The sequence below is a fragment of the Acomys russatus genome, chromosome 14 (assembly GCF_903995435.1).
Source record: "Acomys russatus chromosome 14, mAcoRus1.1, whole genome shotgun sequence".
In the NCBI taxonomy this organism is placed as follows: Eukaryota; Metazoa; Chordata; class Mammalia; order Rodentia; family Muridae; genus Acomys; species Acomys russatus.
In genome coordinates, this window is record NC_067150.1 from 14,271,355 (window position 1) to 14,343,443 (window position 72,089).

Consider the following 72,089-nt stretch of genomic DNA (forward strand, 5'->3'; position numbering starts at 1 on the left):
GCTTGTGGTCACTACTGATTACTTAGATTAATATTTTACCTAGAAGCATGTACCATTTCATCCCTAGTTTCAAAGTTGTTTATCTCTGTAATTGCAGGAATATTAATCTGAGTATCCCCATTGTTGTAAGAGATTTATGGGTATGTCAGCCACATAAGGGTCTCAGCTTCCCTCTCTGCCCTTCTGGTCCCCCACACTCAAGCCACTGCACACTTTGTTTTATTTGAGATAATTTACCGATTCCTATAATTTCTGTATAAACCTTCTGAAGTGGCCAAATTGGGTTCCAGGACTTCTGAGACATGATTGATACATCAGATTCTGTGTCCACCATGACTTTTATTTTAACACCATTGATTTGTATAATTAATTTAGGTCTCTGATCATTAAATATTTTTTGCCAGAACACACATGTCCCTGTGCTTCCAAATGCACCAGTCCTTTCCACTGGAGTGTCTTTGGCCTTAATGTAAGGAAACAGTTGAGCAATTCTATTCCAAGCATTAATTTTCATCTTCTTTACACATGCCATGATTCTTATTTCCTCCTTAGAATCTCTATCTATAATACTTGGATGCACAATAAAACTATGAGAAGTCAGCCAACTTCTTCCTAGAACCATTCCTACTGTGCCTGAAGGCAAAGGACCAAAAACACTAGTATTTAATTTGTAACATTCAACCTGTGGAGATAAGAAAAGAGACATATTTGAAGCCAGGTCCAAGACTGCACAGCCTTCAGTAGGATGCATTAAGTCACTAACACTCAGTTCCCATTTTCCTGCAGGTATATTACTTCTGGCCTGGCCAAGGGAATTTGGCTGGCATTGTTTATGGGGCTCTGAAAAATGGGGCCTTCCTTATATTTCCTGTCAGCAAGATATTGCCTTGCACATCTTTTAAATTGACAATCCCTAGACCAATGTTTACCTTTCCCAGAGTGACAACAGTACCCTGGAAGTCTTGGCATCTCATTACCATTATTGACAGAACCTCCTTGTTCTCTCCTATGAGTTATGTTTTCTTCCAGTTTATTGTACTGTTTTTTATCTCTACTGTTTCTTTGTACATGACCAATTTTACCACAACTAAAGCACCAGGTATAATGGTATCTGGGTTCTCTGGCTATAGCTTGTCCTACAATATTGTTTTGGCACTCCTGGGAGTTAATATTAACTGTCTTCTTTACCCAATCATCTAATGGAGCACCTCTTTCCTTTAATGGTCTAATTACCATCTTATATTCAGTAATTCTTTCCAAAAGGCTAGAGCTTATTGACCCATTTTTTCAGGCTTTCCGGTTTCTCTATTTTCTGTCCTTCTTCACTCTCATTTACCAAATATGCTATTTGCTTTCCCATCCCTTCATTTTCTTTCCTCATTCTTTCTGTCAATCCAGTCAAATGTAAAAATTTTTTCCAAAATGATAGAATTATCTGACCCTTCTGGGTTTTCTATCTTATTAGCCTTTTTTTCTAATCCTTCTAAGAATGAAATACAATGAAAGAACAACCAAAAACTAGAAAATTCCCTCTAAGTATAAAGCAGGAAAGAGTTTTGCAATGGTAGTTGTGATTTTGTCGATACTCTGAAACAGCATGTCTTCATCTCCTAATTTTAAATCTTCCCTTTTACCATTAGAAATTACAGAACTCATCAGGTCCCACATTGAGCGCCACTTGTTGGCTCTGTTTTTTTAACAATTAAACTTTATTATACAACCCAACTATCCTATACAAGGGGGAAAAAAGGTTAAATGGAAATAAGAATAAGCCTTCCCATGTCTGCATCATGGAACAGGTCCCTAGGTATCTCTGGCCTCCACATTGATCCGGACTGTATGCTGGTTCTTTACCCGACTCATGTGCACTCCTGTTTGGTCCAAACCTGCAGCCGCCTCTTCTCCTCTCCACCTGCACAATATGGCCGGTCTTGCTCCCGGATCCTGCTCCCATCGATGTTCGATTAGAAACATAATAGCCTGGCAGAAGTCTCTGGTCTGTTTCCTGAATTCTGGACCCAGGATGGTTCCTCCCAGCCTTCAACATTGTCCATCTCAGTGGGGTATTGGTGGTGTTTCCAAGCAGTATAGCTGGAGGCAAGACCTGCCCAAACTGCCTTCACCAAGGATAATGTCTACAATCCTTCCACATCCTTAACGAGTTATCAGATTTCTGTCTCCTAGTACAGCTAGTAGTAAGTGTCCCCCGAATCACTTACCACTCAGACTAAGATATGAACAGAGCCCTGATGGGCCAGGGACCCCTCCACCCCAACTGCCAGAGAAGAAAAGCCTTCATTAATATTACTTTGTTTGTCCTTCTGACATTGGGGATGGAAGGAGCAGCAACGGGGATCTCAGTTATAACTTTGCAGGGTCAGAACTATCATAGCCTTAGAGCAACAGTAGATGGAAATGACGAATGCTTCTGAGAAAAAAATATTAAATGGTATTATCAAGAAAGTCATACTGTCCAGGTTTTCCAGAAGCAGGACACAACAGCCATTGATCTTCAAAAGGTACCAACTGCCCTACGTGTAAAACAGTTAATCAGACATATAAAAACAAAAATAATGATATTTTTAAAAATGTTAATTTTCCAAAGGCACACTTGACTTACTGGCATGAAAAGCAAACTAGGTTGTCTTAATTCCATGTTAGAATGTTAGACTATAAATTGCCACATGTTCCATGCCATCCTGGACATCAGCTTTTGAGATTTCTTCTTAAGTAAAATGGATAGTTTTATTGTTTGGCATTAAAAGCACAAAAGATTTAAAATAATTTAAGTAAATTCAAAAATTGCTACAGTTCAAACTTGTTTTCTAAATCTCTAAGAGTTGGTATAATTTGGAGCTAAGATGAAAAAGACTTTGTGCAAAACAGTAGTAGATCATGCTTTTAATCCCAGCAGATATAGGCAATCAGTTGTTTTCTAAATTGTAGAGTTATAACGAGCAGGGTGGTGATAGTTCACACCTTTAATTCCAGCACTAAGGAAGTACATGCCTTTAATCTCAACGCTGAGGAAACAGAGCATGCAGATCTATGAGTTCAAGACCAGCCTGATACAGAGCACAGTCCAATTACAGAAAAACTTAGGTCCAGGTGTGGTGGTTCAAATCTTTAATCCTAGCACTTGGTATGCACACATTTGAGAGGCAGTGTCAGGTGATAGCTCAGAGGTTAAGAGCACCATCTGCCCTTCCAAAGTTCCTGAGTTCAATTGCCAGCAACCACATGGTAGCTCAAACCACCTATAATGAAATCTGGTGGTCTCTTCTGGTGTGCAGGTGTACATGCAGGCAGAACATTTCTTTTTTTTTTTTTTTTTTTATTCTTGTTACATCTCAATGGTTATCCCATCCCTTGTATCCTCCCATTCTTCCCTCCCTCCCATTTTCCCATTATTCCCCTCCCCTATGACTGTTCCTGAGGGGGATTACCTCCCCCTGTATATGTCCTGTGTATGTCCTTCCTAGAACATTTCTACATAATAAATAAATCTTTAAAAATTAATTGAATTACAATAATTAAACTTAAAAACTTAAAAACTATTTGCAAAAGGCAGGTTGAAATTCAAAGTGAATGTTTTTTGTAATCTAATAATAAATACACTTAAAGGTATATATTCTTTAAAAATTAAAAAACCTTTTTGAAATTTTTCAATTGAGAGATAATACTTTCTCTATTGCAAAAGCAACAACAAAAATCAAAAAAACATTTTGCCCTAGGAGACATCTAACTTACCGAAAAAGGAAACCACCAGAGTTAGGGGAGGGGCAGGGATTTTTTTATTTAATTAATTTATTATTTTTCTCTTTAATTCTTTAGATCTTAGGCTCTTCTGTTTTTTGTCTGTCTATCTGTTTGTTTGTTTGTTTGTTTGTTTGTTTGTTTGTTTGTTTTTCCTTTTACATGTTGGCTTTTCTTCCTGGACTGACAAATGAGTTAGGAGGCTCTTAGGCTTTTGGCTTTTGGCTAAAGACTATTTGTCCTCCAGGACATGAGCTGAGTCAGAGTTCAGCTAAGTACTTTCTCTGCCTCTTTGAGCTAGTAGGTTTTCACCCCAATATCTAGCACCTGAGTTTTCATTGGTAAAATTGAACATTTGTGAATTTCATTCATAATAACAACATCTATGAAACACATTACACCATCAAGGACAGACATTCCCTCAGGGTAAAGGGTTAGAAAAATATTCCTGGTAAATGAACCTAAGAATCAAGCTGGAATAGCCATTTAAAAATCTAACAAATATACTTCAAACCAAAGCTAATTAAAACAGTGAAGGAAACTATATTCATCAAATAAAAAAAAAATCCATCAAGGTAGCAATTTAATTCTTAACATCACTTCCCCAAACTATAGTTTTAATCACAAATTGACCCTTCTACACTCATAGTGTGATAATTGTGTATCTGACTCTCACCTATGGACAGACATCCAAACAAGAACTAAGCAGAAAGGCTGGAGATATCAGATATTATGAACCAAACAAACCAAACAAATATGTACAGAACATTTCACCTAAATACAAAAGAATGTACCTTCTTCTCTACACCTCATGGAATTTTCTCCAAGACTGGCCACATACTCAGAACCTACGCAAGTATCAACAGATAGAAGAAAACTGAAGTAACTCCCTGAATCCTTTCAGGCCCCTGCAAATTAAAGCTGGATATCAACAACAACAGAAATCACAGAAAGATTACAAACTCATGGAAATTGAAGAACTCTCTACTGAATGAAAAAGAATAGGTTGACGCAAATAAATTAAAGACTTCTTAGAAATAAAATAAAATGAATACAGAGCATGCCCAAACTTATGTGACACAATGGAAGTTGTTCTATGAGGAAAGTTTATATTAGTTGTTCATTCCTACAAGCTTTAAGCCAATGTTACCTAAAATATGTATCAGGCAGGTAACCCCTGGAGATCAAAGGGTTTGTTTCTAGGTTTCTGCATACATTTTTTCTTTTGGTAGCATGCAGTGTACCTTACTGTTTGTAACAGGCTAGAATATAAGGATGATGGTTCTATGTAAGGCCACCTTTACTTCTCCATATTTAGAGAGTTGGTTATGTGTTTGTTTTGTTTTTCAGCGATGGGGTGTTTCCATCAGTTTACGGAGGTCAACCTCTTGTTTTGGCAACAGACTAAGTTGTTTGGGGAGTCCCATGCAATCCTTATGGAAAAAAGCTCCATTAGATATACCATTCCTATGACTGGATCTTCATTTGGTGACAGGAGATGGCCAGTTGGAACTTTGTCTCCCCAAATATTTGACAATTTCAGCTTGATGGATTTTATATATTTGTATATTTCAGGAAGCTTCTATTATTAGATTCCCATACTTACCCTTCAAATTCCCAGTAATATTTTTTGTCCTCCTCAAATTTCCTCTCTAGGCCCTCTACACTCTCCCTCTCTCTACTTGATCCTTCTGTTATAACACCCCATCAATTCATAACCATTCTATTTCCCTTTCATAATAAGCTCTATGTGTACCCATTGAAGTCCCTAACATTATACCTAACTTCTGTGGTTCTACAGACTGAAGCTTGGTTATTATTGACTTAACAGTTCATATCCACATATAAGCTAATACATGCCATATTTGTCTTTCTGGTTCTGGAATCATTCACTCAGGATGATTTTTTTTCTAGTGCCATTGACTTACCTGTATTCCACAGTGTTAATCTATCACATTTTATTTTTCTAGTCATCGGTTGAGGGGTATCTAGATTGAGCAAGTGCCCTTACGGTAGGATGGTAGGATAAAGTTTCCTTTGAGTATATGCACAAAAGTGACACAGAAACATCGTGAGGCAGGACAATAATCCATCTCCCCAGGAAAATGCCATAATTATTCCCATAGTGACAGAACAAATACTCACTCCCACCTGAAATGGGGAAGAGTGCTTTTTAGTAAATAATGAAAATCTACTAGTTTGTAAATTGATGTGTACATGGAGTTTCAATCATATATTTAATGATGGCTCTTGATATTTTAATAAAATTATCAGGAGTTGTGTGGAGGGATGGAGTGTATGGGGAGTGATGACTGGAATTGATGTGCAAACTCATTGCAGTAGAAACTTCCAGGAACCTATGAGAGTGACCCTAGTTAGGCCTTCTAGTAATAGAGGACCTAATCCCCAACTGCCCTTTTTGTCTGTAGCCAGGTAAGGCTTCCAGTGGTGGGAATGAGACTCCAACTCAGCCACAAAACTCTTGTCCTACAATTTATCTTGACTGTTGGAGTTACCAGCTGTAATTCAAGACTGAATGCCACAAGAGGAATCCCATGCGTGACAACACCTGCATGACCGGAGAATCCAGGATGTGTAGCCCAGAGACAGGATAGAAATAGAAAATAATAAATCAGCCAGGTGTGGTGGTGCTCACCTTTAATCCCAGTACTGGGGAGACAGAGGCTGGCAAATCTCTGTCAGTTCAAGGCCAGCCTGGTCAACAAAGTGAGGCCAAGACAGCTAGGACTACAATAGAAACCCTCTCTCAAGAAACAAAACAAAACAAACAAAAACACAAAAAAAAAGGAAAAGAAAAGAAAAAAGAAATAAATAAAATGATTCTTCATCTTAATCGTGTTCTTAAACTGCTGTACTCGTACCTAGGCTGACAATCATCAATGTGCCTTCCTCCAGCAGTTGATTGGAGCAAATGCAGAGACCCACAGCTATCCGTTAGGCATAGAGAAAGCTCAAATTGGAGATCTCCTTTGAGTCCATCGCTTTGGAGCTCAGAGAACAAATTCCAGGTGTCAGAGGGTTGGAGGATACCAGGAGAATATACCCCACAGAATTAACTAAGCATGGCTCATAGAGGCTCATAGAGACTGAGTGACAAACATGGAACCTGCATTGATCTGTGCTAGATTAAAGCTTTGTCCAGTCATCATCAGCGAGGCATCCTCTGTCAAAAGATGGGAGACAATGCTGTGATCCACAGTTAGACATCATGCAGAGAGAAGTCAAAATTGGAGGCCTTCATTGTGCTCTTCCCTGTGGGGATAGGGGAACCTTTCCCACAAGAGGGAAGAAAGATTATAGGAGTCAGAGTGGCTGGGGGGCACCAGAATAACATGCCCAGGTGAACCAAATCAGCAGGTTCATGTAGGCTCACATAGACTGAAACTGCAAGTAAGGAGCATTCATAGGGCTGTACTAGGTCATCAGCCTACATGTTACCGCTGTTAGGTTGGCATTTTCGTGAGAACAGATGTATCTCTGACTCTTTTCCCTGTTCATGGGATTCATACTCCTTTTGGGTTGCCTTGTCCAGGATCAATATGAGGGCTTTTGCCTTGTCCTGTTGTGTCTTGTTGTGTCATGGTTGGTTGGCAACTCTTGGAGGCCTACTGGGTTTTGAAGAGGAAGTAGGGGAGAAGCAGATCTTGAGGATAGGGGAGATGAGAGGACTGTGAGGAATGGAGGGAAGGAGTCAGGATGTATTGTATGAGAGAAGAATTATTTCCTTTTCAAAAACCTTTTCATTATAACTTATCCAGATTACATCCTGATTATTATCCCCTCACTTGTATATTCCCATTCTCACCCTCCCTCCCTCCTCCATGCTATTATCCTCCCCTAGACCTCCGACAGTAGAATCTACTTTAGATAAAAAAAATTTTTTGACTTAAAAAATTGGCGTCAAGGAAACAATTACATCAATTAAAAAACAGGAACCAATCTTTTAAAAAATGCTCAAAAGAGGAAATTCAAATTGTTTAGAAACATTTAAAGAAACATTTAAAATCTTCATCCATTAGGGAAATGCAAATCAAAACTACTTTGACATCTTATCTTAAATCTTGTTATAATGTCTGAGATGAATGACAAGTGACAATTCATGTTGGCTTCTTAATATTTAATTTTGGGTCATATAGACCGGTCATATTCAAAATTGACTATACAGAACTGACCATAAACAATTAAATATGTAGATTAAAGATAGAGGCTAATACATACAATGTCTTTTTCTAATACAAATATGATTATTTATATAGTATCATTTCATAATAACATTAAAGTGTAGCTATTTACATTTAAAGTATATTTAAAATATATTTTTAAAAATTAGAGAACATCATAAATTTGAAAGGTAGTGTGTACACACATTAGAATTTGGAAGAGTGTTAATGATTTAATTAAAGTACTTATATATGAAATTCTCATAAGTTAAAAAAAGAGACAACAAAGCTAAAAAATATCTTGATACCTCTAAGTCTAAAAAAAAGGTCCACGTGATGAGCATGCTATTAGTCAAAACAGAGACAGAACGTGGACAACAGCTAGAAAAAGTGACCCATGCGTGTTCTCAAGGCAGGTAAGAGGCAGGTAAGGAGAAACAGTGTGCTTAAAGTGAATGTTAAAATTGACCCCAATAATAAAGGGATGTGTTTGGTTGTTCCACCTTCTAATGTATTGTCTTCATGGATATACACACCATTATGATTCACAATACCATACCAATTTATGTCTAATGAGATAGTTTGTATATTTAGTCACAAGGGACATAGAAGCAGTAAGTCCTCTGATTTTACAACCTGACTCAAGAGGATTAGAAAGCTTGTTGAAGTGTGAGTTATATACTGTCATCCCTAAAGATTATTACCCATAATTTTTTCTGTTTTTTGTAAGTGTATATAACATACTATTAGGTGATGCTCTGTATCCATATGTTTGAATACACGTTCACTGCATTTACTCATATTTATCAGTAATAAAGAACACAGAAATCAGACATCTGCTTCAGAATTCTTTCTTCTGGGATTGACAGATGATCCAGAACAGCAACTCATCCTCTTTGGACTCTTCCTGTTCATGTACCTGGTCACAGTGCTGGGAAACATGATGATTATCTTGGCTATCAGCCTTGACTCCCACCTCCACACCCCCATGTACTTCTTCCTGTCCAACCTATCCTTCACTGACATCTGCTTCATCACCACCACAGTTCCCAAGATGCTGGTAAACATCCAGAGACAGAACAACAGCATCAGTTATACAGATTGCCTTACGCAGCTGTACTTTGTTATTTTTCTTGGTGGAATGGAAAATTTTCTTCTTGCAGCAATGGCTTATGATCGCTATGTGGCCATCTGCCACCCACTTAGATACACAGTCATTATGAATCCAAGCATGTGTATTCTGCTAACTTTGCTCTCCTTGTTCAGTAGCATAACAGATGCCCTGTTCCACAGTCTGCTGGTGTTGCGACTCTCCTTCTGTACATACCTGGAAATTCCCCAATTCTTCTGTGAACTTGCTCAGATAATCAAGCTGTCATGTTCTGATACCCTCATCAATAACATAGTATTATACCTCGCGTCCGTAATATTTGGTGGACTTTCATTTGGAGGCATTATTTTATCTTATACTCAAATTGTCTCCTCGATTTTGAAAAGGCCTTCAATGAGAAGCAGTTATAAAGCCCTTTCCACGTGTGGGTCTCATTTGTCAGTTGTTTTCCTGTTCTATGGCTCACTGTTTGGTGTCTATATCAGCTCTGCAGTGGCTGACTCTACAAGAAAGACAGCAGTGGCTTCAGTGCTGTACACTGTGGTCCCTCAGATGCTGAACCCCTTTGTGTATAGTCTGAGGAACAAAGACATGAAAGAAGCCTTGAGAAAAATATGTGGTAGCATTTTGTAACAATATATTTAAGCAAAGCTATCGTCACCTTTGAAACTACCTTGTATCTTAGCACATGATTAGGTGCTTTAGGATTATATTTAGTTAATACTTCTACCGCTACATTAAAATAGCCATATGTTGTAAATTCTGAAAACTCTTACTGGTCAATATTATCTTTGTTAGATAATACCCATCATTTAACTAGGCAATGATAGCAAATTTAATGAGATTCATGTTTTCAAAAGACATGTATGAATATCTTTTCAATTGGAAGACAATGAAATTATAGCAATAATAGATTATAACAAGCAATGCCATGTATTATTTCAAGGGCTTTCGAAGTAGGGTAGGTACTGGAAAGGAGGCTATGGCTTCCACTGTTCTTTCAAAATATGTCAGCTTCCATGGACTGATCCTTCTCTAATCAACAGTTCATGGAGGAACACTAAAGTATCACATCTAATAATAATGTCTTAGATATATTAATTTGCTAAGGTAATATGATGGAGTAGGGGTATGGCAGAATAAGTTGTAGAGGTATGGGCTGAATGCAGGTATCATTAAAAATATATTATAGACATGATTAATAAAAACTATTATTTTAATAATATTTTATTCTAATAGAAATGTGACTTTCCTTAAGTTTAGCTCTCATAGCATTTTTACTTTACTTTTCTTGATTGAATTTTCACTGACAATTTTTAAAAATATTATCATTTTGAAGTCCATAACTTTGTAGTAGACTAAAAAGTGTTACTTAAAATATAGCTATATATTATCCCAATAACAGGATGTTTTCCTGTCTGTGAAATTAAAAACTGCCTATTTGAAATAAGAGGATATATACAATATGAAACTCCTATGTATATCTGGATATTCTTGAGTATGATCATGGCTTTTCATAGGCAGGCATAAGTGTGATGGACTTTGAAATTGAGATACAGATGCACCAATATAAAATCTGGATTTCTGAAATTACTGTTGGATTCCTATTATTTTTTCATGTTATCCCACAGATCTATTTTCTAGGATTGATATATTTATTATCTCACATAGAATATTACTGTATGAATATGCATTTGGTCTCTAAATTTCAAACTCAGTAAAACAATTTTACAGTCTGTAGAATTCCCTTTGCCTCACAAATTGATTACATCTTAATGTTCTTCAGAATGTTCACTTATACTTACTGATCAGTGAATCAATGATATGTGCTGAAATTCTTATTGAAATAAAATTAGATACAATTTTTATTTGTTTTTTTTTTTTTTTTTTTTTTTTGGTTTTTCGACCCAGGGTTTCTCTGTGTAGCCTTGGCCATCATGGACTCGCTTTTGTAGACCAGGCTGGCCTCAAACTCACAGCGATCCGCCTGCCTCTGCCTCCTGAGTGCTGGGATTAAAGGCGTGTTTTATTAATTAAAATTATTTATTTATTCATTCACTTTATATCCTGAATACAGCTCCCTCCACCCTCTCCTCTTGTGTCCACCCTACCACCTTTCCTCCTCTTCTTTACTTCAAAAGATGGGAGCCCCACAACCCACATTTGCCCATCCAGTTGCATTAGGCCTAAGTGTATCATCTTCTACTGAGGCCAGACAAGGTAGCCCAACCAGGGCAAGTCATATAAAAGGAGGCCACAGAGTCCATGTCAGAGACAGCACCTCCTCCACTTGCTAAAGGACCCACATGAAGACAAATGCACCTATCAGTTTCATATGTATCAGGGGCATATGAGCAGACTGCGTATGCTTTTGGGTTGGTGCTTCTGTCTCTGTATGCCCCCTTGCACCTAGGACATGTAATTCTGTTGGTCTTCTTGTGGTGTTCTTGTCTCCTACTGGTCATTTTTTCCTTGTCCCCACTCTTCCACAAGACTCCTCAAGTTCAGCCTAATGTTTGGCCATGTGTCTCAACATCTGTTAGTTTGATTATATCTCTGTTTACTTTCTGTCTCCCTGACCTGTAGGTTGGTGAGAGTAGTAAGTTGAAATCTCCTACTATTATTGTGATAGGGATCAATGTGTTATTTAAGATTTAGTTTTTTTGTTCTACTTGTAGGTTTCTAGGACCCTCTGGATCTTTCTACTTTACTATTCTTCCATGCTTCTCTCATCTAGAGTCTCAATAGGATGTCTTCCCCTCTGTCCCAGTTTCCTGGTAAGTGAAGGCTTTCGTGGGACATGCCTCTTGGGCTAGTATGCAGATATAAGTGAGTCTTTCTGCTTCTGGGTTAACTCACTCATTATGATCATTTCTAGCTCAATCCATTTATCCACAAATTTCAGGAATTCCTTGTTTTTAATAGCTGAGTAGTATTCCATAGTGTATATGTACCACAGTTTCTTTATCCACTCTTCTGCTGAGGGACACTTAGGCTGTTTCCATGTTCTGGCTATTATGAATAAGACTGCTATGAACATGGTTGAGAGGTAATTCCCCTCAGGAACAGTCATAGGGGAGGGGAATAAGGGGAAAATGGGAAGGTGGGAAGAATGGGAGGATACAAGGGATGGGATAACCATTGAGATGTAACAAGAATAAATTAATTAAAAATTAAAAAATAATAAAAATATTACAGCCTAAGTGTCCCTCAGTAGAAGAGTGGATAAAGAAACTGTGGTACATATACACTATGGAATACTACTCAGCTATTAAAAACAAGGAATTCCCGAAATTTGTGGATAAATGGATTGAGCTAGAAATGATCATAATGAGTGAGTTAACCCAGAAGCAGAAAGAATCAAATGGTATATACTCACTTATATCTGCATACTAGCCCAAGGGGCATGTCCCACGAAAGCCTTCACTTACCAGGAAACTGGGACAGAGGGGAAGGCATCCTATTAGGACTCTAAATGAGAGACGCATGGGAGAACAGCAAAATAAAAGGATCCAGAGGGTCCTAGAAATCTACAAGTAGAACAATATGATAGGCAGATTTGGGCCCAGGGGTCCCGCTCAAACTAAGGCACCAGCCAAGGACAATACAGGAGGTAAACTTTAAACCCCTTCCCAGATCTAGCCAATGGTCAGAATATTCTCCACAGTTGAGTGGAGAGTGTGATACGACTTTCTCACATACTCTGGTGCCTCACATTTGACCATGTCCCCTGGAGGGGGAGACCTGGTGGCACTCAGAGGAAGGACAGCAAGTAGCCAAGAAGAGACTTGATACCCTATGAGAATATATAGGGGGACGTAATCCCCCTCAGGAACAGTCATAGGGGAGGGGAATAATGGGAAAATGGGGGGGGAGGAATGGGAGGATACAAGGGATGGGATAAACATTGAGATGTAACAAGAATAAATAAATAAAAAAAAAATAAATAAATAAATAAAAAAATAATAATAATAATAATAAAAAAAAGAAAAAAAATATTTAGTATTTTGGTGTTTTTTTTTTAAATGTAGGTTCTCTTGTATTTGGGGCATAGGTGTTCAAAATTGAGATGTCCTCTTGGTGGAATTTTTCTTTTATGAGTTTGAAGTATCATTTTCCAACTCCTTTGATACATTTTGGTGAAATTTTGTTTTATTAGCTATTACAATGGCTATTCCTGCTTGCTTCTGGGATCCATTTTCCTAGAAAACCTTCTTCCTGTCATTTACTCTTAGGTAATATCTATATTTGTTCCCGAGTTGTGCTTCTTGTATACAGCAGAATAATGGATCTTGTTTTCTCTTCTTATGTTAGCCTGTGTCATTTTATTGGGGAATTGAACCCATTGTTGTTGAGAGATATTAATGACCAATGATAGTTACTTCCTGTTATTTTGATGTTGGTGGTGGTGGTAGTATTTGTGTGCTTCTTCTTTTGCTTTTGATGCAGTGAAGTTATTTATTTTCTGTGTTTTCTTTGGGGACGTTAACTTCTTTTGGTTCAAGTTTTCCTTCTAATATCTTCTACAGGGCTGAATTTGTTCATAGATATTGTTTGAGTGTGATTTTGTCATGGGATATCTTAGTTTCCCCATCTTTAATGATAAAAGTTTTGCTGGGTTTAGTAATCTGGCTTGACATCTGTGGTCTCTTGCTGTCTGCAAGAACTCTACCCTGACCCTTCTGGATGTAATGTCAGAGTCATTTTAATTTGCATTTCTCTGATGACTAACAACACTTCTTTAAGTGCTTCTCAACCATTGGAGATTCCTCTGTTGTGATTTGACTGTGAAGCTCTGTACCTCATTTTTCCTTCTACTGTTTGGTTTGTTGGTGTGTACTTTATTGAGTTCTTTATGTATTTTGTATATTATCCCTTTGTCATATATAGCGTTGGTGAAGATTTCCCCAATCTGTAGACTGCCATTTTGTACTATTAACAGTATCTTCATCCCTGATTAGAGGTTATACTATCGAACAATAGTAATAAAAACTGCATCGTACTAGCATGGAAATGGACAAGTTGAATGTTGTAATTGAATCAATTATCCAGAAATAAACCCATACAACTACAAACAATTAATTTTTGAAAAAGGGAGCCAAATGAATACAATGGAAAAAATAAAGCAACTCAACGGATTGTGCTGGATGTCTACATGTAGAAAAATGTAATAGAAAAAAATCATAAATAAATAAATAAATAAATAAGTAAGAAAAATGCAATAGATCCACATTCATTACCCTGCATGAAATTCAAATCCAAATGGATCAAAGACCTCTTTATAAACTGAGGCACCTTAAATCTATTAGAAGATAAAGTAAGAAAAAGCCTTGGTCTAATTGGCATAGAAGACAGCTTTCTTAACAAATATCAACAGCTCAAGCTTTATGATGAATAATTAATAAATGGGACCTCTTGAACCTGCATTTCTATTAAGAAGTTGAGAAGTTTTGCTATTGATCAATTGATTATCTCTTATGATATGTTTGTGATATGCAGTAAAATTGAACATCTTTTATTTTAACATTGTGTGTGTATGTGTGTGTGTGTGTGTGTGTGTGTGGTGTTTTCTCAAGCAAGGAAGTGCCTTACAGTGGTTTTCATCCAGGTTGCCAACTAATTCTTAGAAGAATATTTTGGTGTATGTATTGAACAATTTTTAAAATTCACTCTAATATTTTATTAAACTGTTTTCTGAACAATGGAATTTTTCTATATTTCCATGATCTAATTCATTTGACTCACTAATACTGTATAAACCAAAACCCTACATTTTTGTTTAAGTTTTAAATCATCCAAGTGTTGGTTATAAAGTATTTTATCATTAATTCTTCATACTTGTGATCACGTAAGAAATGTTATTTGATCACCTCTCAAGTAACTACCATCTTTATAGAGAAGACTGAGATTCCACATCTCTCATCACTGAATAGCTTTTTACCTAAATATATAACTTTGTGAGATGTCTCCCATCCATATTGTCATGTCAGCTAGTGTTGTTATACAGGTCTTGCATCTGTGGAGTCATGCAGCTAGTATTTTCCTGAAGATCAGTTCTAAATACGTACACATGTGAATAACACTAAAATAACTCAACAGGTTGTTATTTGGATTCTATGTATATGTTAGTATATGTATGTATCTGTGTGTTTACATATATATGTTTGTATATGTTCAAGAATGTATACATGTGACAAAATGATTAAATAAAAATTGTGAGATAATTTAGTAACATGAAAGGAGTTGGAGAAAAGATGTGGAATAGATATATAGATATAGCACTCATGCATGGGATTCTTTAACATATATTTAAAATGTAAATTTTTAAAAGTCATCTTAAGATAACTAGTTTTACATGAAAATATGTTTTAGTATTGTTTTGGGGAGTGTAAAAATTTATTATACATACAACAATATTACCACTAATGACTGCAGACAGGGAAGGTTACAATGACACTAATTAGAATATGGCTAACTCTTTGGAAGGTGAAAAGTACCTAGGTTATTGGGGTAAAGATTAAAACTGAATTGTCACTTACATGTTATGTGAATGGTTAGTAAGTAGTGTTCTAGAAAATTAATATAGAGACAGTTTATCCATCACCAGCTAGGTCCCCAAGTATTGAACAGAGAGACTAAAAATTATTTAAATATCCTGAGCAGAGTACATCGGCATTAAATTCTAATCTAATGCCCTAGGCTAATATAACTTCCTCCCAGCTAAAATCTCTATAATATTTGCATTTAGGTTCTTTGTCTGTTTTGGTTCCTTTCTCCTCACGCCCCTGGACCTATCATCCTCATGGTTGAAGTCTTCTTTTCCATTTTTCCTCCCCTTGCTAGAAACTGATGTCCCATCATATTTTCTCTTATGGTAAAGCAGAAAACAAATGGTGTTAATGGTATTGATTCATTCATTTTAAATATTTATTTACCAGTATCTATTTTGCCATTTATTCAAATTCTTCATTTGTTTTGCATTAATATGGATTGACAAGATGGAAAAAACTTAATGTGAAATCATTGTACTTTATTTAACTGTGGGTTTTGTTGATTTTTTATTGATTTTTTTTTAATTTGTTCACTTTACATCCTAATTGTAACCCCTTCCCTCATTGCCTCTAGGTCCTACCCTCCCTCCTTCATAAGCCTGCCCTCCCTCCCCTAGTCCTCAGAAAGGGGGAGACACGTCAGAAATAGTCCCTATTCCCCATAATTTGGAACCTACAAGGAGACTGTGCTGCCTATCTAATTCATCTGAGCAGAGGGTCCAGGTCTTCACCATGCATGGTTTTTCTTGGTACATCAGTCTCTGCAGCAGTCCACTTCCCCACCCAGAATTCTTGACTCTATTGGTCTCCTTGTGGAGCTTCTGACCTCTCCAGACCCTTCTATTCCCCAACTCTTCCCTAAGACTACATGTTTTCCACGCTGAAGTTCAGCTATAAGTCTAAGCATCTGCTTGGATTTCCTGCTGGGTGGAGTCTTTCAGAGGATCTTTATTTAATATACAGATATATGGATATAGAGACACAAATAGATAGATGATAGATAGATAGATAGATAGATAGATAAGGAAAAAACAAAAATATCATGTCAAAGTTTGACAAGAAAAACCAAAGGAAGGAAAGGATCCCAAGAAAAGACAAAAGAGGTAGAGAACCATTCTTTTCATATTCAGGAGTATCATATAAACACTAAACTAGGAGCCATGATAATATACAGGGAGCATGATGCAGCTCTTTGCAAGCCCTGTACATACTCCTTTAGTCTTTGCAAAGTCATATGAGCATTGGTCATCTTAATTTAAAGGGCCTTGTTTTATAAGTGTGCTCCATCCTGCCTGACACTTGAACATTTTCAATCTCCTCTTCCTTTTGGATCCCTGAACTCTGAGTGGAGGAATTTGGTGGATACATGCCATTCTGATAGACTTCTGCACTAAAGGCATTGTTACAGCCATTTTTCCCTTTGGAAACTTGTAATGGCTCCTTCTATTTCACTAGGGAAATATATGTATGTCTATATTGCTCATGTTATCTTAATCTAACTTTGGTAATGGGTATGTATTGAGAAGGTTAACCATTTCTTTTAGATTTTCTGATTTGTTGAAGTATGTCTATGATTCTCTGGATTTTCATATTCTTTAATATGCCCCCCTTTTTGTTTCTAATATTGTTGACTTGGATATTCTTTCCTCACCTTTTAATTATTTTGGACAAAGATGTGTTTATCTTATTGTTTTTCTCACAGAACCAAGTCTTTGTACACAGATTCATTGTATTTTTTTCTCAATTTTAATGATTTCAGCCATGTGTTTGATTGTTTCACACCATCTGTCTATACTTTTGGGTATTATTAATTTGTTTTTATTAAAGATTTCAGTGGGGTTCTAAAGTTGCTCATATGACACCCTTTCAATTTTTTACATAGTATCTTAATGCTATGAAATTTCCTATTTAAAAAACCTTCTTTGTGTCCCCTAAGTTTGAATTTGTTGTATATTTCTTTTTATTCAATTCTAGAAAGTTTTTACTGTTTTTCTGTGCAAGGAATCTGACCGGGCTCCAGATGAAAGTAGTCTTGGGGGGCTTTGCACTATTGAGGGACCTCTGATACCCAGCTGAACGAAGCATCTGGGATAGACAAAGAGGAGTCATTTTGGCCCAGGGATTAAGGACTGGACCTGAGACACCAGCTGGGCTATGTACTACAAATCAACCACCATCAATGGGAAGAGAGACCAGGGGTTTGGGACAACTGAGAGGGGTCAGCAGGCAGAGAGATCACAGAGAAAGCTGAAAGGTCCACCATGAGTGGTGGTGATGATTGCTCATATCAGGGAGAGAATCTGCCAATAGAACCAGAGACACTAAAGGATTTGCCCCAGGGAAATGATACCTGGAAGGGTTTCTTGTTCTCCTTAACCTCCTTTCCCTCTTGTTTAGGATAGTTGCATTGTAGGAAAGATATCTTTCTTTAATAAATTCATCTGACAAAGGTCTAATATCCAAAATATATAAAGAACTCAAGAAATTAAACACCACCAAACCAAATAACCCAATTGAGAAATGGGGCTTGGAACTAAACAGAGAATTCTCAACAGAGGAGTATCAAATGGCTGAGAAACACTTAAAGAAATGCTCAACCTCCTTAGTCATCAGGGAAATGCAAATCATAACAACTCTGAGATTCCATCTTACACCCATCAGAATGGCTAGGATCAAAAATTCAAGGGACACCACATGCTGGCGAGGATGTGGGGAGAGAGGAACACTCCTTCATTGCTGGTGGGAATGCAAACTAGTACAGCCACTTTGGAAATCTATCTGATGCTATCTCAGAAAACTGGGACTAGGGCTTCCTCAAGACCCAGCTATTCCACTCCTTGGAATATACCCAGAAGATGCTCCAGCACACAACAAGAAATTTTGTTCAACCATGTTCATAGCAGCCTTATTCATAATAGTCAGAACATGGAAACAGCCTAAGTGTCCATCAGTAGAAAAATCGATAAAGAAACTGTGGTACATATACACTATGGAATACTACTCAGCTATTCAAAACAAGGAATTCCCCAAAATTTGTGGATAAATGGATTGAGCTAGAAATGATCATAATGAGTGAGTTAACCCAGAAGCAGAAAGACTCAAATGGTATATGCTCACTTATATCTGCATACTAGCCCAAGGGGCATGTCCCACGAAAGCCTTCACTTACCAGGAAACTGGGACAGAGGGGAGGACATCCTACTGGGACTCTAGATGAGAGAAGCATAGGAGAATAGCAAAGTAGAAGGATCCAGAGGGGCCTAGAAACCTACAAGTAGAACATTATGATAGGCAGATTTGGGCCCAGGGGTGCCGCTCAATCTAAGGCACCAGCCAAGGACAATACAGGTGGTAAACTTTAAACCCCTACCCAGATCTAGCCAATGGTCAGAACATTTCCACAGTTGAGTGGAGAGTGGGATATGACTTTCTCACGTACTCTGGTGCCTCACATTTGACCATGTCCCCTGGAGGGGGAGACCTGGTGGCACTCAGAGGAAGGACAGCAGGTTGCCAAGAAGAGACTTGATACCCTATGAGCATATACAGCATATCCCCCTCAGGAACAGTCACAGGGGAGGGGAATAAGGGGAAAATGGGAGGGAGGGAAGAATGGGAGGATACAGGGATGGGATAAACATTGAGATGTAACAAGAATAAATTAATAGAAAAAATTTTTAAAGTAAATAAATTCATAATAAATTCTAATTGTTAAGGAACTAGAGGCAACAAGTGGCACTCAGTGTGGGGCCTGATGGGTTCTGTAATTTCTAATGGTATGAGGGAAGATTGACACTGTGAAGGTATAGAAATGCTATTTCAAAATATCAGCAAAATTGCAACTGCTGTTGCAAAACTTGTTCCCACTCTAAACTTAGAGGGAATTTTATGTTTCTTCTTTGTCCTTTTATTGTATTTCATTCTTAGAAGGATTAGAAAAAGGCTGATTAAATAGGAAAACCAGAAGTGTCAATAAGTTCTATCATTTTGGAAAAGATTGCAGATTTGACTGAAGAGGTGGGGAGAATGAGGGAAAATATGAAGGGATGGGAAAGCAAAAGGCATATTCGGTAAAAAGAGAGTGAAGAAAAAGAGAGAGTAGTGGAAGAAGAAAGCCAGCAAAAACAGGAAGAGTCAATAAGTTCTATCCTTTTGGAAAGAATTCCAGACCTGACTAAACAGATGGACAAAGTGCAAAAGAAAATTGAAAGGCTGGAAAGGCAGACACTGCCTTTGGTAAAAAGGTGTGAAGAAAGGCAGAAACTCCAGGAACGGGAAAGTAGACAAACAAAAAGGTCTTTGGAGGAAAATATTCCAATGAAGGAACCCTCCAAAGTCACTTAGACAACTTCAGCTTTTCCAGTTAGTTTAAGACAAGTGCCTGCTCAAAATGATGCTGGGGGTTATGATGAAATGGCATGGTGCCCAATAGATATGCTGGATTTAAAAGATTTTAAGGAATCTATCATCAGATATAGGATGCAATCCACTTTCATTAGACAAATGCTGAATAATTGGGCCATGCAGCATAGACTTGTTCCCCAAGATTGGAAAAGTGTGATTTCTGCAGTACTAGAAACAGCACAACAATTACAATGGTTGTCATGTTTGTGAATTGAGGTCATGAGAATAGAACAAGAGAATATGAGAAAGGAAATCAGTATTGATAAAGATCAGTTGCTTAGTAAAGGGCGATATACTGAGTTAGAAGAACAAATTCAATTTGAAGAAAGAGTAATTGAACAGTGTTGTGCTGCAGTGTTAGGACTAGGGAGCTGGTAGAAGAGCACTGTAAGTTAACCATTAAATTTTTAAGGTATTTCAAGGGTCTAGGGAAGACTTTACAGAAGTTTTACAGAGATTAGGACCCACTATGGGTAAAGTTATAGCAAATTCTGAGATGAAACAGGCACTGAAACTAATCATGACATATGAAAATGCAAATCATGAATGTAAAAGGGCAATTAGACCATTAAAGGAAAGGGCATCTCCATTAGGTGAATGTGTTAAAAAAGATAGTTAATGTTAACTGTCAAGAGTATCAAAACAATGTTGTAGGACAAGCTATAGCCTGAGGTCCCAGATATCATAACACACAATGCTTTAATTGTGGTAAAATTGAGGATGTACAAAGAAACTGTAGAGATGAAGGTTCCAGACCTCAGAATAACTAGGGCAATAACCTGGAAGAAAATGTATGTTGTGGGAGAGGACAAGGAACATCTAGCCATGATGGTAATGAAGTGCCAATATTTCCAAGGTATGGTAGCTGCTGTAGGAAAGGAAAACATTAGTCTAGGGATTGTCATTCTAAAGAGATGTAATAGGAAATATATTGACAACAGAAAATGACAGAAGAGGCCCATCAGCTCGGGGCCCCACCAACAATACAAACCAGATTTCCCTGGCCAGCCCAGAGGTAATAGACCCACAGGAAAATGGGAATTCAGTATTAGTGACCTAAAACATGCTACTGAACGCAGTACAGCCTTGGACCTGGCTTCAGATATGTTTCTTACACTATCTCCACAGGTTGAATGCTACAAATTAAGTACTAGTATTTTTAGTCCTTTGCCTGCAGGCACAGTAGGAATAGTTCTAGGAAGAAGTAGACTGACTTCTTATGGTCTTATTTTGCATCCTGGTATAATAGATAGGGATTGTAATGAGGAAATAAAAGTAATGACATGAGTAAAGAAGGAGATGCAAATTAATGCTGGGGATAGAATTGCTCAACTATTACTGTTTCCTTACATTAAGGACAAAGCCTCTCCACTGGAGAGTACAGGTGCATTCGGACGTACAGGGACACATGTGTTCTGGCAAACAATGGTTAATGATCAGAGACCTAAATTAATTACACAAATGAATGGTGTTAAAATAGAAGGATTGGTTGACACAGAAGCAGATGTCTCAATCATGTCTCAAAAGTTTTGGAAACCAAATTGTCCACTGCAGATGGTTTATACAGAAATAATAGGAATTAGTAAATTATCTCAAATAAAACATAGGGTTCATTGGCTTAAGTGTGTAGGACCAGCAGGGAAGACAGGGAAGCTGAGACCCTATATGGCTGACATACCTATAAATCTATGGGGAAGAGATCTCTTATAATGCAGATTAATATTCATGCAATTATACTGGTAAATAATGTTGAAACTAGGGGTGAAATTGTATGTGCTTCTGGGAAGGATATTAATACAAGTAATCAGGAGTGACTACAAGCTATGCCCATTGTACAAACTCAGAACTTCTCAGGTATAGAGTGTCCAAATTTATAAGAGGGGCCACTGCTAAGGTACCAACAGCCTTTCCCATAAGATGGGTTTCAAGCAGACCTATATGGCATGAGTAGTGGCCCTTAACAAAATAAAAATTACAGTCACTTGACTATTTAGTAAAAGAGGAGCTGGAGGCTCAGCATATAGAAGAATCTTCTAGGCCCTGGAATTCCCCTGTGTTTGGGATAAAAAAGAAGTCAGACAGCTGGAGGATAATAATGGATTTGCGAGCAGTAAATAGAGTAATTCAACCAATGGGTGTGGGACAGGCTATAATTCCTTTACCTTCCTTATTACCCAAGTCTTGGCCTATAATAGTAATAGACTTAAAAGGTTGTTTTTTCATAATACCTTTGCATGAGAAGGATAGGGAATATTTGCTTTCTCAGTGCTTACTCTGAACAGTAGCCATTGGAAGGTACTTCCACAGGGAATGCTGAATAGCCCAACCTTATGCCAATATTTTGTGCAACAACCGTTATAAATAATCCGTAAGTAGTTTCCTCAATCTATCATTTACCATTACATGGATGATATTTTGTTGGCCAATTCTGATACTACGATTTTAGAAAAAAATGTTTAAGTAAACACAAAGAATTCTGCCAAGCTGGGGATTACAGATTGCTATAAAAAATACAAAGAGGAGATTCAATTACCTACTTAGGCTATAAAAGAACTGAACAAAACATTCGACCACAAAAGGTATAGAGCTGTAGAGATCAATTACAAACTCTTAATGCCTTTCAAAAACTAATGAGAGATATTAATAGGTTAAGGCCTACAGTGGGACTAGCTATCTATGAGTTAAGTAACTTGTTTCAGACATTACAACGGGATTCAGATTTAAACAGTCCAAGGTGTCTAACAGCTGAAGCAGAAAAGGAGTTAATTCTAGTAGAACATAAACTGCAAAAGGAATATGTGAATAGAATTGATTCTAAACTTGGTTGCATTCTTCTTATTTTGCCTTCAAAACATGCTTCTACTGGGCTTCTTATGCAAAGGGAAGACAGAATCATAGAATGGATATTCCTAGCAAATAAACAAAGCAAAAAAATTGAAAGCATACATAGAAAAAAAATCGGAATTGATTACAAAAGGAAGACTAAGATTGCCCTAAATGTCAGGGGTGGACCCAGTGGAAGTTATAGTGCCTCTTACTAATTCTGACATTATGTCATTACGGGTAATTAATGATATTGGCAAAGAGCTTGCAGTAACTATTTAGTAGAAATTAATAACATATAAACAAAAAGCAAATGTAAACAGCTTATAAAAATAACTAATTGGGTTCTTCTAAGTATTGTAAAAAGGATGCTGATTCCGGAGGCATCCACCTTCTGTACTGATGCAAATAAATTGGGTATGACTGGTTATAAGTCTGATAAAACAACTAAGGTGATTAAAAGCCCATTTACCTCAGTTCAAAAATCAGAACTGTGTGCAATCCTTATGGTATTGTTAGATTTTCTTGAATCTCTTAATATAATTACTGACTCTCAATGTGCTGAAACAGTTGTTTTGCATATAGAAACTGCTGAATTTACTCTTCACAACTCAGAGTTAACTACATTATTGATAGAACTATAGCAGGTCATCAGAAGTAGAAACTATCCCTTATATATTACTCATATTCAATCCCATACAAGTTTACCAGGTCCATTGGCACAAGGAAATGAAGAAATTAGCCAATTATTAATAGGAAATGTGTTTGAAGCCTCAAAATTTAATGTAAAACATCATGTTAATGGTAAGGGTTTGAGGAAAAGATTCCCTATCACTTGACAACAAGCCAGAGAAATACTTAATAGGTGTCCTACGTGTCCCTTGTATAATCAAATCCCATTACCTGCTGGAATTAACCCTTCAGGTGCCAAAAGGAATGAAATCTGGCAGACAGATGTGTTTCATTTTGCAGAGTTCGGAAGGCTGAGGTATGTGCATCATACAATTGATACCTATTCAAGTTTTCAATGGGCAACTGCCTTAAGTTCTGTGTAATTACTCATTTATTAGAAATAATGGCAATTATGGGAATCCATGCATAAATTAAGACCTACAATGGTCCTTTATATGTGTCTGTTTAGATGAAAATTTTCTTTACATATTATAATATAAAGCACATTACTGGTGTACCTCACAATACCACAGGGCAAGTAATTGTGGAAAGAGCTAATTATACCTTTAAAAAATGCTTATTAAACAAAAAGAAAGGGTAAGAACCCTTAGGGACAGATTAAATAATGCTCTGATGACTTTAAATTCTCTTAATGTTGGTGATGAAGGGACCACAGCTGCTGAGAGACATTGGACTGTAGAAAAAACTGAGGAACTAGGACAACCACTATTCTATAAATATTTGTCAACTCTGAACTGGACACCAGCAATAGTTTTCAGATGAGGCTGAGGTTATGTTTATGTCTCTATTGGGAGTGAAAAAACATGGTTACCAACGAAACTTATAAAGATTAGTTCTGAACAGGAAAGACCTCTTTGTACTTAAAATCTCACAAGAGAATCTTAAGGGTTACCTGGTCCTTTTAGAATTACATTCTTTCATACAGTTTAGAGATATAATGGCCTCTTCTAGCCTGTTGGTGTACATGCAAGCAGAGCACTCTATAATTTGTACACCTTGCCTGTTCCATATATATACCTATGCTAATAATTTCAAAAATTTGCTTATTTTCAGAGCAAAAATAGAACAATGATGAAGACAAAGCAAGCAGCCTAGGTGATTCAACCTCAAAGACTGCCTCTGGCGCAACGAGCAGGGTGACTTGAATACTGTTTCCTTGAGAAATTATATATTTACAGATATACCTATGCTAATAATTTAAAATTTTGCTTATTTTCAGAGCAAAAAAAAAACAGGACAATAATGAAAACTGAACCTCTGCCTCTGGCACTACTGTTTTCTTCAAGAAATTGCATGCATGTCAAAAGTAAAAAGGGCTAGCCCAAAGAATTGAGCCTAAAAAGATTGGACAAAAACTGATACAGCTTGCTTTTCAAATGCTTGGCCAATAGCCTGTTTTATTCTAAAAGGTACTAAAAAGATTCTTTTTTTACCTTCAGACAACAAAAGGTAATTCTGAAAACATGACACCCCCATTCCCCATAGGCGGGGTAGGGTTTTTTTGTGAGTTATCAATGTTCATTTTTGCCTAAGAGGATTAACTATAAGTTAATAAAAGTTTCATTTTGGGATTTTTTTTCTTCTATCCTTTCTTCTCTCTTATAATTCTATCCCATCTAACACTAGGGGGGAAAGAGATAAGGAGGGGAGGATATAGATTTATAGAATAAAAGGTAGATTATTGAATCTACCAGCCTCAAATATCTTACATTGGTATTGTTGGTTGATGAAAATTTAAGAATGCTATTTTATTCAACTTTTGCTTTATGTATTGTATGTTGTATGTCAATAAAATTTTATATTGTATATTATATGTTAATAGAAACTTAAGGTCGATATGTTCAGCATTTATTTAATATGTTACTCGTGTTCAACTCATTTGAAAAGGTGATGTCTTGGATAAATGGATTGAGCTAGAAATGATCATAATAAGTGAGTTAACCCAGAAGCAGAAAGAATCAAATGGTATATACTCACTTATATCTGCATACTAGCCCAAGGGGCATGTCCCACGAAAGCCTTCACTTACCAGGAAACTGGGACAGAGGGGAAGGCATTCTATTGGGACTCTAAATGAGAGACGCATGGGAGAATAACAAAATAAAAGGATACAGAGGGTCCTAGAAATCTACAAGTAGAACAATATGATAGGCAGATTTGGGCCCAGGGGTCCCACTCAAACTAAGGCACCAGCCAAGGACAATACAGGAGGTAAACTTTAAACCCCTTCCCAGATCTAGCCAATGGTCAGAATATTCTCCACAGTTGAGTGGAGAGTGTGATATGACTTTCTCACGTACTCTGGTGCCTCACATTTGACCATGTCCCCTGGAGGGGGAGACCTGGTGGCACTCAGAGGAAGGACAGCAGGTAGCCAAGAAGAGACTTGATACCCTATGAGAATATATAGGGGGAGGTAATCCCCCTCAGGAACAGTCATAGGGGAGGGGAATAATGGGAAAATGGGGGGGGAGGAATGGGATGATACAAGGGATGGGATAACCATTGAGATGTAACAAGAATAAATTAATAAAAGAAAGAAAGAAAAGGTGATGTTTTATAAAAGCTAAATGTTATAACCTGTTCAGGATGATAGATAAAAGTACGTATGTAGTTACCTATAAATTTTAATAGATACTAAATTACTTAATCACAGAATACATTTTATTTAGTTTCTTGTATACATCTTCAAAGAAGTAGATTGATAATTCTAAGAATAGATAGAAAGATGATCTTCATATACTTCAGAGATCCACAGAATATGGCATTTAATGATTAAATGTTTTTCTGATGGAGAGTGCCATCCTCTCCTGATGGCACCTCCAGTCTACATCAATGAAAATGAGGGCATCAAGAGATGAGGTTGGCATAATAGCCACTGGATGGAGGAACAGCTCTTATCCCTACTGCTGATGACAGACTAATTGTCTGCTATTATCAAGAGTGATTCTTAGAAGGTGATTGTCCAGCTTTTCAGAGACTAGGTGGGCCAGTCTTCCAAGATTCCTGCTTCACAGAACAATTTGTTGGATGTTATGGGCCAGCAGGGCTGAAGACTGAATGCTCCAACAATGGAGAGAATCCAATGACTGTCCAAGTAGTCAGCTCTCTCTGTTCTATCTACATATGGAAGTTGTTCACCTGCACTTCCTTTACATTAGATAATATTTCTTTCTTGGGTCTCTGATGGGATTGAAGACTAGATAGCCACAGTCTTACTATAAGTTTTAGTTTAAGAATTAAAAACACATTTTAGATTGATAATTGTGATTACTAATGAAGATACCTTAGAAAACTTTAGACAACAGGAAAGGACTCTTTTTGAGAGGCTAGTGGAATACTTTCTCCAAGGTTAACAACTACAAAAGGATTAGGTTATGTACTTGATACTTGATGATTCTGTATATATGTATATTTATATATACAGTTCTTAATTATTTTTTAAAATAAAAGGGGGATGTGTGAAAAGAACATGACTGAGACCCAGGTGAAAATAGTCTAAGGGGGGCTTTGCATCATTGACAGACCTCTGACATCCTATTGAGAGAGGAACCTGTGATAGACAGAGAGGAGCCCTTTGGGCCCAGAACACCAATTGGGCAGAGAGATAAGAGAGATACTGATTGCTTCTATCAGGGAGAGATCTGCGTACAGGCCTGGAGATGCTAAGGCATTTACCCCAATGAACAGATACCTGGAAGGTGTCTTGTTCTCCTTAACCTCCTTTCCCTCCTGTTTAAGATAATCTGCTTGTAAGGAAGATACCTTTGTTTAATAATTTCTTAATAAAGTCTAATTGTTAAGGAATCAGAGACAACGTTTTTCTTTATGCCTGTCTTGACTCATGTTTTATTCAGTAGAGAGTTGTTCTGTTTCCAGGTGTTTGTAAGCTTTTTGGTATTTACTTTGTTGTTGATACCAAGCTTTGATTTGTGGTGGTCAGCTAGTATGCAAGGGATTTTTCTTTTATCATTTGGAGATTTGCTTTGTGTTTGATTATGTGGTCAATTTGGGGGAAAGTTTCATGAAGTGCTGAGACAAAATTCTATCCTTTTCTGTTTGGGTGATGTTCTTGAAATAACTAGTTGGCTTCATCTAGTTCCGGCATTTTCCTGTTTAGTTTCTGTCTGAATGGCCATTTTATTGGCAAGAGTTGGGTATTGAAGTCTTCTACTATCACTATGTGAGAGTCAATATGTTTGAAGCTATAGAAGTTTTTCTTTTACAGACTTCGGTGCACTTGGGTTTGGAACATAAATGTTAATGATTAAAATGTCATATGGGTGGTTTTTTCCATTGATAAATATGTGGTGTCTTTCCCATCTCTTCTTATTTCCTTTTCTTAGATGTCTGTATTTTCAGATGTTAAAATTGTGACACCAGCGTGTTTCTTGGGTTCCTTGTCTTGAAATATCTTTTTACATCCCTTTACACTGCGACAATACCTATTCTTGGCTGTAAATTTTGTTTCTTGTATGCAGGGGAAGTATGAATCCTGTTTGTGGAGCCATTCTGTTAGTCTCTGACTCTCTTTTAGAGAATTGATGCTACTGATACTGCAAGATACCAATGAGCAATGAGTATTGATAACTGTTACTTTGTTGTTTGTTTATTTTTGTATGGAGAGCAGAGGTGTTTGCTTTCCTTCTTTTGACCTTGTTAGTCTGGTGTTATTTGTTTTGTAATTTTACCTCTTTACTTTGGAGTTTTCCTTTCAGAACCTTTTGTAGGGATGAATTTGTAGATAAGCATTGCTTCAATTGGGTTTCATCATGGGATGTCTTATTTTCTTTATTTGTGGTGAATGGATATTTTCTTGGGTAAAGCAGTCTGTCTGGGTTAGCGTTTCTTGTCTTTTATAATCTACAGAATGTCCAGGCATTTCTGTCTTTTAGAATCTCCATGAAAAAGTCAAAGTCAAATATAATTTTAAATGGTCTGCATCTATATGTTACTTGGTCTTTTTCTCTCGCAATTTTTAATATTTATTTTTGTTCTCTACATTTTTTTCTTTTGATTATTATATACTGAAGGAAGTTTCTTTTCTGCTACAGCTTATTTGATGACATGTGTGGTTTGTGTGCCTTGATAGGCATTGCGTTCTTTAGGAAATTTTCTTTTACGATTTTGTGGAGAATATTTTCTGTACCTTTGACACAGAATAATATTCCTATTATTCTTAGATATGGTCTTTAAATACTATCCTAGATTTCCTGTGTATTTTCTTATAAAAGTTTTCTAGACATAATAGTTTTGACTGTTGTATCTATTTCTTCTATCATTTCTTCAGTGTCTGATATTTTTCTTCCTTCTTGTTTTATTCTGTTTGTAAAGTATGCCTCTGTGTTTCTTGTTCGAGTTTCTAGATTTTTAATTTAGGGATCTCCATTAGTTCGGATTTTCGTTATTCTATTTCCACTTTTGGGTCTTTACTGTTTAGTTAATTTCCTTCTACTGTTTGTGCTTCCATGACTTTCTTTAAAGGATTCATTCATTTCCTTCTTAATGACTTCTATCCTGTACATAAAGGCTTTTAAGGGACTTTTATTTTTTTGCTTCCAAGATGTTGGTATATTTATGCCCTGATGTGGTAGTGTTGCCGGGATTTATTGGAGACATTGTCCTAGCCATCACTGATTATGTTTTTCTGCTAGAGTCTAACGCATCTGGGATTAGGAAAATTGGAATTCTAGGTGTTGATGTCTGGGGTTTTGGAGGTGGTGTGCATTTTGTTTCTTGTTTTTTGTTTTCTCTGTGGTTATGAGAAGAGTGTGGTAGATGTGTGTTGCCTATAGAAAAATCATCAGTGGTCCTGATAAGAGTTGGCAATGGGGTTCTCAGTAATGTTTATGAGTATTGGTACCAAAGATTTTCAAATAGTTATCAGATGAGGATTATGGAATGGCTTCACAAGAGTGAGGAAAGCATGCTCTTCCACCAGGATCTGCTTAGTCCCTTCAAAATGGGGTGCAGAGAGTGAGGAAAGAGAACAGAAAATGTCTGCTACAGAGTTAGAGGTGAGACTGGGGAATTGGACTTCAATGAATGGAGGAAGAGGTAAGATCCACAGTTAGACTATCTGTTTCCCTGCCCATGATGGCCTGTGTGTTCCCACGTTCCTGTGTGTGGCTGCTGGAGTTGGGAGCTGCGACAAAATGGCGAGCTGAGAGAAAAAAAGTTTGGAGAAGATCTGTGAGATAAACTGGAGATGTGTTCAAGATGGAAGGGAAGGTGTCATATATGCTCTGCTGCAGAGCTGGAAATGAGAGTGTGGGATTATTTGCAGAGCAGAGAGAGAGCTGAAGATCTGAAATTAACCTACCTGCCTCCCTGTCCAGTGGGGTTCATGGGCTCTCAGGAAATACCTCCTGGAGTCATATGTGGGATAGAGCAGTGAGGGGGAAAGGGAGTTTGTAAGAGGTAGATCTGTTGAATCAAGCAGAACTGAAATACCCATGGGGGCAGCTGCCCCATATGGTTTGTTCAGGGCTGAGTTCGAGACTAGGAAATTAGATTTGGAGGAATGAAGGGAGAAGTAAAAATCTGCAATTTCCCCTACCTTCTTTCTTGGCAGAAGTGCTACTTGTGAATTTAGAATCATTATATATGGTGTTGTTTCAGATATATATGTGTATGTATATGTATATATATTATGTATTATATATCTTTTCTATATGACCATTTTATAACATGGTAGTATTTGTATTTTATAATTTAGGAATATTGAATGGTACAGTACTAGTATAAGCTATAAAGTTTATTAAATTTTTATGCTCAGTAATCACTGGTAAGTGAGATATTAAAAATAAGGTTACCATTTTTTTATTTTTTTATTAATTTATTCTTGTTATATCTCAATGTTTATCCCATCTCTTGTATCCTCCCATTCTTCCCTCACCCACCCCCCATTTTCCCATTATTCCCCTCCCCTATGACTGTTCCTGAGGGGGATATGCTGGATATGCTCATAGGGTATCAAGTCTCTTCTTGGCAACCTGCTGTCCTTCCTCTGAGTGCCACCAGGTCTCCCCCTCCAGGGGACATGGTCAAATGTGAGGCACCAGAGTACGTGAGAAAGTCATATCACACTCTCCACTCAACTGTGGAGAATGTTCTAACCGTTGGCTAGATCTAGGTAGGGGCTTAAAGTTTATCACCTGTATTGTCCTTGGCTGGTGCCTTAGTTTGAGCGGGACCCCTGGGCCCAAATCTGCCTATCACAATGTTCTACTTGTAGGTTTCTAGGACCCTCTGGATCCTTCTACTTTACTATTCTCCCTTGCTTCTCTCATCTAGAGTCCCAATAGGATGTCCTCCCCCTCTGTCCCAGTTTCCTGGTAAAGGAAGGCTTTCGTGGGACATGCCCCTTGGGCTAGTATGCAGATATAAGTGAGTATATACCATTTGAGTCTTTCTGCTTCTGGGTTAACTCACACAACAAGAAAATTTGCTCAATCATGTTCATAGCAGCCTTATTCATAATAGCCAGAACATGGAAACAGCCTAAGTGTCCCTCAGTAGAAGAATGGATAAAGAAACTGTGGTACATATACACTATGGAATACTACTCAGCTATTAAAAACAAGGAATTCCCGAAATTTGTCGATAAATGGATTGAGTGAGTTAACTAAGATTGCCATTTTTATTTGATTACTCATAATACATTTTAAGTTGTTCAGTGTAACATAGATGGCCCATCTATTTGCCAAAATCTATGTATATTGTTTGAATATATTATCCCTTCTTATTTGTATAGTCAATATATTTTCTAACTCTTATATTAGTAAGACAAATATTTAAACTATTTTAATTATTTTATTTATATTTTGAAATTATCTTCTTGCTGCTTCCTCTCTCCAGACATCTAGTCTTAAATATGGTATTACAATAATCGATCCTTTACAGAAAGGACCAAGATATGCTGATGTACGCAAGATACTTTTTATGAATATGTTTAAAAACCGTATAGGATAGATTATATCTTATATTTACCCTACTTTTGTGATATAATCAGCAAAGAAAACTTCCTCTTCAGGTTGTTATTTCCTTAAGGATTCCTTCTGTTCTGTTGCCACCGGAGAGCCAAATGGACTGGATTTAATTAGGACTGTCAGAAACCAAAGCCCAGTGGGCCGTTACCAATGCATATATTTAACCTGTAATCATAACTTAACTGTCTGTGCCAATTAAGTTGGTACAATACTGACACTAGCCTCAGGAATAGTGATTACTGCATAGGAAGCAAAAGTTATCTATTGAAGCTGTGTTTGCAGAAAGAACAGCATCTACTATTCTGATTGTGATTCCAGGAAGAGCTGTATGTTATTCCTTAGTGCTAGTATCCAGGTAACCAGAAAGAATTCCTGCTTATGTTCATCTACATTCATTTATTTGAGAAATTTACATTCTGCTCATGTATCATACATGACCAAAAAGTATTGTAGAATTCCCCATCATTTTCTATATTGTATTGAAAAAAGCAAAACTTTCAATAGCCTATATGTTATATATTCTAATATATGACTTACAGTATTATAGTATCCATTGGCAGAAAAGATCTGTTTTTGCATTTTTGGTGTGTTTTGACACTGATGAGAAAATCAAAGCTGATGCTGAAATAATGATCTTATTTATATTTTTATATCAGTCTATAACTATTTAAAATACACAATGTAGAATATCACACTGTAAAAGCAAATAATTATATCAGTTTATCATTAAAGAGCTTATAGTCCTGTATAAATATGCCTTATGTTCCCATATATATGCACATATATTTATATGTATTGATATATTTAATATAAATATATTAAAGTCTCAAAAGTATAAGGAGTATTAAATTCAGTTTCAAGATTCTACTTGGAACATGCATATTTTTCATACAATTAAAACAATACATATGCATTGTTTTATTTCTTGTTTAATTTATTAATTAATGATAGATGGTCAAATATTTAATCATGATATATACTATGTAACACATATTGATAACAAATTGCTATGTCCTAATGGTTATTAAAATTGTCTCAAACTACATTTAAGAAATTATTTTTCTCTAGTTAGTTTTGTTATTTTTTAATTACAATTTTTATTTGTGTTTCTGAGTGTGTATGTGTTTGTGTGTTTGTGTGCATGTCTGTGTATGAATGTGGGTATGTATTTGCCATGGTGTACTTGTGGAGGTTAGAAAGCACCTTTTGGATGTTGGTTCTCTTCTTATACCATGTGGGTATCAGGGTTCAAACCCTGGATGTCAAGCTTTATATAAAGCACCTATTCCTGCTAAGCCATCCTATCAATCATGAACTTGTTAATTCTTGTCGCTAACTATATATCGAAATTACTTTAATTGCTAGCTATTTTGTTGCATGTATGTGAGAATGTTAGCATTGTTCAGCTACATAGAGATGTTTACATTTTTTGTCTTTTATACATACAAGATTCTAAAGTAGAATTTTAGTCCGTGTGGCTTACCTTGAAAATGAGGTTATATATTCAAGGATTCTCTATCATTATTTCATTTTCCAAACATTATTTCCTTCATATTATGAAACTGGAAAGTAGTATATCATTTTCATGTCATTAACAAATTATAAAATTATGATAGGTGCCTCATATATAAAGCTCTGTTTTTTAAGATACTTGCAATGCTCCCATAAAGACTGATGGTGAGTCACAGTCCTGAATATTAAAACACAAATCATTTTATATAATAATTTCATATTTTGCATACACAAAGCAAGTAATGATACAAAATTAAAATAATGTACATCTAACTTGAAACATTATTGATATTAGTTCTATTTATTTACTTCTATGTTATGAGTCATTTTGTTTGATTTGAGGGGCTGGATTCAGAATTTGGAAATTTTTCTGTCATAAATATGTTTTACATAATTACTATCTAGTGTTTAAATGAGGGAAAAAAACAAAACATTCAACAATTTTAGTAAAACGAAGAAGAGAGCAGAAAAAAAAACAAAATAAATGATATGACAAGAAAGTGAAGAGGGAAATCAAGATTTAGAGTTACTTCAAAAGTGAACATTTTTCTATAGTGAAGTACCCTTGGTAAACATTTTTTATGTCTTAATGCCTGTTCTTTCCCACAAGTCTCCTAGACAACATGGAATCCACAAATGAAACACATACAATAGAATTCCTGCTCTTGGGACTTTCAGATGATCCAGAATTGCAGCCCATTCTCTTTGGACTGTTCCTGTTTATGTACCTGGTCACATTTATTGGGAACATACTCATCACCCTGACCATCAGTTCAGATTCCCATCTCCATACCCCCATGTACATTTTTCTATCCAACTTATCCTTGGCTGACATTTGTATAAGCTCAACCACAGTCCCAAAGATGCTCTTGAACATCCAAACACAGGATTAGAGAATAACTTACACAGGCTGCCTCACTCAGGCCTGCTTTGTCTTGCTTTTTGCTGGATTAGAAAATTGTTTGCTGGCAGCAATGGCCTATGACCGTTATGTGGCCATTTGTCATCCTCTGCGGTACACAGTCATCATGAACTCACACTTCTGTAATCTACTTATTCTGGTTTCCCTGGTCATTAGTGTTGTCAATGCACTACTGCTCAGTCTCACGGTGCTGAAGCTGACTTTCTGCACAGACCTGGAAATCCCCCACTTCTTCTGTGAACTTGCTCAGATCATAAAGCTTGCCTGTTCAGACACCCTTATCAATAATATATTGATTTATATTGCAGCTTTATTATTTGGTGGAATTCCTTTTCTTGGAATTTTTCTGTCTTATACTGAAATTGTCTCCTCTGTTTTGAAAATCCCATCAGGGCAAGGAAGGTATAAAGCCTTTTCCACCTGTGGGTCTCACCTGTCAGTAGCTTCATTGTTTTATGGGACAGGTTTAGGAGTGTACATTAGCTCTGCAGTTACTGAATCACCCAGGAAGACAGCAGTGGCTTCAGTGATGTATTCTATAGTTACTCAGATGCTGAACCCCTTTATCTACAGCCTGAGAAACAGAGACATGAAGGAAGCTTTGAGAAAACTCATTGGTAGAATAGCTTCCCGTATATAATGTCTTATCCTCTCTGAGTATGAATTTATTTATTAGAGTTACGTCATAGTGGCTGGATTTTGAGGGATTCAGAATGACTATATTTTATTTATTTATTTTCGCCAATGCTTTTAAATGAACAGGTAACATAATGTCTTGCAAGACCTGTGTGTGTGTGTGTGTGTGTGTGTGTGTGTGTGTGTGTGTGCGCGCTCGTGCACACACACGCACACGCGTGCACGCGAGCGCTCATGTGCACACGCACGCACAAACACACAAACCCATTATATTTGTATTGCCAACCTAAACTTGGGTGTTTATCCAAATCCACTAGCTGGTTATATATTGTGACAATCTCTGGAAAAAAATTCTAGGCTCTGCCTGAATTTATTTTACTTCAGTGCTACTAAATCTTTCTGAGCTACAGGCCTAAGGCACGTAAAGTTTTCTCCTTTGGGGAAAATACATACTAGTAACTTTTATAATGGTTTTCCTATTATCTATGTTTTTAGAATTTCGTATGTGTAAAAATAAAACAATTTATTTATTAATATATCATAAGTATTTTCAAGCATCAGCATCAAAATTCAACAAGTTTATTTCATGTGTGAAATGCATCAGAAAATTTTTTGTCTGTGAGTCTTGTTTTGCATGTACTTCATTGTAAACAAAAGACACACAGATATTTTACTTTAAAATATGCTTTAGTTTATCAGTGTTATTGTTAAGAATTCACACCTCATAGGTCTTTTTGTCAAATTCCTGATTCCTTTAATAAAAGCATTTATAGTTTTGTCTTAAATATGAGGCATGTGATAGCACAGTGTATGCTGTATACCAAGTCTCATTTATACCAAAAATTGTGCACAATGCAGATCATAACTTAATATTAGTAACAGTAATAATATTAACAGAAAATGTAAATGAGCATAAAATGATACCTGCACACATATATCAACGGGCAATGGCAATCCCTAAAATGAAACAGGATGCTGCCAATGTGTGATTGATAATGGGAAATATGTTATATGAACACAATGTATTTGATAAGAAACTTTTCTGGATACTGAAGAATTGCAGAACACACACACAAACACACACACACACACACACACACACACACACACACACACACACACACTTACTCATGCCTGATATGGCACCCATAATGAAAGTTATTTTTGAGGAAGATTGGTGAACCAGTAAGTTTCTATTGTGATCTCTAACAGGTGGATAGTTGAGTAGCTATTTATAGGCATAAGTATGACTCAACAAAGCAGCCACACTAAAATCCATTGCAGCACACATAAATACTCATGAAACCCACAACCCCAAGCTCACTATATGATTTGAAAGAAACATCATAGTCCTGAGAATAGATGTTTCAGAGTCTACACACCCAACAGCTGTTTTCTTCTTCAATAACCCTGAGGCAGATCTTCTGAATTTTGCAAATTTGAGGCTTTCCAGACATGGGAAGCTTGCTTTCTTCCACAGCCTCAGCAGTCTCCCCACCCCAAATAGAAGAGAAGTTTCAATGCAGAGGAAACTACTATACAATATAACAGAGAATCACTTACTGTGAAAGCCGTCTGAAAAAACATGAATACCACTGCAAAACATATGGGAAGTAAAGCAGGGAAAACACAGAAAAGTAGTATTTCTGCTTTTTTATGGTAAGGTTTGTAAAAGTGACCTGAACACATAATGGAAAAATATAAGAAAGGTTAGACGGTGTGGAAGAATACAATAAGTGCAGGTGCCTGGATTTGAACAGTGTGCGTGGTCTTTCCTCGTAGAAATGTACAAAATTTCTTTTGTATATGGAAAACATAAATGCTAATTTTAAAACTACAAACAAAGCCTTTCTAAAATTAAATTCTTCTGCAGCCCATTCTGAGTGGCTACATCTACTAAGCGCTTTTGTACCCAAGTCTCAAGAAACATTGTGGAGGAGGAGTCAAAAGTATTTGAGTGAGGAAATCTGAGAGTTTGCTCTAATATCAAACACTTTGTGCATGACATCTCACAAACAGACTGTCAATTTACGAGCTGAACAAGAACAAAAAGAACAGACATGCCAACTTGGATGGGAAAAATCCATAAAGTATCAACTCTATGTAAAAGACTACATCAAAGTTAGAAATGGAGGGAGTGGGAGGAATATTTTTCTCCAGGAAAAAAAAAATACTAGCTGATTATTTAACCAATTGTTCATCCCTGAAAACACACACAATTAACATTATATAGACTGAGCAGTTTATATTCAGGAATATATGTGTATATTCAAATACATATATTCATGCAATAACAATATAATGAGAAGCTTTGAATTTGAGAGGGATAAAAAAAGAATATGTGTGAAAGCTTGGAGGGAAGAAATAGGAGAAAAATATTTTAATTAAATTAAAATATCAAAACCTTTAAAAATAAAGTAAAGAAGTCCAGCAATAAAGACATAAAATTTCTAAAAAGGTTGGGCTTTTTCTGGTATGTACCTAAAGATGGCTGTAGCAATGGCAGAGTATGAATCCTGGCATTCAGAGTAAAAGAGAGAGAGAGAGAGAGAGAGAGAGAGAGAGAGAGAGAGAGGGAGAGAGAGAGAATGAAAAAACACATAGGAAAATTAGATTCTGTGTACTGTAATGGGTGACAAATAGCCACAAAATAATCAGAAGCCATAGGGATTGATGCACTGTCTCATTTGATAAAGGGCTTAACGTAACAGCATGTGTCTTCTCTCTAGCATCAAAAGCTAAGGACATAATATTTCTTGTTGCTTCTAGTGAATTGTATAAACACACACACACACACACACACACACACACACACACACACACACACATACATACAATCTTCCATCCATACACATATATTTACCCAATAACATTCCAATACTTTGAATAATTTTCTTTGCCAAAGTTAACATTTTGTTAAAATTCTACTTCACCTGTCAAAATTGTACTTCATCAGTTTAATTAAGATAGCATTGTCAATATATGAAATAAATGAGCACACTTGTCATAAGGCATTCTTTTGTGAACTGACATAAGTAATTTAAGAGGAAAGCAAGATGTAGACCCATCATTTTTTGTTTTGTTTTTCAAGACAGGGTTTCCCTGTGTAGCCTTGGCTGTCCTGGACTAACTTTGTAAACAAGGCTGGCCTCAAACTCACCTACATTCAGGGTTTTTTGTTTGTATGTTTGTTTTTCAAGACAGTTTTCTCTGTGTAGTCTTGGACAGTCCTGGACTCTGTAGACCAGGCTGTCCTTGAACTCATAGAGATCTGCCTGCCTCTGCCTCTTAGAGCTGGGATTAAAGGCATGTGCCACCATGCCTGGCTTACATTCAGCTTTTTGACATGAATATACATTAAATATAGGAAATAACATGTATATAAACACTTAATAATTATTCTACAAATTACCAAAAGTACCAATATTAAATATTAATATGGAATTTTCCTAGTTCTACCCTACATTAAAAATAACTGTAATGATGCTTAGCCTAATGTGGAGTTCTCTGAATTTATCATTAAAACCACAAAAATGCTTTATTTGTTATGCATAAATATGCAAATATCATAGCAGTCATTATTTTACAAGGAGAGATGCACAGCTGCTGCCTATTCTTTACTTCTAAATACACTATACATGTATAAATTTAATTATATTTTCATACATGAATAACATTGTTAGTATTCATCCTCAGTTATCCTGCCATATATACCCTGATCAAAAACTGTCTCCCTTTCTCTACTTAAATTTAATCTTTCATTACTTTTATGACTGACAGTATTCCTATAATAAAAATGTCATTCAGACTCAAATATCATAATATCTCTGCTCTTTTCTGGGAATAAACCCTATGTTCATCTCCACATATCATAATTTTTGTAAGAGTATATGAAATGATGTTTAGAGATCCAAAGTATAGCCTGGGTTATCTTATATGTATATTACATCTTAGATGTATCGTTTTGTCCCAGCATGTGATGTAGTGTTTCCTTAAGAAAACTATTATTCACAAGTGAGGAACACTACAATACAAGCTATTATTTCCATGATCATAATTTCCATGACCATAATTTGGTGTGACACTAATGTAAGCCCTATTGTATAGAATAAATTGGCCAAATGGTTTACACACCTCAGTTTGCATGGTCATGCTTTTATAGAACAACTGGACCATCTATTAAAAAGCTGTGTCTTAGGAAGAAATGTCTTTGGGTAGGAATCAGAGAATCCCTAATTCCTAAAACTGTGCATTCAAAAATTCTCAAGTACTAATCATGAGTGAAGGGCTTTACACCTTCAATATATGACAGAGTATTTATTCATCTTTGATAAATAGTTGCAGCTGACATGACAAAGACATTTAGCACAAAACAATTTAAAGACACTTAAATAACGTAAAATGTGAATTTATAAAATAATAAACCCAATCTGGGTGGGTGGTAGCATGATGTCTTAAAGACTGCTTTCCTGAAAAATTTAAGTCATTATTTATTAACTATGAAATTTCTGCTAGTGTGGATCATAGTTTTCCTATGAGGTGTAACCAAAGTATAATTAAGTATGAGATCTGCTTCATCTAGTTTTTATATATAAACTTGATCTTTTATAAGCCTCTAATTTACATGAATGCAATTAACTTGCACTTTTAAGAAACACATTAGTGAAAGTTTAGTTTTAAAAAACCCTCATCTGCCATCTTCCTTGCCTCAAAGGAACCATAAAAATGAAATGAATCTTGAATGGAATTATTTGTGGAGCATCACATAGCTGGAAAATAAACACCACTGTTATACTTAATTACCAAACAGAAATATGCTTAAACTTAAAACACTACTGTTATACTTAATTACCAAATAAAAATATGCTTAATCTTCTAACTAAAAATGTTTTATTCCTTTATCCTTTCTCTCATTTTTATTATGCTAATTTTCTCCATTAATTAATTAATTTATATTTTTTATTAATTTATTCTTGTTACATCTCAATGGTTATCCCATCCCTTGTATCCTCCCATTCCTCCCCCCCCCCATTTTCCCATTACTCCCCTCCCCTATGACTGTTCCTGAGGGGGATTACCTCCCCCTATATATTCTCATAGGGTATCAAGTCTCTTCTTGGCCACCTGTTGTCCTTCCTCTGAGTGCCACCAGGTCTCCCCCTCCAGGGGACATGGTCAAATGTGAGGCACCATAGTACGTGAGAAAGTCATATCACACTCTCCACTCAACTGTGGAGAATATTCTGACCATTGGCTAGATCTGGGTAGGGGTTTAAGGTTTACCTCCTGTATTGTCCTTGGATGGTGCCTTAGTTTAAGCGGGACCCCTGGGCCCAAATCTGCCTATCATATTGTTCTACTTGTAGATTTCTAGGACCCTCTGAATCCTTTTATTTTGCTATTCTCCCATGCGTCTCTCATTTAGAGTCCCAATAGGATGCCTTCCCCAAGCAACACCACATGCTGGTGAGGATGTGGGGAGAGAGGAACACTCCTTCATTGCTGGTGGGAATGCAAACTAGTACAGCCACTTTGGAAATCTATCTGGTGCTATCTCAGAAAAATGGGAATGGGGCTTCCTCAAGACCCAGCTATTCTACTCTTTGGAATATACCCAGAAGATGCTCCAGCATACAACAAGAAAATTTGCTCAACCATGTTCATAGCAGCCTTATTCATAATAGCCAGAACATGGAAACAGCCTAAGTGTCCCTCAGTAGAAGAGCGGATAAAGAAACTGTGGTACATATACACTATGGAATACTACTCAGCTATTAAAAACAAGGAATTCCCGAAATTTGTGGATAAATGTATTGAGCTAGAAATGATCATAATGAGTGAGTTAACCCAGAAGCAGAAAGAATCAAATGGCATAATTAATTTATTTATTCAACTTACATCCTGACTACAGCCCTCCTTCATGCACTCCTCCCATTCTCCCTCTCACACACCACTCCCTTCAATTATCTTTTCCCTTTTCCTCTGGGTTGGGAGAGGTCCCCCATGCCTACCAACCATCCCTGACACATTAGAGTACAAAGTTCTCTCTCACTGAAGCCAAACAAGACAGCCTAGTTACAGGACTCGAATCCTAAGGCAAACATGAGAGTCACAGAGGGCTCAGTTATGGTGAGACCCACATGAAGACCAAGCTACACATATGCTAACTATGTCCAGAAGGCCTGGGACCAATCCATGCATGCTCTTTGGTTAAATGTACAGAGGATAATTGAAAAATATATTTATTAATTAATATAAAATATAATATTTGAATATAAGACTTAAAAGTAAGCCTATGTTAAGAACTAGACAGTCACTAACAGTGTCTATTAAAATCAGCTTAATTTAATTTAAACTAAATTAATTACAAACTGAAGTGTCCTCACACTATACAAATTTTAAATGCCTAACATTCTTGAATAGTGAGTACTGGTATGACCATATTCACATAAATGCAGAATATTTGCATTATCAATGAATGTTCTCTTGGTATTGTATTAATCTTATTGTTCAGAGAATTTACATGTTGATCTTCTTTTATTTTTCTACATTTCACAGCTTCAGTGAGGCACAGTCAACTTTAGCTCAAATTTATTAGGTAGGAAATAACAGAAATAGCCTATGTGTATATTTAAATAAACACTAGTAAAATTACATTATTTTAATTATCTTTACATGTTATTTTTATTTTTGTTTTAAATGTATGTTATTTATACATTTAATTTTTTCATTGGTATAGAAAGAAATATGCTAGGACAACTTATCCATTCATTTTTTGAAGTGCTTAATGATAGTGTTAGTTGTTCTGGTTCTCCAATATTTTTCTCATTTTGTTTCTCTAAACTCAACTTACGAAGATGGTAAGACCACAGAAAATATAAGATGTCTCATGGCTTGCTTCATTTCTCTGTTCCTCAAACTGTATATAAAAGGGTTCAGCATTTGGGGGACTACAATATACATCATAGAAAAGACTACATTCTTAACAGAAGAGTCAGAAACTGCAGAACTCATATATACCCCAAAAGCTGTCCCATAGAATAATAGCACAACTGAGAGATGAGAGCCACAAGTGGAAAAGGCTTTATTCCTTCCCTGAACTGATGAGATCTTAAGAATAGAAGCCACAATTTGAACATAAGAGAAAATAATCCCAGCAAGAGGAACACCAGCAAATGCACTAGTAACTGTATAAATAAGTAGGGTGTTGATGAAAGTATCAGAGCAGGCAAGCTTGATGACTTGAACAAGTTCACAGAAGAAGTGCAGGATATTCCAGTTTGTGCAGAAAGATAGCTTAAGCAACATCAGACTATGCAGTAGAGCATTCATGGTACTTATGAGAAGTGAAAGTAAAACCAGCAAAACACATAGGCAAGGGTTCATGATAACTGTGTACCTCAGGGGATGACCTATGGCCAAGTAGCGGTCATAGGCCATCACAGCAAGCAGACAACTTTCTAGGCCACCAAAAATCAAGACAAAGCAAGCCTGGGACAGGCAGCCTATGTACGTGATGCTCGGATCCTGTGTTTGTATGTTCACTAGCATCTTTGGGATTATTGTTGTGCTTATGCAAATGTCAGTCATGGACAGATTGGCAATAAAAAAGTACATGGGTGTATGGAGGTGGGACTCAAAGCTTACAGCCAGGATAATGAGAAGGTTTCCAATGATGGTAACAAAATACATAGACAGAAACAAGCTGAAGATATATGACTCAACATCCGGAGAATATGTCAGTCCAATGAGAAAGAATTCATAAATGTCTGATTGGTTTGAGTATTCCATCTTGTTTATGGATATTACCAAAAGGAAGAGGTATAAATAATTTGAATTTTGTTGAGGAATGATATTGTTTCATTAATGTATGGTGGGTGTGAATATTACTGTAATATTTTGTATTTAGTTTTCATAAATAATTTGCAATGACCTTACTAATATATTTTCATAAGTAATGTCACTGAGTTTGTTATATCCAAATCTTGAGAACTTGTACTTTAAATTTTTTAAGCTGCCTTATTTATAGTATATACTGCATTAGTAGTTGAATTCTATCATGCACTTCCCCTCCACTCCTCTTTTTCATTATTTCTCACACTTCAGTTCTCTTCAAAAAATATTGAAACTTCTGAAAATATGATACTATTACAAAAAGTAAGGCTTGCTATTTCTTTGAGAATTCTTCCATATCTAGAAAAGAAAAATCACAAAGCATGTAGTAAGCTTATATCTGTAAAACAATGAGCCCCAATATTGGCATGCTTCAGAATTTTCTGAACTAACTGTCCAATTACAGATGAATCAGTTCATTCTGTCAATTCTGTTGACACGTGGGTGTATTTCATAACCACAAGGGACACAAATAGAAAAATTAATGAGTCTAAATCAAGTGCATTCTGATTTAAATCTATGTGCAGTATTTACTCAAGATATGACTGATTTAGTGTTCCAAAATGACAATAACTCACATTAGTTATTTTTGTGGCTATTGTAAAACACCATGACCAAAACAACATATAGAACCAAATATTTACTTTGAATTTAAGATTCAATAGTGATAAAAGTCCATCATGGTCAGGGATAGAGAAAAAACATGACAGAAAATATCAGGTATGTTGGCATGAATATTGAACTGATAGATCACATATTCAACTACAACCAGGAGGAAGAAAGAACCAACTGAATTGGGGAGAGCTTATTTCTTCAAATATAACTAATACCCCCTTTCTCTCTCTCTCTCTCTCTCTCTCTCTCTCTCTCTCTCTCTCTCTCTCTTTCTCTCTCTCTCTCATCTCTCTCTCTCTCTCTCTGTGTGTGTGCATGTGTGTATGTATGTGTGTGCATGTGTGCGTGTGTGCATGTGTGTGCGTGTGTCTGCCTGCCTGCCTGCCTATCTATCTGTTTATCTGTCTCTGTCTCTCTGTACGTGGGACATATTGTAAGAGTAATAGATACAAAGAAAGAAATAACATTTCAAATTCAATTAATGCAAATCTTATATAAGAACACATTTTATGACACCACTTCTCATAATATTCTATATGTTGAAAAGTAAGGACTCACTTTTTACTCCAATATTTAGTTATCTGGATATATGATAACAAGAATAAATATGTTATTTAACTACTATATTAGACATATTTAAATAAAGATCATAAATTGTTAAAATAGGAAGCATACATTATAAATAGATTAATTTTTTTGAACAGGTACAGGTCAATATGTTTTCATTTGGTTTATGGCTTCATCATAGAAATTGCAAAATTAGCTACATACACCATTGTCCTTGTTTTAGTTTTATTTTAAAACTAATACAGTTGGACTTGAAATTCTACCTTCTCATCTACTTGGAGAAACCTTATATATCCCCCTTACTTGGGGAAATTGACCATACTGCCATTTTATAAGTCATTTCATACAACTAATTATGTTTAATAATGTTGTTCTAAAAATAATTCTGAATTCTATTGCATTTTTAACATTTTATTTAAACTGAAACCATCTCAATCTTCCATAAATGGAATACTTAATACATGATAATATATTTAGAAACCTTTCATTATTTGTGTCCTGTAATGGCACCATACACTTCCATGCTATATTTCTTAAATTGTGATGTATACTAGAAATACAACCAAAATATTATAAAAGCTATCATATCAAATATGATATTATCTTAGGATGAGCAAAAGAAAATAAACGTGAAGGACACTAAGGAGTTAATGAGTCAATGGTTGCTATTTTCTTGCTTCATATAATGATACATGACCTAGAGCAAAATTGCAAGATTGATTAATTTTGGAACTAGATAAGCTGTAATTTTATTTGCTACCAGAATTTTTCACATTTCTCATCTTAGTACCATTTCTTTTCTAATTTATGTTTAATTAGTTCAGAATGGAAAGTGATGAGAAAACATGATGCCAAACTTGTTTTTAGTAGTCTCCATTCTATTTTACTTTGATTGCTTCCTGCACTCACAACTTTTCAACAACTTTTCTTGTCCAAATAATTGGCAATTCCAATTGGATTAAATCTTAAAGGAAAGAACGATTTGTGTTTATTTTTCAGCAAGAAGCCTCAAGTTAGAAAAAAATCTAATGAACTTTAAGCAATATTGAATGCCTCACAAGGGCAAAGATATAACCTTGAAACCAGTCTTTTGTAGTAGTAAAACTCAATCCTGAAGTGTTGATTCCTGGTTTTCCAGGTGGCAGATTATGGCTCTATCCTAGTCACCTCCAAGTCTGCTAAATCTGAGGAGGCACCTAAATGGTTTCCATTGTTACTGTGAGTTACACTGTCTGTGATGCACCTGTTCAAAGGGTTTGATACTTTTAAGTGAAATAGGAAGACTGACCATCTAGATTTTCACCAGGATATTCTAAGTATATCTACATGGTACTCTAAACTTTTTGTGAAAAGCCGTATTTAAAAAACAGAAAAGACAAGAGAAGTTACTCACAGTCATAGTATGATGTTCTTCTTAGAATCCATATGGTGAAGACATTGCCTTCTAACCCTCAAAATGTGACTACAGCTGTAAAGAATTTCTGAGGGAAGAAATTATTTTAGAATGAAGACTTACATATAGTGTTACTCCATTTGTACTAATGTCTATGTAATCAGAAAAAAATAGGACTGGGGAGAGGGCGATGGAAGGCAAGAGACATTAAAATATACATCTAAATATCAGAAGAAATAAACTACAGTGACATTTTATCTTGTAAGCAGATGAATGAGAGAAGAAATATTAAGTACTCCAGGCATGTAGGTTATAGAAATATTCCTCTAAAAAAAACTAGCAACCTAATACAAACATCAAAACCTTATTTAGTGCCATGACAAATAATTTCAAAAGCATCAGAATAATTTTTAAAAATTATAATGATTGAAAAACGGTAGATTTCTGCTCAGCAAAAATATGTCCTGCCCTAATGAGCACTATTAAGACTATAGTAATAAAACCAACATTGGCTTGTTTCAGGGAATAATTAATGATGAATAATGAGGAAAAGGACCATCTGTACACTATATTTGTCACAAAGTCCTAGAAAGACTTCTTCATAGTACTTTATGAACATTTGATCTCAGAAATGATATACTAAATATTTATACATTTTCTAAAATGAATATCAAAAAGTCAAAGCATATCACAGTGAAAATCTCCTTTGTATATGACAAATGAAGAAAGTTTTACTGATAAAGTACAAGCTGTCTAAATATTTCAAAATGATTTTTAAATACTGAAATAGTTCTATTTATGTAAATAATGAAGCAGAACAGAATTCAGTGAATGAGAACACTAACAAAAGATAATACAATATTCCAGAGAAAATCGCTGCTAATATATTTATAGGAGGGTTACAGGGCATTTTATCAAGCCCAGACTAACTACAACACTTCTGCCATAGCCTCTTTAGTGATAGCATTTCAGTTATAAGCTATGTGATTGGTATTAATTTCTTAAAGCCTATTACTATACATGATATAGGCCACTGGGCAGTATCTACTGTTTTTATTTTGTTAAACAGCCTTGCTGTGAAATTGCCTTCAACATATTTTCTGTTTATCATCATAAATGTGGTTGCTCACAACATCATCTAAGGAATCTTCCCTTCATTATGGAAAACAGTCAATGACAAGATGCCCAAATGCTCTGACAGCTGAGAATAAGAGACTTAGTGCTCATCTCTAATTAAAATGCATATATTAAACCCATAAAATCCCAGATTCAAAGGACATTACAGGAGAAGAGGAAGAATGAAATTAGGAGGCACAGAAGGAGGAAGTCATATAAAAGGTGGTTTTCTGGAAAGAACATGATTATAACATGCAGGAACTCACACCAGTTATGGTTACCTATAGACGATCAAGTCAAAAATGCTCTTTACTGTATGAGATCGATGATATTTGTAGCTAATTCCTATTTAGGAATCACTGACAAATAATAGTTTCTATGGGAGAGAGTACAATTCTCCTAGGAGAATATGGTCACTAGTAGATATATCATCCTCCAGTTCATTTTCTCACATATAGGCTCCACAGATATAGGGCAGCATTAGTTGAACTTAATGGGTTATTCCCCAAATCCCAGCATGAATGAAGAAAGAGATTATGAAGTTTTACCTCTAGCTAAGGAACTATTCATATTCATATTCAACAGTCACTTGGGAAAGACAATCAACTTGGGGATGTGCCCTCCAAGAGGCCACTTACATTTCAGTAGATGAACTCATTAGGATATAGGCAACTCTAAGTGAACTGAGCAAATAAAAAATAGAGCACATGAAGTTGAAGAGGAGAAAGTAGAGCAACATGAGAAAATGAGAATATAGGAAAGGGGTAGGTTTGATCAAAATATATTACATTCATATGTGAAATTCTCAAAATAAATATGGATATGAGTGCGGAAGGTTTGAGAGAATATGCGGAAGTTGGAAGCCCACACTTGCCATGGCTATTATAATGTTTTGTAAAAGCCATGGAATATTTGTGTCCACAGTTAGCTCTGTGGGAATCCAAAATATTAAACACTCATGGTTATTCATTCAAAGGAAGAAATCAATAACCTGTTATTCTCCCAGAGAGATGGGAGTAGAAATGTTTAGTAGCCTGGTGGACCTTGATCGGTCTGCATGGCCAGAGATCACCCGGGGCCCTTCTCCAGTTTCTTATTGTAAACATACTTTCTTGGTCAATTTAGAGAACCCATCTTTATGGAAGGGTGTCAGGTACTTAAGTTTCAATGTAGTCACATGTGATCTTTATCTTATTTTTTCTTCAAGATTTATGTATGCTTTATTATGCATGAAATTTAGTTATTTGTATTACTAGGACAGCTTTAATCAAATTTTGCTATCCTTAAATCGGCCTAAAAATTACTCCGGAGCAGACGCCCAGTGTTTGAGCCAATACTGGCTACTGAGTTGTGTTGAACTGCCTTCCTGCCTCACATGGATTGTCATCCTGATGGCCATGGAAGCTGTACTGACCAGCCCCACACAATAGTTCCTTCTATACATGAATGAAATTCTCAAAAGTAAAGAAAAGTTTTGAGTTAAACAAGTATTTTCCATTTGTATCCACAAGGGAGGATGAACTTAGGATAGAAATAGGATATTTTTTATTATGCCCTCTTTCCTTTCCATGTACCAAACTGCTTTATCTTTGAACAGATTAAAAAAAAAAACAATTACTAGAAGTGAACTACCAAGCAAGAGCAGGCTTCAATGTAACCAGCACTTCAATGAAGTTTACATACTGAAATTGTTTATGAAATATAATGCACGATAGAAAAATAGATTCAAGATTAAAGTACCATTTGAAATGTGCTCATATGTTGTATTACTTACGAATTCTGAAAGTACTAATTAAAAAGAATGTTTAAGTCATTTTTATAAAGCCCAGCATCAAATACAAATTGAAACCTCTTCCCTAAAAGGAATACCTGATATGAGGTAACTCAGCACCCAGTCCAATATTCTTATTTCCCAAGATGTACCTACTGGATACAGTATGTGAGTATTCACAGTATAGCTTGTGGTTAAAACCACAATTTTTATCAATGAAGAGTCAGTGACTACAGAGCTCTGGCATATATCACAATCTATTCCACTGAACAGGGTTACCATTGAGAGGTAGAAGCCACAGGGAGAAAAGGTTTTATACAGTCCTTGTAGTAACTGAATCTTCAAAACAGAGGAGAAAATTTTAATATGTAAGAAAATAATACCTGATAAAGGTATAACAAAAACCATTGTACCCACTTCACACACCAAAATCTTTTTTTTTTTTTTAATTTTTTTTATTAATTTTTTTTTTGGTTTTTTTTTATTAATTTATTCTTGTTACATCTCAATGTTTATCCCATCCCTTGTATCCTCCCATTCCTCCCCCCCCCCATTTTCCCATTATTCCCCTCCCCTATGACTGTTCCTGAGGAGGATTACCTCCCCCTATATATTCTCATAGGGTATCAAGTCTCTTCTTGGCTACCTGCTGTCCTTCCTCTGAGTGCCACCAGGTCTCCCCCTCCAGGGGACATGGTCAAATGTGAGGCACCAGAGTACGTGAGAAAGTCATATCACACTCTCCACTCAACTGTGGAGAATATTCTGACCATTGGCTAGATCTGGGAAGGGGTTTAAAGTTTACCTCCTGTATTGTCCTTGGCTGGTGCCTTAGTTTGAGCGGGACCCCTGGGCCCAAATCTGCCTATCATATTGTTCTACTTGTAGATTTCTAGTACCCTCTGGATCCTTTTATTTTGCTATTCTCCCATGCGTCTCTCATTTAGAGTCCCAATAGGATGCCTTCCCCTCTGTCCCAGTTTCCTGGTAAGTGAAAGCTTTTGTGGGACATGCCCCTTGGGCTAGTATGCAGATATAAGTGAGTATATACCATTTGATTCTTTCTGCTTCTGGGTTAACTCACTCATTATGATCATTTCTAGCTCAATACATTTATCCACAAATTTCGGGAATTCCTTGTTTTTAATAGCTGAGTAGTATTCCATAGTGTATATGTACCACAGTTTCTTTATCCACTCTTCTACTGAGGGACACTTAGGCTGTTTCCATGTTCTGGCTATTATGAATAAGGCTACTATGAACATGGTTGAGCAAAGTTTCTTGTTGTGTGCTGGAGCATCTTCTGGGTATAGTCCAAGGTCTTGAGGAAGCCCTATTCCCATTTTTCTGAGATAGCACCAGATAGATTTCCAAAGTGGCTGTACTAGTTTGCATTCCCACCAGCAATGAAGGAGTGTTCCTCTCTCCCCACATCCTCGCCAGCATGTGGTGCCCCTTGAATTTTTGATCTTAGCCATTCTGATGGGCACACACCAAAATCTTAACCAACCATTCATTTACCAGATCAGGCAAGCCTGATGACCTATGCAAAATCAGATAACTGTGGAATTTTCTAGTTTTACAGAGAGACAACATCAGACTGTGGAGTATTTCATGCACTGTGCTAACGGGAATGGATAGACCATGCTCACTTCAGCAGCACATACACTTAAATTGGAATGATATAAAGAAAATTAGCATGGTCCCTGAAAAGGATGACATGAGACATTGGGAAGTATCATTAATATTCAAAGATAAATTAAACGTAAACAATATCTATCTACAAAACCAGCACCACAGATGGTGTTAGAAAAGTCCAAATTAAAGAGGTTAACTATGCTCCACAAAAACACAGGAAATAAATAGTTGCAGACCAGCAAAATAAAAGAAGGGACACACACACACACACACACACACACACACACACACACACACACACACACACGCACACACTGCTATCACCCTATTATCACAAAAACAACAACAAAATAACAGTAATCAACAAGCATCTGTTAATGATGTCATTCAGTATCTGTGGCCTCAATTCCCCAATAAAAAGACACAGACTAATAGAATGGATCTTAAACAAGGATCCATCCTTCTACAACACCCAAAAACAGCACACCTCAACATCAAGGTCAAACATTATCTCAGGCTAAAGGGTTGGGAAAATATTCCCAGCAAATGACCCTAGCAGGTGTAGCCACCCTAATATCTACAAAATATATTTCAAACCAAAAGTAAAAAACAGATGGGGAAATAAAATATATACTCATCAAATGAAAACTGTATCAAGATGATCTTTCAAATCTTAACACCTATGCCCTGAATACAAGAGCACCAAAAATTGTAAACAAAGAACTAACAAACAAACAAACAAAAAACACTACTACAACTTAAATCATAAATTGACCCTTTATACACTCACAGTGAGATAATTACATACCCAAATATCACCAAAGTACAGTAAATCCAGAGAAAAACTAATCAGAGAAATGCAGGAGATAACAGGCCTAATGAACCAACAGACCTAACAGATTTTAAGAGATATTTTCAACCAAATACAAAAGAATGTATCTTCTTCTCTGAACATCATGGAACCTTCTCCAAAATTGACCACGCACTCAGACACAAAACATCTCAGCATATACAAGAAATTAAAAATAACTCCCTGAATCCTGTCAGACCACAAAAGATTATACCTAGATATCATAACATAGCTAACAGAATCATAGAAACTGAACAATTCTACAGAATAAAATGAGTCAAGACAGAAATAAATAAAAACAATTAAAGACTTTCAATTTTGAATGAAAATGAACAGAGCATACCCACACTTATGTGATACAATGAAAGTGGTTCTCAGAGGGAAGTTTTTAGCACTAAGTGCCTATGTTATAAAAAAAACACAGTTGGAGATATTTCACGTAAGCAACTTAACAGTACAACTGAAAGCTCTAGAACAGAAAGAAGTAATCACTCTCAAGAGGAAGAGACAGCAAGAAATAATCAATTTCATAAGTGAAATAAATAAGATAGGAAGAAATATAGAAACACAAAGAATTAGTGACTCAAAGGGTTGGTTCTTTAAGACTTCATCCCAAAGATGCAGAAATGGTTCAACACACATAAATAAATAAATGCAATCTAACACATAAACAAACTGAAAGGCAGAAAACCCATTACCACATTACTAAATGCAGAAAAGGCCTTTGAGATAGCTCAACACACATCATGATAAATGTCCTAGAGAGATTTGCTATACAAGGGACATAAATCAACATAATTAAGGCAATTTAGAGTAAGCCTATAGCCAACATCAATTTCTTCCACTAATATCAGGAACATGATAAGTTTATCCTGTCTCTTTCTTCCTATTCAGTATAGTACCTGAAATCTGAGCCAGAGCAATAAGACAATTAATGAACTTGTATCAAGGAGCTGCAAATTGAAAAGCAAAAAGTTGAGAACTGATTTGGGTATTGGTCACAACCAACATTGCTGCCTTCCCAAGAAGGACTGTGGGACACCTGAGCAACTCTGGGCTTGGACCTCTCTCCAGCTACCTGCTGCTTACCAGCCTGGCCCATCAGGTACATAGAAAGAAAACAGGCAGAGCTTAGTGTGGCCACAAATCACATTAACAGCTATCCTGAGAAAGCCTGAGGAACACCTGAGCAGATTTGGGCTTGAGTATCTCTCTTCTCACAGCTTACCAGCCTGGTCCGTCTGTGTCACAGAAAGTACACTGGCAAATGTGAGTTGGGCTCTGGCCACAACCTACATTATCCACCATACAAAGGAGGCCTGAGATGCACTGAAGCACCTTTCATCTTGGAGCTCTCTCAGCCTGCTCCTCTCAGGCCAGACCGACTGGGACACAGACAGGAAACTCAGCAGAGGTGAGCTGGGTGCAAGCTCCAACACCCATTGTCCACCTTCCTGAGGAGGCCTCTGGGGAGCCCTAGGAAACAACCTTTGGCTTAGAGTTCTCTTTCCCTGCTCCCAACATGCCCAGCCCATGTGGGGCATAGACAGTGACCCCACTGGAGGGACCTCCAGGGCTACTCACACCACAGCTAAAGGCCAGCTCAAGAACACAAGCCACAAAACTCTGAGCCATGTGACACCACCAGAAACCACTGGTCCTACCACAGCAAACCCTGGAGATACTAACACCCATGAAGCACAAGAAGAAAATTTTAAATCTTAGGTGATGAAAATGATAGAAGCCTTGAAGGAGGAAAATAAATCTCACAAAGAAATATGGGAAAGTAGAAGGATCCAGAGGGTCCTAGAAACCTACAAGAAGAACATTATGAAAGGCAGGTTTGGGCCCAGGGGTCCCGCTCAAACTATGGCTCCAGCAAAGGACAATACAGGCCGTAAACTTCAAACCCCTTCCCAGATCTAGCCAATGGACAGGACATTCTCCACAGTTGAGTGGAGAGTGGGGTATGACTTTCACACGAACTCTGGTGCCTCATATTTGACCATGTCCCCTGGATAGGGAGAACTGGTGGCACTCAGAGGAAGGATAGCAGGCTACCAAGAGGAGACTTGATACCTTATGAGCATATAAAGGGGGAGGAAGTCCCCCTCAGTCACAGTCATAGGGGAGGGGAGTAAAGGGAAAATGGGAAGGAGGGAGAAATGGGAGGATACATGGGATGGGATAACCATTGAGATGTAATAAGAATAAATTAATAAAATTAAATTTAAAAAAAGAAATATGGGAAAATACATTTAAATGGAAAGAATTCAATAAGTCCTCTAAGTATTACAGGAAAAGTCAATAAAATGGAATAAAGAAATGAAAGAAATAATAAAGCTATTTAAGACATAAAAAGGGAATTAGAAGCAAGAAGGAAAACACAATCTGAGGCAGTTGTGGAACAAATCAGCTGCAGCCTCTTCAAAGTTATCTGCAGAGTGTGTCTCTTCAGTAGCATCTCAAAGTGAAGCTAAGAGAAGCAAAGTGAAGCAAGCAATCAGAAGCAAAGCAATGTGAAGACAAATGATGCAAAACAATGCAAAGCCAAGCTATGCAAATTGATCCAAAGTGAAGCAACCACTCTCTCCATCTCCCCTCCTGTCTCTCTCTCTCTCTCTCTCTCTCTCTCTCTCTCTCTCTCTCTCTCTCTCTCTCTCTCTCTCTCTCTCTCTCTCTTTCTCTCTGTCTCTGTGTATGTGTGTGTGTGTGTGTGTGTCTCCCCCTCCCTCTCTCTCAGCTCCTATTTATATTCTCTCAGGTTCTATACCAGAATGTTTTTCAGCTGGCAAAAATCATGCCCCCTAGACAAGGCATGCCCCGACCTGCAGGGTTCGACTAAAACTCAGGAGGGAGGTCACCTGTTGAAAAATGCAAGACACAAGGAAGAAGAGCAAGTCTGATTGATCAAGCTCTCAACTTTATTAGGCAGGCAGCAGCTTTTATAATTCAGAAGGCAGGGAAACATATCACTATAGCAACACAGTTGTGGGTTTTTCTCAAAACATGGGGAATTCCAGGCAGGGTCATGACGTCCTGCTAAGCAGGATATCTCGCTTTAGTCTAACTGTTGCCTCACAATAGGGTCGCTCCATCCTTATCTGTCTTTAGCTGCTGACTCACAACAGGGTCAACTAGTTTCTGGTAAAAGGTAAGCTCTAAAAAAGACAGAGACTTAAAGGTACAAACTTGAACAAGATGGCTAAACATTGGCCATATGGCCTATTGTCCCCAACAAAGGCAGGTTCTAGCCGACAAAGATCATGCACCTTCTGGGGTGTGTTTCTAGCTGACAAACATTAAACACCCTCTCACTAGGCACTTTCACATTTCACACATAGGGTCAAAACAAAAAATCTTTACAAAATAACAATTTCAATTACACAAATGCACCTCAATCTATTCAGCCCATAGACTGAAACTTCTGAAACCACAAGGAAAAACCTCTTCTTTAATGCTAGAATCCATATATATTTCTTTTTTTTTATGTTTTTTTATTAATTTATTCTTGTTACATCTCAATGTTTATCCCATCCCTTGTATCCTCCCATTCCTCCCCCCCCCACCCCCCATTTTCCCATTATTCCCTTCCCCTATGACTGTTCCTGAGGGGGATTACCTCCCCTTGTATATTCTCATAGGGTATCAAGTCTCTTCTTGGCAACCTGCTGTCCTTCCTCTGAGTGCCACCAGGTCTCCCCCTCCAGGGGACATGGTCAAATGTGAGGCACCAGAATACGTGAGAAAGTCATATCCCACTCTCCACTCAACTGTGGAGAATATTCTGACCATTGGCTAGATCTGGGAAGGGGTTTAAAGTTTACCTCCTGTATTGTCCTTGGCTGGTGCCTTAGTTTGAGCTGGACCCCTGGGCCCAAATCTGCCTATCATATTAAAAACAAGGAATTCCTGAAATTTGTGGATAAATGGATTGAACTAGAAATGATCATAATGAGTGAGTTAACCCAGAAGCAGAAAGAATCAAATGGTATATACTCACTTATATCTGCATACTAGCCCAAGGGGCATGTCCCACGAAAGCCTTCACTTACCAGGAAACTGGGACAGAGGGGAGGGCATCCTATTGGGACTCTAAATGAGAGACGCATGGGAGAATAGCAAAATGAAAGGATACAGAGGGTCCTAGAAATCTACAAGTAGAACCATATATATTTCTTACCAAGTGCCAGTGTAATTTTTCAAAAGTTATTAAAATATCAAGAGTCATCATTTAATACATTATTGACAAATGAGAAGAAAATGAATTAGTGAAATGCTATGCTAACAACAATGAAAAAGTGATTATGAAACTCAAAGATGTCTAGAAACTACATTTATATATTAATTTACAAAGGTAAGTTTCCATAATGCTTCTTAAATTTTTTATTTTGGGTCATATTGATCAGTCATTTTCAAAATTAGATATATAGACCTGCTTATAATATAATTAAATAAATATGTACATTGAAGATGGAGACTGAGAAAATATTCAATATCTCTTTATGATATGTTTATGAATATTTACATAATAGTTTCACAGATATATTAAAATGTATTCATTAAAATGTATTTTTTATTAAAACATATTTTGTGGAAATCACAAATTGAAAAATTAGAGGAGGTCATAAATATGAGAGGCACTGAGTGCATACATTAGAATTTGGAGGAATAGCAATGACTTAATTAAAGTACTCATGTATAAAATTCCCATTAGCAAAAACTTAAAAGAGAACAAAGCTAAAATATCCCATCCCTCTAAATCTAAATCAAGACCCAGGTTATGAAGACACCATGACGCAAAACAAAGATAGAAGGCTGGAATCCAGCTATCGAAAATTGTGCACAAGCTGGGTAAGACGTGTGTAAGGAGAAAATGAATGCTTAAGTGGATAAATAACCTTGATTTCAAGGACAAAGAAATGAGATGGGGTTGTCACACCTTCTAGAGTATTGGTGTTCATGCACTTACATATGTCGGTGATTCCCAAGACAACACCAAAATATGTATAATGATGTGGGGTGCATATTGAGTCACTAGAGACATAAAGGCTGTAAATCCTCTGATTTTACAACCTGACTCAAGAGGCTTGCCTCAGCCATAAAACATAATTTGAACATGCTCTATGTTTTTGCAGAGAATTCAAAGTCTCACAGAGAGGTGCTTGTGTTCTTACCAATAGGTGTTCTGTGACAATACAGTACCAGATGATTCCACTCCATACCAGATGATTTGACTGTTCTCTATTCCACAATCATGATAGCAAGGTAATTAAATCTGTGGCATATTCTCCTTTCTTGTATGAGAGTCTGTGAGAAAAAAAATGCATGCAGAAGATGGCCAGTATGAAGTTGCCCAGGACTTTGGTAACTTTTATTATTGTCTCATATTCTTTGCCATCTTTTAAAAATTACACAATATGGCTCTCTTTCTAAAATCACTTAAGCTTTAATAGCCCAATTTTTAAGTACTAATGTATTTGAATTTTATATACTGATTTGCATACTTTGAGAAGAGAAAGAGAAAGATGATTTTTCAGCTTTGCATTCCCTTTTCTTCACTCAACATATATCTCTAGTCAGAATAAACTTTTGTCAATTCTATCTAGACGCTATAAGAATTGGGAAGAAGCCACACACCAAGAGGGCTAAAGATCTGTTCTAAGTTCCTCGCCACATACTTTCAAGGTACATTAAATTATAAATATATAAATATCAAAATAGTTAAAATTTGTCATCAATCTCAATTTTCCAGAATTAGCATACTGATAATCTAAAAGCTCAGATACATACTGTCTTAGAAAAAAAAAGTTGTACATGTATCAAAGCCATGCCTAAATATTTTACCCTGCTGCTGCTACTCTCAAACCTGCTAAAATAAGGATATTTTCCCCTTGGTTTTGCATTTCTATTTTAATTTTTTTTTAAATATTGATTTAGTGATCACATTATATTTTATTGGTTGAAAGTTTTTATATTAGTTTTGAAATTATGCTGTAATTACATCATTTTCCTTCCCAGTCTTTTATGCAATCTCTCATGCACCCTCACAGCCCATATGTACTCACATGTATGAAGATATATGACGAACAGGAATGAAGAATGTCAATATATATGACGAACAGGAACTCCAATATCAACAGAAAAGAGTTTGGAGAATTTGTACAGTACAAAAATGTATTTGGGCACAGTGTGTGATTAAAATTAATAAGGTGCAATTGAATATGTCAGTGTCAATTAAAATGTACAATAAATAGCAAATCTGGTATGTGTCATACCTAGAGGTTCATAATGATCACAACATACATGTGCAAGTTTGATAGTACTTATTGTCTTTTCAGGAAATATCAAAATTTTAACTCCAGGATTTCAGGGTTGGCGTTGGGCATGAATCTAATTCATTTACTATTAACTTATTTTTCTTGTAGCATACAATAGGACATTTGCACACTGTGCTTCCTCATGTCCAGTGTTCTCATGACAAACATGAACCCATGACATTTATTGCCTCTAAAATGCACAGCTATGGGAATCCCACATGTATTCACGTCTTTCACACTTGGAAATAGAGATACAAGCTGTCTTATGATGACAAGGGAAACACTGACTAGAAATACATCACTTAGATGCCCGTATGTTGAAAAATATTGCAGTTAGTTTTCCAAAGCTGGTTTATACGTATTTAATTTACTTGATTCAAAACTAACAGCCTATGAGGTTTCATTGTGTCAATAATCTTCAAATCAGTCATTCATAGTGATTCTGAGTGAAAACTTTTTAAATCATTAATTATTCTTGTAGAATAGAACTTTATTTTGTCAATAATGAAGAGAATACAACTGAAGGTATCTAATCTTTCTCTTATGTTTTGTGTTTATCTGCTCTGTGTATCAACAAATTCTTGTATTTTTCTGTGCATTTCCTCTCATGATGTTTAAATTTTCTTTCCATTTCTTTTTTCTATTGATCAATAAGCAACTATAAATAAGTATAAAATATACCTTAAAATTACATAAGTGTGTTGTTGTTGTTGTTGTTGTTTTAAATGAAAATCCCAATCATTCCATTTCACTAGTAAAGACTCAGGAGCCAGATGCTGGGTGAAAACTTGTTATTAGTTCTGAGAGGAAGAGAAAGCACACAGATGACCTCCCTACTCAGCTCACATCCTGATGGAAAAGGCCCAAAATTCTCACTTGCTCACTAACAGCCCAGGAGGAAAAGTCCAAAAAAGCCAAGGCAAAAGGTTGTTAGCTTGAAGCCCAAAACCAAAGGTCAAGGAACTGATGAGCTCAAGGGCTAAAACTAAGGTTCCTTCTACTTCGATAGGCTGTCTTTAATACCCCTCAACTCAAAGTCCCTCCTACTCTTTAACAACTCTCAGCTGCTTTCGTGCTCTGCCTCTTGACCCAGGGTCAACTTTATTACACCCTGTGTACAGAAAGCTCTTGGATTAAAGGTATATGCTAGGCCTGTTTGACCACATCATAATCACCTGTTTACAGTAAACAGAAGGTTCTTGGATTAAAGGTTGTGTTAGTGCTCAACCACAAGAAACAGGGGTTTACAGTTCACAATCTCATTGATCTCAATGGGATCAAATAAACTGATATATATATAATGAAATAAAACACAAAATTGGAGTACCTGGGGGTGCAAGTGGATCTGTGTGGAATGGGGTGAAGTAGGAGTAAATACCTATGAAATAAAATTCATCCTTGGGTAATCTTCTAAAAATTAGTAATAATATTTTAAAATATTTAAATTTTAATCAGTGAGCCAATGAAAGAAGAAAAGTGTATACACGGAAACTAATGATGCAGCTTCAAAAGGTAGGTTGAAAATTTGACATCATCAATGCACGCAACTATTTCAATCACAGGCAAGATGACTATAGCTTTTAAATTAATTTATTTATTTATTCACTTTACATATAGATCATAGCCCCATCCATCCTCACCTTATAGTCCCACTCTCTTTACCTCTCCCCAACCCTGTTCCTCTATTCCGCAGAAAAGGGGTGACTCCCTTCCCATCCACGGCAGCTCATCAGTCCAGTCACATTAGAGGTGTGCTTGTTCCCTTCAACCATGGCCTGACAAGGCACGCCTTCCAGGGGAAAGTGACACAAAAGCTGACAAGAGAGTCCATGTCAGCGTCAGTCTCCACTCCCCTTACTAGAGGATCCATACGAAGTCTGATCAACCCATTAGCTACTAATATGCACAAGGCCACGAACCAGTCCATGCAAGGTCCTTGGTTGGGACTTCAGTCTCAGTAGGCTTCTCTGAGCTATTGTTAGTTGGGTTTGCTGAGCTTCTTGTGAAGCTCCTGTCAGCACCAGGTCTTTTGCTCCCCACTTTTCCACAAGATTCTCTGTGTATCATCCAATGATTGGATGTGAGTCTCAATATCTATTTGGAGGTACTGCTGGATGGAGCCTCTCAGAGGACAACTGCAAACTTAGAACAGTATCATTAATTGTGTCGAGGTTGGTTCTCTCCCCACTCACTGGTTAGAAATAAACTCAATCTCTGCTCTATCTGCTGTAACTGCTCTATTTTTATCCGTGCACATCTTGTAGACAGGATGAATTTTGGTTAAAAGTTTTTGTGGGTGAGGTGGTATTCCCCTCCCTGTAGTGGGAGATTTGTCTAGTTAGAGGTTTTCTTCTTCAGTCTCTATGGCCCCTGATACTAGGAGTCTATGCTAAAGTCCCTCTCATATCCTGCCAGGAGTTTACCACAACTTAGGTCTCCAGCTTATCACAAAGATTCCCTTGCACACAGTTTCTCTTTCCCCTATAGGCCTTATGTCCCCACTACTGCTCTCCTTAGGTCTGATGTCCCTCATGTCTCTCTGTGATCACACTCCTATTTTTTCCCTCTGTCAACCACTACATCTTTCTCTTATATTTCCCCTTATGAAAAAGATTTAATCATCTTTCCTTGGATCCTCTTTGTTGCTTATCTTCTTTGAAACTTTGCACAGTAGTATGTTAATCCTGTATAATATGGCTAAAATCCACATATGAGTGGGGACATACCATATGTGTCATTCTGGGGCTTGATTTCCTAACTCCATATGATCTTTTCTAGTTCCATCCTATTGCCAGAAAATTCCATGATTTCTTTGTTTTTATCTAATATTCAGTTGAGGGACATATAGGTTGATTCCACCTTCTGGATATTACAAAGAAAGTTGCTATGAACATAATTGAACAAGTATACTTCTTGTATGGTGGAGAATTTTTGGATTTACTACCCAGGAGTGGTATAGTGAGGTCTAGGATTAGAGATATTTCCAATTTTCTTAGAAAGCACCAAATTTATTTCCAAAGTGGTTGTACAAGTTTGCCCCCCCCCCACCAGCAATGGAGGAGTGCTCCCCTTTCTCCACATCTTTACCAACATGGGCTGTCACTTGAGGTTTTGATCTTAGCCATTATGACAGGAGTAAGATGGAATCTCAGAGTTCTTTAGATTTGCCTTTCTTTCGTGACTAAGGAGGTTGAGCATTTCCTTAAAAGTTTCTTGGCCATACAAGATTCCTCTGTTGAGAACTGTGTTTATCTCTCTGCCCAGTTTCTAATTTGATTATATTGTTTGTTGGTTTTGATCTTTTGAATCCTTTACATATTTTCATATTAGCCCTTTGTCTGAGGTAAGATTAGTGAAGATTTTTTTATCACAGTCTGTGGACTGTTGTCTCATTCTATAAAGTATTCTTTGTCTTACAGAAGCTTTTCAGTTTCATGAGGTCACTTTATTAACTGTTGACCTGAGACCTTGAACTGTTGAGGTTCTGTTGAGAAAATTGTCTCCTGTGCCAATGAATTCAAGGCTCTTCCCCCACTTTCTCTTCTAATAGATTTAATGTATCTGGTGTTATGTTAAGATCTTTGATCCACTTGGACTTGAATTTTGTGTGGGGTGGTAAATATGAATCTAATTACATTTTCTACATGTAGACATCAAGTTAGATCAGCATTCCTTTTTTGTAGATTCTGTGTTTTTTCTGTTGTATGGCTTTAGCTCATCTGTCAAAAATAAAGTGTCCGTATGTGTATGGATTTATTTCTTGGTCCTTTATTTGATTCCATTGAAAAACCAGCTTTTTTCTTTGCCAGTACCATGCAGTTTTATTGCTACTGCTCTGTAGTATAGCTTGAAGTCAGGAATGGAGCTACCTCCAGAAGTTCTTTTGTTGTTTAGGATTGTTTTAGCTATTCTGGTATTTGTTTGTTTTTTCATGTGCAGTTTAGAGTTGTTCTTTCAAGGTCGGTAAGGAATTGTGTTTGTATGTTGATGGGGACTGTACTGAATCTGTAGATTGCTTCTGGTAAGAAGGCCACTTTTATCATGTTAATCCAATAAATCCATGAGCATGGTAGATCTTTCCATCTTCTGAAATACGTGTATGCATTAACAAGACGGTTTGAAACTATATCAACATAGAAAAATAATATTAACTTCACACCTTGGTCTCTAGAGTCCAGAGGATATATTTGCAATTGCCTAGCCTGAGTTTTCTGTAGTGGAGCAAGCATTAGGAGAAAAAAATTTAGGTGAACTCTTGCTTTCCAAATAGCAATAAAATAGTTATATTATGAGGATATATATTATATATATTTACATACATTACAATACATTTAAAGTAAGTAAAAATGTCAGTGTATCATATGTAGCCTCATTACTTATCACTCTTTCTCTATCCACAGGAACCAATGAGCATTATCTCAGGTTTTATCCTTGTCACAGATCAGTGTTTCACTAGAATGCTCTACACTTCCTAAGATTTTATATTCTGAGTCTAATGAATGTCTAAAAAAATATGTAACCCATTGCACAAGAAAGATATTAACAAGTTTATACAGATATACTATTGTTTTCCCTGTTTTCTTCTCTCTCTCTTTCTCTCTCTCTGTCTCTCTCTCTCTCTCTCTCTCTCTCTCTCTCTCTCTTCTCTCTCTCTCTCTTTCTCTCTCATTGTGTGTGTTGAAGTTGGATGATAAATTTTGTCAGTGGATTTTCTCCTTACTATATAATTCCCTGAGATTACTGCTTATACTAAGATTTGATGGCAGCCATCGTTATTCATTAAGGTATATTTCCAGCACTGAGTTTAGAAAGCCCTGGCAAACTGAGTAAACACACAGGCTATTCTGGCCAGGTCATGTGATCATCACGAGGCAGATTTCCAGACCAGCACTATTTCTTTATTTACCAGTTATACCAGCAGTAGAAAGCATTTTTAAATTTATATTTTCCTGGCCAAGTCATGGCCATCTCTGGTTGGCTGCCCACTCTTTGTAGCATTTCCAGTGACCATGGAACCTACCACTAGAGAATGGAGTCCCAGGCCTGCTCTGAACTAACACAAACAGAAGCCTGTTGCGAGACTTATTTAATCAGGCCTCTCATTCCCCCATACGCCATGATAGGGGGGAATAAAATCTTTTATTTTACGACTTCTGTCCAGTATATAAGGGGTTGCTTTGTGCCTTAAAACCATAAGTTTTACAGCATCATTATGATCCTGGGCAAACATGAAATCATGTAAGGGCACGGTGCATGACCAGGAGAAACAGAACTAATGGCCTGCTTTTTTGTATTCCAATATGTAGTCATTTGTCTCTCATGCCAGAGAGCTCATGAATGGCCCACAAATTTGTCTAAGATCAGTCAGGTAGTGCAGGAAAATACTGAATCCCCCTGAGGCCTACAAATGGCCCACCTGTCTTTGCACTACCACAGCTAACACCGTCCTGGTCAAAGATTCTGACAAACTGAACCTGGGAAAATCTCTGACTATCACCACTTGTCACCTGCTTGTTTGTATTTACTATTTTGAGAATTCTGATTATTTCCATACTCCATTTTAATTATCGATTTTTGTTCAGGTTTTGTAGTATTTTATAGTTTGGAAACTAATCATCTGTGATGCACAGGAAATATTTTTTTAATGTTGTAGGCTATCTCTGTTTAAAGGATGCTCCTTGCTGTACAGAAGTTTTGAGTTTAGTTTTGTGAAAAAAAAGTTATAAAATTGTTGATTATAACAATGTTGCTATTTTTCAAAAGTCCTCTCTTGTGCCTATAAATTCAAGTAGACTTTCTACTTAATTCTTTTTCAGTCTCAGGGTATTAACTCATATTTTAAGGTGCTTGATGCATTTGGAATTGGGTTGCTTTCCTTTTGAGAGATGAGGAACTAAAAATATTCTTCTATATGCAGCTATTCAGTTTTAAAGCCACCATTTGTTAAATATGTTCTTTTTCACCAGCATGTGTGGCCTCTTTGTCAAATTTAAGAAGGATCTAGGTATATATGAGTCCTACTTTTTATTCCTCTCAAAATTGTATCTATACTTATGACAGCACCATGACATTAGAAGTATAGATCTATAGTATTACTTAAAATCAGCTAAGGTGATATTTTCAGTTTTTTTCTTTGTTGGTGCTCTAAACAAATGTGGTGGATGTTTTCATTCAACTCAAGAGTCTGATCAGACTTACAGAAAACTCATTAAACTGAACATACCCATGTATGATCATACTATATAAAAAGTAACCACCAATGAAAAACTCTGCATTGCAAAAGAAAAATTATTTATAAATATTGACTGCTGCCCATAGATGTGCCTAAGCACATTTGGAATGAAGGAACTGTGATTTTCTCCAGCTAATGTGATAAACAATATAGGTACTTTGTGTAAGATGTGTGCGCATTCATGAGGTGGATTATCTAGATTTTTATGATGATTTACTTATTTGTTAGACACTCTACATAGTAATTGGGATCACATACCTTTGAAGAGTGTTGGTAACGCTATTATTATAAGCTTCTGATGCTGTGACCTGCACTACTGCTGTGAAATAATAGTTCAATTTTCAATTCATTGAAGAAAATAATAACAAGATAGCATCCCTTCCTAGGCCCAAAAAACTGCACGCTCAAACTAAGGCACCAGCCAAAGACAATACAGGAGGTAAACTTTAAACCCCTTCCCAGATCTAGCCAATGGTCAGAATATTCTCCACAGTTGAGTGGAGAGTGTGATACGACTTTCTCACATACTCTGGTGCCTCACATTTGACCATGTCCCCTGGAGGGGGAGACCTGGTGGCACTCAGAGGAAGGACAGCAAGTAGCCAAGAAGAGACTTGATACCCTATGAGAATATATAGGGGGACGTAATCCCCCTCAGGAACAGTCATAGGGGAGGGGAATAATGGGAAAATGGGGGCGGGGGGAGGAATGGGAGGATACAAGGGATGGGATAAACATTGAGATGTAACAAGAATAAATTAAAAAAAAAAAAAAAAAAAAAAACAAATTAGTTTCTTGAGAAAAAGCAACAGGCTGTCAAAGAGATGGAGTGTATTGGGAGTAAGCCTGGAAATTGGCCAGAGGAAACTACACCTTGCTGCAAGATACCACTCAGCATTTAAACAGTAGGCAATCAGTCCAACCTTGTCATGGCCTCAGTTTTGGCCAAGAAGAGCAAAGCCTGGATTAATTAAAGCAAGATTGAAGTTAACATGAACATACAATATTTATATACCTAGTTGTGTGTACGACTTGTGCTTGCTGAGCTTATAAATATTTTCAGTGTTTTAAAAACATTTGAAATCAAGTCGTGTATGCGAAATGTGTATGTGTATGTGAAACATGTGAAATCAAGTTTTGCTATAGAATTAGAATCATTTAAGACAGGATATTAGTGGGATAAGAGTTTTAGACTTCTTTTGTAAAGATGCTACTGATTTATCTGAGCTTTAACAACATTAATATACTTGTTAATATTTTTCAAAATCAATATACTTGTAAAAATCTTTCTGTGCCCTCCTTATTTGAGTTGAATAAGTTTGTTTATTGAAAGTCACTCAACAATAACTGACTTAACCTTAATATTAATTAATGCATATGTTTTGATATATACCCAGATCTACTCCACTTTAAACTCATAAATGAATATAATTTTAATCTATCAATAAGATAGATATTTAAATTTTCTATTTAGATTCTTTAAATTATCTGTTAATCTATTTAAATCATCTATCAATAGTACAACTCACTTAATTTAGAACCTCTAAGTCAGTCTGTATTTATGTACAGCGAGAAAACAAATAGTATGTACAGAGTTAAATGAATATATCAAGGATCAGAGACCATAGTCAGAAACAAAGAAATGGATAATTATAAATATATTGTATTTCACCTGGTCATTTGCAAAGATGTAGTGGAGAAAGAGTTAGGTATCCTGGCTTACAAGGAATGTTGTCAGTATGACTTATTCTTAACAATGCAGTCCCATGCCAAAGATGTGTTTGAAAATAATTTATCCATAGTTTTTCTCAAGAATTCTGTCATACCCCAATTCATTAGACTATACATAAAGGGTTTATCATTTGAAGAACCACAACATATGTTAGTTATTCTTGTTAAAATAGAAAGTACAAAGGTAATGAAACTCCTAGAGCTGTACCATAGAATGAGGAAAAAATACCAGATAAGAGACATGGGCAAAAGAAATAAAAAGGTACCTTTCTTTTACTGAGAATATTTACCTAATTGAAAAAACAACTTTGAGCATAAAAGAAAATTACTCCAGAGATTAAAACACCTTCAATTATGAATGCTGAAATATATCTCAGAATGTTATTGATAAAGGCATATGAACAGGAAAGTTTAATAACCTGAACAAGTCCACAATAACATGGTGTGACTTGCACATCTAGGCAGAATGAAAATCTCATTAACAGCATGCGAAGTAAGAGAGTGTTTTCAAGGCTAATTAGCATGGACAATATAATTATTCAACCACAGAATGTGGGATCCATGATGACTGTGTACCTCAGAAGGTGACAAATGGCCACATATTAACGGGCCACAACAACAAAGGGACAAGTTTCCAGGAAAGAAAATTCCAAAATAAAAGATGTGAGTGTAGAAGCCTGTGTAAGTGATGCTCTAAACATGTGTCTGCATGTTCACCATCACCTTTGGGATGGTCGGTAAAATTAAACTTATGTCAACCAATAGAAGCTTAGAGAGCAGAATAATATATGAGAGGATGGAGATGGGAGTCAGAATTCACAATTAAGATGATGGATAGGTTTCTAAGCACAATTACTAGGTCTATGTACAAAAATAGGCAGAACATGAGCTGTAGCATGGCTGGATCATTTGTTAGTCCAAAAGCAAAGAATTGTAAAGTATCTGTTTGCACTCTATCCTCCGTGTTGTTGATAAATATGATGGAAATGTTGGATCGATTAAAATATAAGCACCACCACCACCGGAGCAGCATTTGTAAACATCTCCGAATCAAATGTAAGAAATATAATAGCTTTAGCTTCTCTCCAATTTTATCCGCCACAAAGTTTGGAGGATGATCCCTGGTAGTCCCTATTTAAATAAGTCCCTCTATTTTTAAAAAAAAAATCCTTCAAATATTGTAGTATGTATAAGAAATCTATAAAGTAAACATTTAATGGAAATTTTACTTGATATTGTGAAGCCATATTTCTTCTGTTAGGTTATCCTTTTAAAAACTTTGACAAAACAAATCATTTTACTACTAATAATTTTTGAAATTTTCTTGATTATTTACAATGTACTATTGTTAACTTCAGCCCCATTTTCTCCACTCTCTTTTAACGCCTCTTTCTTTCCCAGATAGTCTTTCTCCTACTTCCCTGTCATTTTTTAAGCAGGTCACCTTCAGCAGCCATAGTTTCAATCATGAACACAAAGCATCTGTAAACAGCAGCAAAATAACTGCACAGAAAGTAGACTTTTAGAATGGACATTAACTCTGCTTTGTATATAGTTCCAAAATCTGTTAATGACAAAAAATTAGCCATAGGTTATCAATCAGAATCATTCCATGCATTATACAAATGTTGAGAATAAAATTATATATATAACTTATTTTTTAACATCAGAAATATGGATTTTAATTAATAAAATATATACAAGATACAAATTATATTATTAATTAATAAAAACTATGATACAGGAAATATTTTTAATAACAAGGAATGTATGTATGCACCAAAGTTAGCTATTGAAGACATAAAATACAGAGGAGGTGATGGCCATATCAAAAACATATGATATCTTAGTAACAGGACTTCAGTGATTGGAGACACAGCCACCTGAGGAGAACTGAGGCTATTCTCTAAGATCTAGCAGCCTGTCCACAACCATACACACCATCCCAAGGAGGGATGCTCCAGGGACATCTAGCCTCCTTCCTAGGGCACTTTTGTCACCCTTGAGAAATACACTAAGCACCAGGAACAACCAGCTAATTCAAGAACAGCCAGATGGCTAAAGGCCACCATGAGAACATAATCAACAAAAGTCATAACAATATGGCACCTCCAGAATCCAGTTATCTCACTGCCAGCAGCCCTGGACACCCTAACAACTGAAACACAAGAAAATGATCTTAAATCTATGCTTTTGAAAATGTGAGAGGCATTTAAAGAGAAAAGAATAAATCCCTCAAAGAAATACAGGAAAATACACTCCGAGAGATAGAGGCCATCAAAGAGAAAAATAATAAATCAGTTAAACAAATACAGGAAAATACAAACAAAAAGGTTAAGAAAATAAATAAAATCTTTAAAGATCTGAAAATGGAAATATAAACAATACATAAAACACAAATTTAAGAAATGCTGGAGATTGAAAAGTTATGGAAAAAAATAGGAACTACATAGGTAAGCATCACCAACAGAGGACAAGAGATAGAGGAAAGCATCTCAGTTCTAGAAGATGCAATTGAAAAAATTAATATATGTGTCAACAAAAATGTTGAATCTAAAAAAAATTCCTGACACAAAACATCCAAGAAATCAAGGGTACTATGAAAATATTAACCCTAAAAGAAATAATAGAAGAAAGAGAAGATTCCCAGCTCCAAGCCCCAGAAAATATTTTGAACAGAATCATAGAAGAAAATTTCCTCAACCTAAAGAAGAGATGCCTATAAACATACAAGAACCTACAAAACACCAAATTTATTATGTACAAAACAAGAATCTTCCTGCCACACAATAATCAAAACACTAAATATACAGAACAAATAAAAAATATTAAAAGCTGCAAGGAAAAAAGGCAAAGTACAACTTAAAGACAAACCTATCAAAATCACCCCTGACTTTTCAACAGAGATTCTAAATACCAGAAGGGCATGGACAGATGTCTTGTCGATGCAAAGAGACCACAGATGTCATCCCATAAAAACTCTCAATCACCAAAGATGGAGAAAACAAGATATTCTGTGAGAAATAGAAATTTAAGCAACACCTACACACAAACCCAGCCTTACAGAATATACTAGAAGGAAAACTCAACCAAAGGAAGTAAAGTAAACCAAGAAAACAAGAAAAATAAATAATGCAAAACCAAAAGAAAAGAAACACACAAACTCATTATAACCACCCACATCAGCACAACAGAAGCTAGCAATAATTGGTAATTAATAATTCAACATCAATGGACTTAATTCCCCAATAAAAGGATATAGGGTAACAGAATGGATGTGTAAATAGGACCAATCATTCTTCTGCATACAAGATACACAGCTTAGCAACAAAGATAGACATTACCTAAGAGAAAAAGGATATAAAAATGTTTCCCAAGCAAATGGACCCAATAATCAGGCTGGAGTAGGCACTGTAATATCTAATAAAATAGACTTTCAACAAAAATTAATTAAAAGAGATGAGAAAGGACAAGTGATACTCCTCAAAGGGAAAATACATCAAGATGACATCTCAATTCTGAACATCAAGGGCATCCACATTTGTGAAAGAAACTTTACTAAAACTCAAATCACACATTGATTCCCCACACATTAAGAGTGAGAGACTTAAACATCCCACTCTCTCCAAAGCACAGGTTACCAAGAGACAAACAATGAAACGGAAGTATATACAGCCCTGATTTTAAGCTCTACTACATAGAAATAATAATACAAACTGCATAGTATTGGCATAGAAACTGGTTGATCAATGGAATTGAATCAAAGACACAAAAATAAGCCCACAAACCTATGGACACTTGATTTTTGACAAAGAAACCAAAACTATACAATAGAAAAAAGAAAGCATATTCAACAAATGCTGATGGTACAATTGGTTGTCTACCTGTAGAAAGATGTAATTAGACCCATAGTTAACGCATTGCTCAAAACTCAAATGCAACTGGATCAAACACCTCAACATAAAACCAGAAATGCTAAATCTATGAGAAGAAAACAGGGAACCTGCCTTGAACTCATTGGCACATTAAACAACTTCCTGAATAGAATATTAAGAGTTCAGGCCCTAAGATCTGGCTCATGGAGCTGAAATGTTTCTATAAGGCAAAGAACACTGTCAACAGAACAAAATGGCACACTACAATTTAGGAAAAGATCTTCAATAACTCCACATTGGGCAAAGGGCTAATATCTAAAATATATAAAGAATTCAAGAAATTAAACAACAACAAATCAATTAATCCAATTAAAAATGGTGCCAGAGCTTAACTGAGAATTCTCAACAGAGTCACCTCAAATATCTGAGAAGAATTTAAAGAAATGCTTAAAAGTCCATAGTTATCAGGGATATACAGATGAAAATGACTGTGAGATTCCATCTTACATCTGTTAGAACAGCTACAATCAAAAACTCAAGTTACAGCACATACTGACAGGGATGTGGAGAAAGAGGAACATTCCTCCATTTCTGGTGGAAAGGCTAACTTGTACAACCACTTTGGAAATCAGTCTTGTGCATTCTTAGAAAATTGGAAATAGTACTATCTCAAGACCCAGTTATACTACGTCTGTGGATACACACAAAAAATGCTGCACCATACCACAAGTACATTTGCTCAGCTATATTCATAGCAGCTGTATTCATAATAGCCGGTAACTGGGAACAACTTAGATGTCCCTCAACCAAAGAATAGATGAAGAAAATATGGTATATTTACACAATGGGATACTACATGGCTATTAGAAACAAGGAAATCATGAATTTTACAGGCAAATGGGTGGAACTAGAAAGGATCATCCTAAGGGAGATAACCCAGGCACAGAAACATGCACATGGTATATAGTCAATTTTAAGCAGATATTACCCATATATTACAGAATAACTATATTGCAAATCATGGACCCAAGGAAGCTAAATAACAGAGTGCCTAATGAAGACTCTCCTAGAATCTCACTAAGATGGGGAAATAGAATATACAATGGAAGAGGAACAGGAGAATATGTGGGGAGGGAAACGAGGAAAGGGGATAAGATGTGGCATGAGTAGGGAGGGGAGGTTTGAGAGCCTGGAAAAAAAGAAAAATCAAAATCTGGGGCATCATCGAGACAAGCTGGAACCTGCAACAGGGTAGGCTACAGGGAGGATACGGGGATGTCTCTAGCTGAGCCTCCTAGCAGCAGGGGACTAAGGAGGCTACCTTCTGTTAGGCAGGACCTATAGTGTTGAGAGGGGAACACCAATCCACCTACAAAACCTTCTAAGCAAGATTTCCACCATCTACAGTATGTGCAGAGATAGAGTAGAGATTAAGGGAATGTCCAACAAATGCCTGGCCCAACCTGAGACACACCCCTTGGGAGAGTCCAACCCCTGACACTTTTAAAGATACTTTGTTATGTTTACAGACAGGAGGTTAACTTTACTGTTCTCTAGGAGACCACCTCCCCAGCAGCATTAAATCAGATGCTGAGACTGACAGCCAAGCATAAGGCATATCTCAAGGAGTCCTATGGAAGAACAAGATGGAAGGATAGAAGGACCTGTAGGGTCAAGAATGTTACAAGAAGACCAACAGAGCCAACTAACCTAGATCTATTGGAGACTTACACTACATATATGTAACCTATAGACAGTTTGACCTTCGTATGTGTCCCCTAGTAAGTTGAGCAGGTACTGTCTATTACTTGGACTCTATTGCCTGCCTTAAATCACTTTGCCTTAACCAGGCTGTCTCAGTGGATCAGGAGGAGCACAGTATCAATTAGACTTAATGTGCTAGGGTGGGTTAATTGGGGAGGAGCCTCCCCTTTTCTGAGGGCAATGTGAGGAAGCAATAGAGGAAAGAGTGTGGAAGGGAAGGACTGGGAGGAAAGGAGGAAGGGGGCTATGATCAGAATGTAAAGTGAATATAGAAATTAAAAATAAATTTAGGGGAGGGCATCCTATTGGGACTCTAAATGAGAGACGCATGGGAGAATAGCAAAATAAAAGGATACAGAGGGTCCTAGAAATCTACAAGTTGAACAATATGATAGGCAGATTTGGGCCCAGGGGTCCCGCTCAAACTAAGGCACCAGCCAAGGACAATACAGGAGGTAAACTTTAAACCCCTTCCCAGATCTAGCCAATGGTCAGAATATTCTCCACAGTTGAGTGGAGAGTGTGATATGACTTTCTCACGTACTATGGTGCCTCACATTTGACCATGTCCCCTGGAGGGGGAGACCTGGTGGCACTCAGAGGAAGGACAGCAAGTAGCCAAGAAGAGACTTGATACCCTATGAGAATATACAGGGGGAGGTAATCCCCCTCAGGAACAGTCATAGGGGAGGGGAAAATGGGGGGGAGGAATGGGAGGATACAAGGGATAGGATAAACATTGAGATGTAACAAGAATAAATTAATAAAAAAAATAAGTAAATAAATTTAAATATATATGAAAATATACAAAACAAAATTTGACAGGGCTGAAGGGAGAGGTAGCAACAATCATTGAGAATTTTAAATAAAACATTATAGATAGTAACCAGAGTCAGGACTATTTGTAATCAATGAAATATGTAACCTGAATAACATCAGCTATCCTTGAATATCTTTAATACTCCGTAAATCATGTTTTATTGAGGTTTGGACTCCACTGCAGATTTAGTAAAATCTCTAAGAAAGTTCCAAAGACCTCTGTTTCTTCCTCCATTAATTATTTATTCACTTATATCATGATCACAGCCACCACTCCTTCTTCTATTCCCAGTACCCTCTTATGCACTCCTTCCCCTATTCTCCCTTCCCCTTCTCCTTGGAGAAGTGGGAGGTCTTCTATTAGTACTAACAGGCATAGGCACATTACAATAATGCAGAACTAGACACATCCTCCAAACTGAGGCCAGACAAGGCAGCTCAGTTCAAGGAATGGCATTAAAAGGCAGACATCAGAGTCAGAGTGAGCTCTCATTCCAGTTGATGGGGGGCCCACATGAAGACCAAGATTTACATATACTATATATGTGCAAGGGGCCTAGGTCCAGTCCATGCATGATCTTTGGATGATGGTTCAGTCTCTGTGAGCACCTATAAGGCCATTTTATTTGAGTATCTAGGGCTTCTTGTGGAGTCCATGACTTCTCCGGATCCTCAAGCATCCCACAACTCTTCCATGAGACTCCACAAAATCTCTCACGTTTAGTTGTGGGTCTCTGCATCTATTTCCATCAGATGCTAGGTGAAGCCACTCAGACGGGTTATGCTAGGCTCCTGTCTTCAAGAACAGCTGAGTAATATTAATAGTGCAGATATTGGCTCTCTTAACATGGGATGAGTCTCAATAAGGCAAGTATTTGATTGGCCATTCCCTCAATTTTGCTTGATCTTTGTCCCTGCATATCAT

At 36.6% G+C, this 72,089-nt stretch overlaps 3 protein-coding genes and 1 non-coding gene across 4 annotated transcripts; 3 read left to right on the forward strand and 1 right to left on the reverse strand.

Annotated features, from left to right (window-relative positions):
* Positions 1-8,715: 8,715 nt before the first annotated feature.
* LOC127198739 (olfactory receptor 7G2-like) lies at positions 8,716-9,681 on the forward strand (the record flags this gene model as incomplete). The annotated part of the gene is made up of 1 exon (XM_051156784.1): positions 8,716-9,681. A coding segment is annotated over one exon (966 nt), but the record flags the coding sequence as incomplete, so codon positions are not given.
* A 23,961-nt stretch (positions 9,682-33,642) lies between these two features.
* On the forward strand, positions 33,643-34,584 carry LOC127197967 (olfactory receptor 7G2-like). The gene is given in 1 exon segment (XM_051155776.1): positions 33,643-34,584. A coding segment is annotated over 1 exon segment (939 nt). The 5' UTR covers positions 33,643-33,645.
* Positions 34,585-41,429: 6,845 nt separating this feature from the next.
* Positions 41,430-42,395, reverse strand: LOC127197968 (olfactory receptor 7G2-like). Its single transcript, XM_051155777.1, has one exon. It carries the CDS (start codon positions 42,369-42,371, stop codon positions 41,430-41,432), a length of 942 nt encoding a protein of 313 aa, XP_051011734.1. The 5' UTR covers positions 42,372-42,395.
* A 7,184-nt stretch (positions 42,396-49,579) lies between these two features.
* LOC127198862 (U6 spliceosomal RNA) lies at positions 49,580-49,685 on the forward strand. The gene has a single exon (XR_007831896.1). It is a non-coding gene; the product is annotated as a U6 spliceosomal RNA (small nuclear RNA).
* The last annotated feature ends 22,404 nt before the right edge of the window (positions 49,686-72,089 follow it).

Coding starts and splice junctions, on each gene's coding strand:
- LOC127197968 (XM_051155777.1), bottom strand. CDS start 42,371: ATGGAATACTCAAACCAATCAGACATTTATGAATTCTTTCTCATTGGA.